The sequence below is a fragment of the Vanessa atalanta genome, chromosome 2 (genome assembly GCF_905147765.1).
Source record: "Vanessa atalanta chromosome 2, ilVanAtal1.2, whole genome shotgun sequence".
NCBI classification, from domain to species: Eukaryota; Metazoa; Arthropoda; class Insecta; order Lepidoptera; family Nymphalidae; genus Vanessa; species Vanessa atalanta.
This window is the reverse complement of record NC_061872.1, coordinates 12365209-12437297: the sequence shown is the minus strand read 5'-3', so window position 1 is coordinate 12437297 and position 72089 is coordinate 12365209. Positions and strand designations below refer to the sequence as shown.

The window sequence follows — 72089 nt, the reverse complement described above, 5'->3', positions numbered from 1 at the left end:
CAGTAAATTTCATATGCTCATACATCAGTGCTTACATTTAAGCCACTTGCAATTACGTTACTAACGTCATCATCCGTCTGTTAGTTCAATTAATGCCCTCTTAATACAAATCCAATAACCGATCACCATAGAGGTCAATAAACCAATGATTACCGTTTATTTTGAAAATGAGAATTGAACTGTAATCAAAAACCTATTACTGGACGGAACACGCGTTACTAAAAAATTCATGCTAATAACAGTAGTTATCCCATATGGAAATAATACAACAAAAAATTATTTTCAAATATTATACAAAATGATTTTTTAGTTGTATTTTGTTATTTATTGTTATATATCACCGTAGAATTTTAAACTGACGTTTTTTGACGTTTGAAAACGTCAAAATTTTTTCCTTAGTTTATGATATTTCGGTTAGGTTCGGTTAGAGTTTTTATTATTTAACTTTAATTAGCTTCGGTATATTATAATCTACAGAATCTTTCGACAGTTCACAATCTCGTGAGATAAATTATAATATATTTATAATTGAGTCCCAATCTCTGAGTCCCAATGATTGCGGATTCAAATCCGCCTACCACTGAATTTTCTTGTGCTTAATTTGTGTTTATAATTCATCTCGTGCCAGGCATTATTATTATTTTATTACATTAGCAGCCCGTAAATGTCCCACTGCTGGGATAAGGGCCTCCTCTCCCTTTGAGGAGAAGGTTTGGAACATATTCCACCACGCTGCTCCAATGCGGGTTGGCGGAATACACATGTGGCTGAATTTCGTTGAAATTAGACACATGCAGGTTTCCTCACGATGTTTTCCTTCACCGCCGAGCACGAGATGAATTATATACACAAATTAAGCACATGAAAATTCAGTGGTGCCTGCCTGGGTTTGAACCCGAAATCATCAGTTAAGATGCACGCGTTCTAACCACTGGGCCATCTCGGCTGTCGTGCCAGGCGATGAAGGGAAATATCGTCAGAATGTCTAATTTCAATTGAATTATGTCACATGTGTATCCACTAAACCTCATTGGAATAGCTAGGTGGAAGAGGCTTCCAATCTTCTCCTTAAATGATGAGAAGGCCTAAGGTTTAACTTTATATAATTTAGCTATACATTTTTTATGTAAAAACTGGTATACAAACATTGATGCTTAGTTCCTTAGACATGGTCCTGGACAAGTAAATATCGAATTAATCAGATAGAGTCGGAACGGTGCAATGGAAGAACGCAGATTGAAATCCAGATAAAACCACTGACCTTTAACGTGCTAATTTTGTGCTGTGAAGAAAAACTTCAACTGAAATCAATATAAAATACTAAGTATTGCTGTTTGGCGGTAGAATAGCTGAGTGGGTGGTAGGTACCAGACGGGCTTTCATAAGTCCATATCAAGCAGGAATAATAATGGAATAAGGTCGTAAACTTCTCAATAGAAGAGACATATACGCATACATTTCCTTTATTAACCGACAAAAAAAAGAGGTCCTCAAGTCGACGTTATATTTCTTATTTATAACCGCTATAACTACACGGATTAATCAGTTTTTTTTTTACTATTTTATCTTAATAAGTAAAAATAATAATCTTAATAAGTTCAAATAAACAGTATATTTATGTGTGATGCCTATATAAGGTTATTCTGACTAAATTTGATTATTATTATAATACTTTGTATAATAAACGCTTGAGATGAATAAAGTATATTAATAAGTATGTAAAAATAAGAATAATGTTAGATGCCATTATATATCTTTTATGTAATAACATTGTTATATATTTCCCGGTCACAGTGCCACTTGCTAGATTTAATGCACACAGAAAATATCACCCAACTCGGTCCAAATCCATTTTTTTTCGTTTCATAAAAATAATATATCAGTTCTTCAAGCGAATAGCAGCTAGAATTATATACCAGGAAAAAAACAACATTTTTGAGAGAACTTGAGTTTATCATCCGCGAAATTGAATTTATGTTGACGGAATATGAACTACACTTCCCGTACCGCCTCCTCCTTCGCCAATTCAACCGTGGAAATCAGTTAAAGCATTTTGATTACAGATCGATACTGAATATTGAAACTTGGAAGCAGCGCTCGATGTGATTATCATAATCTTAGGATTTTATTACATTCATTACCATTCATTATCGTTCACTTGCTCTTGTACAATTTAACCAAAACACTCAATATTAAATGATATAAAAAATTTTTAACAGTTATATATTTTTAAAGTGATAACTTCTAATGGGAGGGTAAGCCGCTTCGTTCCGTAACGCGTTACGGCGCCAGTCTGTCTGGCTTCCCTCTCTTACGCATACGGCGGCTGTAGGCAGGCATCTTCTCTCTCACTCTAACCCATAGCGCTAGCCGTATTTCGGACAGTTTAAGTTATCACTTCTGTCGGACATCCCGAGACGCACACGTATCTTTTAAGTACACTTAAGATTTACAAAAGTTGCATGAGACACAAGCTCTTATCTTTACTAGAAAACTTTCGGGCAAAGGAGTTATTATTAAGTTTATAAGGATCAATACAATAATTAAACCTACTACCTATGTAAAAATTAATATAACAGATAAATAAAAAAAAATAATTACTTACGTTATAAATTTTAACAAACGACAACGATATGCTACATTTTTAAACTGGCAACATTTACTTTGACAGATAGTTATTATGGCGGGATATTGACAGCGATGATTCACTTTTTGATTTGTACTTGGCATCGAGTTGTGAAATAGATCGTTTATTTATGTTCAAGAAATTGTATAAGATATCTTCAGAAACGTCGTTTTATTTTTGAGTAATTATATCGAGTAATTTTAATCTTACACATTAATTAACATTTAAAAAAAAAATGAAATATTTAATTTTGCTCAGCTTTACGTGAATTTTAAAGTAGCTGTAATATGACGATTCACATGTGCTGTTATGAACCTTCTTGTATAAACTGTATTTTGATTGGTTTTGATTCGATTAGATTTTGTGCGCTACAAAACAGTGCTTGATTAGAACATCTCTATTTATAATACACCACTAGTTCACTTAAATACTTATATTTAATTTGGTTCCACTTTTAAAGTTCCGCTAACAGCTTCGTCAAAATTAAAAACACAATTTTTTTCGCGAATACACTATATAAATTATCCAATCCACCAACCAATAATATCATTGATTCCATGTCAAATGTTTTTTTTTTTTTCATCTTTATTCGTCTTGTGGTTGCATATGCCATAAATAGTCAAATATATACAGTTCATTTAAATATAAATAACACTTAATCTTGACGTAGGTAATAGGTTCACATGGGACATTGCCTTCAAACTCATGTTATGGTTTCGGATTGATTCAGTATTTACAATTTAACCATCGAACTTAACGATTCTGTCAGAGTACAAATTACTCTGTGCCCGAGACCCGAGAGGACACAAAGCCGAGACCACGACAAACTTGTACCAACTAAACGAATATTTGTCGTTACAGATTGAAACAACCAAGTGCAGGAACTTCGAATGAATTGTCTTTTATCGAACATATGTTGTTAATCAATATTTCCAACAGCGTTTATATAAATTAAATACTTATCTTACCTGCTGCTGTCAACGTTCCCACAGATATGCGAAGTATAATTAGGTCAGTTACATTGCTCAAATACATAAATGTATGTTATTTTCGAAATTCATAATTTTGGTAGTGATTTTGATTTGAAGAACATCTTCTTAAATTACACGGGTTATAGCTTAAGTAGAAATACGTTTTTTCTTGTCAAATAACGTCAAACAGCCCATACAAATAGTCATAATTACAGAGTGATATATTTTTAATGTGAATCAAACATTTTAACTAATTTCTGTTGAAGTAACACGTGCACAATCACTTGTTTTATTTGATTCACTAAACAAATGTATGTATTTATGTGTCGCGAGATTATATATATATATATAATTATTATTTCATTAATTTAATGATATAATTATTTCATTGTAATGTATTTATTACTTTTTTTTACCTCCGTTTCATTCCTCTACTTTAAGGTTGCCTGGAAGAGATTACTGTTTTACCAATAAGACATCTTCTCTTGTGCATCTATCTTGAATTTGACTTATGTGTGTGTTTATTGGTGTAAAACAAAGAGTATATTGACGTAGCTTATACAGTCATGTCTCCCCTGCACTGCCGTACTGTCACATACATAAATACTTTACTATTATATATTATTATAATAATAAGATGAATATATTTATTTTATTAATAAACCTCTATCATCATATCATTTATCACACTCCATATTTATTTGTTAGTTTCCTTTTAGTATGAAATCTTTCAATAGCCGTAAAAATTGATTTTTCATCTGCCGGGCGTTTCATCTACAAATCTATACTAATATTATAAATGCGAAATAACTCTGAATTGATTTTGATATCATTTTGCAAGCTTGTATTGCAAAGAAGGACATAGACTTTTTATACCTAAAGCCTGTCACCCGGCTGTTCACCCCTAAAACGCGAGCGACGCCGCTGGCGACAACTAGTTTGTCATATTTTCGTTTTTGTTATATATGAGACGGTGTAACATTAAAATTCCGTAATACTATATTTATTACAATATCACGAATAGTATAGCCGGGCCGTTTAATTAAAGTCAGCAGTAAATAAGGATATATTGAAATCTGTATGTTTTTTAATGATGAAAGAAGTATTTGAATTAGCAGGAATTACGTAAGAAAATCACAACACGTATAGAATCAACAATAACACCCACACATTCGTGATTACGTCATATTCTAATTTTAAGTACTTCTAAAATTAATTATAGCAAACAATTACTCGAAATTAAACTCGTTGTTTTGTTTTTGTTATATTACATTTTTGTTCACCAACTTTCTTTTAAAACATTTCTTTACACAAAATATATAATTATATATTTAGCTGAGACTTAGGATTTGTTTTTCCGACGGTACATTATGTTTTTGGAATTGCTAGTTGATTTTTATAAATGGTAACATATTTGAAAATCTTTTATATGGTACATAAACATTTATCTTTTTTCTATTGTTACTATTTGTTAACTTATGACTGTAATTACACTGGCTCACTCATCCTTCAAACCGGATACATCGATTCTAAGTATTGTTGCTTAGCGGTATATATTATAATTTGTTGTTATCTACCAAGACTGGCTTCCCCAAAACCGACACCAATAATAGTGTATATAAACTTTTAAAACATATATTAATATGTATTAAACTATATATGTAATGTAATTTTATATGCGATGAAAATATATATCAGCTCTGCTACTTTAATTTAAGATCTTGTTTATATTTTAATACATTTCGAATTTTGTAATATGTTTTAAGACATAGTTGTACTTGTCTAGAATAATTTAAATTGCATCACAATACGTTTGATTTAAAGGTTACTGCATTACAAACTACATGACAGTATTACTGTACATGTTACAGTTCATTTTTATCAAATCAAATCAAAGTATACTTTATTCAAGTTGGCTTTTACAAGCACTTTTGAATCGTCATTTAATAAACTATTTAAAACTCGGAATGTAGATTCTACCGAGAAGAATTGGCAAGAAACTCAGTAGTTACTCTATTTCAACATATAAAAATACAGCTATGTTAGTTAAATACAATTATTTATGTTATGTCTCCTGCCTGGAAGTCAACAAGCATTAACTCCACGCTTTTTTATCATCAATATAATCTTGTATCGAAAACAATAATAATATTTCCAGTCAAAATTATTTTTAACTGGCAACCCTAACAAAAGACCTTTTGACGAATGCCATGGGCTTAGTTCTGTTTTTGCAAGCTTGTCATCAAGGATATAGGTATTACATGACGGCATGAAACAAAACTAAGCCAATATCACCTGGGTCTTCAGTCAAAGGTACTGTATTAAAAAGGTAATATTAACTATGTCAGGCAAAAGTAATTATGACCAGAACAGAGTTTTATACTAACTGCAACATACGAAAAGTCGTTTGCTAATGCAATTAGATTTTGCCGATGAATAAATTCTGAAACTACGTCAAGCGGAAAATAATCTGATGGGATATGCAATACCTTGCCGTTGATAATTTACGTAATTACTTGTAATTTTAATAACGAGAGTCATGTAAACAGATCTTTATATAATTATTCATTCTCGGATTGCTTATTAATATTGATAACTGTCATTTTGCTGTATAGAAGTAATTCAATAAAATCTAGAGAGCAATGCGTTATTTATGACTTCTTACTGAGATTGTGTTGCAGATAAAATCACTGATGAGGATTAAAAAGTAGGTAAATAGTATTTCTTCCTATAAATACACATCGGTACTTACATGGTAACAATGAATTAAAGTTTTTAAGCGTCAATAGCGGATAGGGCTGCCTAGCGTTGTAAAAAGTCGCAGGATCGATCCTGACGTTTTAGGCTATTGTCGTCCCCACTCCAAACACAAGTTTTATACTCAAATGGAGGGGTAAAAAGGAGTATTAGTATATCCTTATAAAGGGTAATTGCTACAATTATTTAAAAAAGAGTAAATAAACTTGATCGTAACTGTGCATATAGGTCAACGAAATTTTTAAAAACTAAGTTTATATAATGGGCAGTTACTGTGTCAGACTTGTATTATTTCTATGAAAGTAAAAAAATTAAATGATCGAAATTGAAAAACTTTAATAGGAAATTTAAAGATAAATTCCGATACTTGACTTTTTCCAAGACTTTGCAGTAAAGGTATGGTTGAAGTAAAAGTTTCATATCGGCGGCCATTTACGATGGAGCTTAATAATAATCAACTTCTCCCGTGTTATTATTGATAATACGGGCCTGCACTCTATTCCGTTTCCACACCAATGTAAATGCAATCCGACCCGACCAGAGAGAGATTAGGCGCAGGCTTTACGAGCTGTTTGTAAGCGTTTGTAAGGCGGATTGAAACCATTGTAAACTTCGAATTTCTTAAAAAAAAAAACAGTATAAATATGGTTGCTATCCATCACGACTTAGTACGGTCGAAATTATATTTTTATTTATTCTGTAAAAAAATCCTGGTCGTGATTGCAGCGCCACCTATTGGGTACGTTCTAAACCATTCCACAGGGAGACCCACTAAGGTACATATAGAATCGTTTACTAAGAGTTCAGTGACATATGAACGTACAGAAATTTTATATATTTATATATGTATAATTTCATGTTTAGCCCGTAATTGACTCATGTAATGAGGCAAGAAATAAGCGTCCATGTTTTAAAATAAATTCTGAGAATTTTATTTAAGATCTTTCAATAACTTTTCTCTAACTAAATATAGATGTATCTCTTGAATCTTTCTTGAACCTCGTTTCTTAACGGAATTAAGATGTTTATCCAAAGGTACAAAACTAATCCAGAGTAAATTTCCGATTTTAAAATCTTACCAAAATCAAATCTTATTAACTAATATAATTTAATTTTATCACATAATATTATAGTTACAGAAGTCGTTTTTTTTGATGATTTCATAAAAAAATTAAATAAAGTAACAGCCGGTAAATGTCCCACTTCTAGGCTAACGGCTCTTGTCCTTTTTGAGTAGACGGTTTAGAGCTTATTCAATCACTGTTCTCTAATGCAGGATGGTGGAAACTCATGCGGCATATTTTCATTCGACTACCTTCTTGGTCTTTTGGCTAGATATGAGACCGCAGATCCTAAGGGTTCAAACCCAGTTCGAAGGATTTTTGTCGAATAGTCGCAGACATTGGTCCTGCACCTGTACTTTCTACGGTTGAGTCAGATTTGCAGACCATCAGAATATGAGAGTGAGGGATATGATCTAGGTGGTAAACGAGCGGTAGGCTCATCTGATCGAAGACTACCATCATTCATAGACATTTGCAGCACCGTAGGGCTCGCATGTGCGTTGCCGGCCTTTAAGAAATGTGTAGGCTTATTTCTTGGTCCTCAAGTTACCAAGTCTTTTTTCACAATTCCACAGAGTGGTTGGCGAGGCAGAAAGTGCCTTGAGAATCACAGAGAAGAATTGAGAGAGAGTGGATTTTCAGACATCTAGATGTCTAGATGTGTTGCAGATACTAAAAAGGTTATCCAATATAATTCCATTAAAATGCATTATACGGTAACGTAGAAATAGCTGAGATGCGGCAAAAGTCCTTCGACCAACCTCTAAAGATTAGTCGGCCTGTATGCGTATTCACCTGTTAACCGCTTACATATACTAGATTATATTATTACGAGAAATACCGGTGAATCAAATTCACTAATATTTTCATTCGTCTGGAACTATTAATTTTACGGAATACTCCAATCTGGTCAAGATCACTTCCAGTAAAATTAATTTCGCTGAAAGCTTTTCAATGCATTTTGTGTATAAAACGGTCAAGTAGTATCTGATTGCAACAGTTAAATTATTGAATATTATCATTGTATTGTAAGTATTGAGTATTTAGTTACCTATCAATAATATTATTCACATTTAATTTATTACAATTTTTAATCATATTTTCGTATGAGTATCGAATCTTTCATCTGAATATCAAAATAGTCCCGACACGACCATTTAGTCTGAAAATTTGAATACTTTGTCGCTGGTTACAATACTGGCTGTATGCTAAATTAAATCAGTTATTGTATTCTTTTTTTAATAACCTGATGGTAACTGGTCACTACTGCCAATACTAGCGCTGGAAGAAATTTTACAAAACCAATGCTTAATCAATCTTAAAAAACTAATATTTTATTCCCTTGTAGTTACAATGGCTTACTCATCCTTCAAACCGTAATAGGAAAACCTACCACCTTGTATTGAACCCTACCACCGAGTGAATCGTATATGAATTAAACATCTTTACTCTTTTAATTTTTTTTCTGATTTAACTCAAAATAAAAATACATATATGCCCTAGATTGATTTAACATCTCACCCTCGGGACACACGCTCATAAGCTTATATATATTCAAATGAAATTTAACATGAGAATTATACGAGTATCATGTAGAAGATTCCGAATTTATAATATTATGTTTGAAGTTTAATTAACAAAGGCCGCGTACGTAACGTTTAGCTAATTCGGAAAATCCTTGCGTAGAATGTAAATGTTTTCCTTAACCACAACACATATATAACACATAAAGCCCGTTCAAATATCAATTGAGGGCTTATTTCTTAACTCGAATTATTATTATTGTATCTGTTTGACCTCTCAGCTCTTATTATACCTAAATTGGAACTGCTTATGTTCAATAATAATTTCTGGAACTCGTTGATGGAACTAAGTGCGAATTTATAGTTCAAAATATTAAGACATCCAAATTATTACGCTGTCATCCACCAATATTGTAATATTCTTGTAAATAAACCTTACACAAATTCTCACCGATATTTATTTGGGCTGAGATGGCAACTTACAATCAAATGGGCTATTAAACTCTTCAATCCTCGGTATCAATGAAAGTAAAGAATCTTAAATTGCGAAACTTCCCGAAGCACTATTTCACTTAATATATCTCGTCATCTACAACTTCCGATTTATATTAAGTCGGCGTTAGCTAGATGGCGTCTAAATTAATTTCCTCTCGGCCAGTATTTGATAAGGCTGTAATAATATTTAGCCGCAGAGCGGTCTCAGGAATATTTTAATATTTTATTTATTTATATTTCTACTGATTTCACTTAAATACAATTTAATTTTTTTTATAATAAAAATGTTCAGGAACTCTTAGTTCTTTGATTTTATTTTGATAGGGTGTATGACCAAATAACTTATATAGCGCTAAATTGGCAGCGAATTGTCATTCATCACACTTGGTGGTAGGGCTTTGTGCAAGCCCGTCTGGGTAGGTACCACCCACTCATCAGATATTCTACCGCCAAATATCAGTACACTGTATTGTTGTGTTCCGGTTAGAAGGGTGAGTGAGCCAGTGTAATCACAGGCACAAGGGACATAACATCTTAGTTCCCAAGGTTGGTGGCGCATAGGTGATGTAAGGAATGGTTAATATTTCTTACAGCGGCTTTGTCTATGGGCGGTGGTGACCACTTACCATCAGGTGGCCCATATGCTCGTCCGCCAACCAATGCCATAAAAAAAATTGCCATTAAAACTGCCGATCAATCCAAATAATTGTAAATCTCCTTTGCCAATGCTGCTCCAGCAATTAAATTCTCTTCGTATTTACTCCTCGAAAATGCTTAAGGCAAAGGGTGTTAAATGTGAGCGTACATAATTCATATAATTTCTCTGCTCACTGCCGTGGTATTGGATCGTAAGTTAACTGGGAATAATATCAGGTTACATCTGGATTATTCTGGAACAGAGAAAAACATTGTTCTCATACTGTTTGAGTCTGTTTCTACTGAAGACATTGAAATTGAAAACACTTTATTTGTGACACGCATTTCAATAAAATATATATTTAAAAAAAGAACAAATTGTATTATAATAATAATATGTCTGAACAACAGTGAAAAGACACAAAAAAAGACGGTCACTTAGTTTATGTTGAAACTTGGGGAAGCATACAATGATTCCCAAAGTTCAACGCTGATTTTCAGTGACCGCCTTTGAGGGTATGCGAACAACAGTGACGGCTACAAATAAATCCAAATAATATGAAATAAACACATGACTTACATTATTATATATAATATAATTATATATTCTTATTCAAGTAATACTACTATGTGATTTATTATGATATTTGTCGTGTAATGGCGGACGTATTTTGACGTTTTCTAATGTTAACCAAAGCGTCCAGAAGGGTTTCCGTGATCTTGGTGGTAGGGTTTTGTCTGAGTAGGTACCACCCACTCATCATATATTCTACTGCCAAGCAGCAATATCTAGTATTGTTGAGTTCCGGTTTGAAAGGTGAGTGAGCCAGTGCAATTACAAGGACAGGAAACATAACATCTTAGCCCCCAAGACGCTAATGTCTATTGACGGTGGTGATCACCCACCATCAAGTGGCCCGTCCTACCTAAATAAAAAAAAAACAATAATTTTAATTACATAAATTAGCACAAACTTTAACAGTATCCTCAAATAAAAAAACACGTTGACATATTTAAAAAAAAAAACTAACAAATATCAACAGTACCGTCGATAAAAATATATCGTAAATTTGATATCGAATTCGTGTTTTATTCGATACACGTTGTTATCCCTCAAAGTAATAAATACCCTCTTCCGAATTATTCGTATTACTTCGCGGATTCGACGTTATTCGAAATGTAATCGATTCATCATAATATATAGAAGCACACCAGCCCGTCTGTCACGTTAATGTACGCCTGCGATTTGTGCACGACACATATCATGATAGAATCGCCATTTTTACAAGCGCTAAGTGTTTTTTAAGTAAATATTACCCTAATCTTCTGAAATATGTCACCGTTATTTAACATTAAACATGAGCAAGACAAACAATCTATATATTTTGATTTACAAAAACGATTTTATAGATCAAAATCAAAATCAACCTTCCCAAACATTTCTGATAGAGATTTAATGAAAAGCGGCAAGTAGATTTGATTAGAGGCGATAAATAGACGTTGTAGGCTTTCAGCGAGCTATCTGGGGGGTACAACCCACTCAAATAACACTATAGCAAAACAAAATTGGTTGAGTGAGCCAGTGTAATTACAGGGACAAGGGATAAACGACCTCATACTTTGTTGTGACCTTCATACTGTAGCTGGAATATACAAATCTTTCAAACCAGTTTTATCAAAAGAGGGATTATAGGGATTTAATTTACAAATTACTTCAATTCTGTAAGAAACATTTTATCGAGATAAATATGTAATTTTCTTATTGAGATATAAACATATTTATTTACATGGACGGCTTATTTTCCAATCAGTACGACTCGAAACAGAATAAGCCTGACATTTTGTTCAGTAAAAGCAATTATACAGCCGGCGTCGGAACCGTTATCACTTGTCTTCCTTTTGTTTATTATCATAAAGTTTATCTCAGATTACTCTGATATATTTTATTGTCTTTCGAATTTATTTGATCGTGACTGTTTGACTTTTTATAAATATTTAAGGCTTTTTTTTTTAATTATCATAATAGTTCGATTGCAGTCGATTGTTTTGAATAGAAGTGGATTATTTAGTGGTGTAAAAAGTGTTTAGTATATATCTGTACTTCTTATGGACCAAATGTATTGATCGGTGGTCTATTAATTTGAACCGAATTTAGTATGGTGCAAGCTTGAACCCTAAGGAGTCCTTCCTTAGGGTTCAAGCTTGCTACTTAGGCTACTTTTTTATGCCTAACACCTGAGACGCGAGCGTCATCCAGTTATTTAGAAGTTTTTGAACTGTGATTTCTTTCCTCCCGTTTTTCTGTAATCTATGACAGTTAATTTCTGAAAAGGGACGGAAGTGTGTAACACGAAGCCGGGCGCGCTATTTGATTTGACCAATGATCGCGATGCTGTGGTTGCCCGTCAGATGGTATCAAGTCATTTTCCGAGGGGATATAATCTTATTACTGTTATTTCTTTATGAATCGCGTCTTCGTATAATAACGTAATGTTATATTGTTATCAAAGAAGTATTAATAATTAAGGCAGCATTGGAATATCAAATTAGTAAAAGTGTTGATCGCTGTCACTTATCCCAGAATACTAATCCGACAAGTACTATTCTTAAAATATCATAAACAAACTAAGATAAGGCGAGTTGCAACAAGTGACAATGTCACGTAGCAAGTTGTAACATGTTAAACCATAAATGACCCTTGTATTTGCGATGTCGGAATACTCAGGCACTCGGGTGAGACAGTGTCTAGGTTACAGAAGAACTGTTCTTTTTTAACGTTGATTTTTTATTTTGGCACATAGCAGTTTGGTTTTGCTTGACGGTCTCATAAAAAAAAATGGACACTTTCAGCTTCACCACTGTTGAATATGTGATTACCTCTTTGGCGATTCGTTGGGTTTAAGCAAAGATTTTTACCATGTAAATAGAGTTAAATCAAATCAAAATTCTTCATTCAATTAAGAAGTATTACTTCTTTTTTCCTTGTAGCAATATTATGAATATCAATTATTTTCAAAAAATCATTTAAATAAGGATTTCTAATAATTTATGAAGGCGATGAACCACAGCCGTGAAAACCTTCGACTACAAGTCTACAAAATATTTTTTTTTTCAAGGACAAATGAGTGATAACTACTGTCAACGTTGATTATCCTTAGAAATGATACCTGATAATACAATGTCATTACAATGATGTCCTATAGAATATTTTCTGTCACGGATGCCGTTCTTAAAGATATTTTTAGCGAGACATCTAGTGTATTAAGACTTTCTGTTCTCTCACTGACCTAATCCGATGACACCGCAAATCCGACACGACGCAGAACCGAAATGGCTTAAGGTTCTTTCTGAGACTGTTAACACTGTCATAATTAAGACTACAGCTTATTATATATAAAGGTACCAGGACCCTTGGGTAAGGCCACTTGGCAGGAGGCAGTTACTTAAATTCATAATAGTATATGTACGTCACAATATCTTAAAATAGCTAATTCCGAAACAGACAACTAAAGTGGAACCTACGTTCGCTTAAATAGATTTCTTTAAATAGTAACAAAGCGCTGACGCAGAATTGTATATATTTTCACTTAACGATCATTTTACCGCTGACGTAATGGTCGGTAATGGGGGTTCGTATTACATCATGATGTAATGAGGTTAAATGTCATTTATACGTGAGTGTATCTGTTTTTATGGAAAACGTTACTTGTGATATTTAAACGAACAAATTGTTGTATGACGTGATCATATTAGTCTTGGCGAATTGTTGATAGAAAATTGACTATTGAGTGATTTCTGAATCTATGCATCACGGTTTCGTCTACGTTAATTTGAATAATAAATACCCAGTTCATACACTTTATCAGATCATTTACGAAATCCAGTTTATGACAAACTTACCACAGTTACTTGTATCGTCCCTTAAGAGTCGTCTCGTGATTATTTGCTATTCTGTGACTAATGGTCATGAATACTTTTTGTTTTTTTTTTTTTTGGGTCGCGCGTCCACTTTCAATCTGTATTCAGGAAAGCGGCAGCCAAGATGGTCGTACCTGACGTTACGCACGAGAGGTGAGTGCTGTTTCACGAAGGTAATCTCTAAGGAGATCACCACCAAACCGTGAACAGCATGGGAGCGACCACAGATACATTATATCACAAATCTGCAACTCCTCATAACCCAGTTCAGAGGCCGGTTCGTCGGAGACTAGCGTATCTTGTATTCAGTTCCACATAACACTTAAGCACTTTTTAATCCGCCACCACCACTAAAAATGTATACTTTGTATCGTACAATTTCGTTAAGTATACCGTGCCAGTCAAGTTTTAAACAAAATTGGTAAATTTTTTGGAATAACTTTCTGATATGGGTGTTTAGCTCATCATCATTTGACCTATTTTCTCCTTTGGCTTCCTTTTATAAAAACTTTGAGTTGCACGAATACGATTGTTCGTATTTAGTTATACGAGAACTCTCTTGTATAAGTGAGCTCGAAACTAAAATATTCAGTACGTGGAACAAAACTGTATTTTAATCACTTTGAAGTATTTGCACTACGGGAATGAAATTTCATTAGACTCGCCTTGCGATTCATACTTAGTATAGATAATATTTATCTTTTAAATGAAGATGGATTAATTTTCATTTCAGATTTTATTTTCTATGGAGATTGACATTTAAATAATTTTTTAGAATTGATTCTACATTTGATATTTTTAATTGACTTAAAAAGGGAGAATCTCAAGGCTAATTTTATTCTGAAACTTAAATAATTCATTTTTAATACAGGAATCAGACTCAATCTGGATTCTGGAAGCCTTTGCTTATTAACTAACAAATATCTCTTATTTATTTATTTATTTATACATAAAAGTTTACAAAAACAAAATACTTATAGCTAGCATCAGAAAACCACCCAGGTTTGTAATAAATGCTGAGATAGAGTTAAATCTAGGTTCTACAGAACAGTTCAGTTTAGTTCTTGCTATCTATAAAACTCAAAGAAGTATTCCTTATTATTGATTATTTGAATTAAGTAAATATAGTCTTTATTGCGTAAGTACTTGGCTGCATAACAGCTTAACTGTCAACTTTATTTATTTCTGACGTATAGTTCAAAAGTTCTGAAGCTTGTTAACATGTGAAATTACTCGCAACTTTATGAGTTGAAACGTCATTCGAGGCCTTCGCCTTTAACATCATTACATTTAAGTTACAAAGACCACATTTTATTCATTTTAAAATCGAATTTAAATAAATTTAAAACGACAATAGATATTACAAGAACATATTTTATAACTATAAATTCTTGTAAATGACATTAATTTTACGCAGAACTAACAAAGAGCATAAAGAACTAATAAATAACATAAAAGAACTTCACCTAGCTATTCCATATTCGTTGATTAGCAAAGTCATTTTAAAATTTAAAAAAAATCGATCGTAAAAGAAAGTCTTGTCGACGGACTTATTCGATAAAGTGTTCGAATTAATGAGATGTAGCAAAAGAAAAAAAAAGAAAACACAGAACAACCCTCTTGACCCAATTTCAGCAACGGCCAGTTAACGGTTAGAACTGTCTGTTCCCTCACTCATAGAGATCGATAGTGAAGCAATCTGACACGAGCGGAGAAAGATCAGTGGCAATAGTTTGTCGTTATATAAAGGACACGTAACATCACTAATATCCTGATTCCCAGAAATGTTCCTGAGAAATGTTCCTGTATACAAATATCTAAAAAAGGAATACTATAAAATCATTTGTCAGTTCCGTGATTCGAATTTTATTATCTTTAGAATTAACAAAAGAGACGTGGATATATATAAATGATCTGTTAGCCATCAACGGGTGAGCTTATTATTATGACTAATGTTCCATTTGCAAAAGCGCTGCCATATCACGAGATGACCCGCTGAAGCGAATCAATATTGCCAGTTTATCTCGGCCATATTAAATTACAAAGGTCGTCTTTATGATAACTGGTATCGTTATAATGATTCATTAAGAGCCATAACATGTCATGGTTGATACGAGTGTAGAGGTAGCACTATAATGATTCGAAGAATTTGCGATTGACGTAAAAAAAACCTTCTCATTCAACATTCAAGGTCACGTCTTTTGTGGCACTGAGGGAGAGAACGGCTCAATATTTAAGAGGAACGAAAGAAAAATCATCGCAATTGAAACTTTAGCTTCAGAATTGTTCAAACATATTCTACAAACGTCGCATCGACTTCTCTGAAATGTCATCCGGTATCAGGTGTGAGTTTCTCGAATTTATTTACGTTTACAGTCCAAACTTTAGAAGGAATTTGTTTCGGCTTTTTTTTATTGAGCAACCAAATAAATTATTGGAATGGACATTGTTATGTTAATTGAAAAAGGAATACAAATGTCAAATTAAGACAACTGCCTCGCACGAGTTTTAGGCAATTTTTGATACGATCAATCACAATTATGATGAGACATAACGCAGATGATATCTATTTAGGAGCCCTTTAAAGTTTATTTAACATTATTGATTAACGAAGCCAATACTTTAATTTTTGCCATTGTACATGTAACATGTAAAGTATTGACCAAGAATAAGTGATTTGCCATCTTCCGATGAATATATTTTTACATTACAAGTTAATCTCTATTTTATATAGTATCTCCTGACAGAGACAAACGAAAAAGCTGATGGAACCCATTTGAATAAACTTGATTACGTATTGTGTCTTGTTGGTGTTCGGCAAAATAGAAAATGACAATGAAAAATGGCCGTCGAGTTATTTTTTTATTGTAATTTGGATTTATAAATAATTAACACAAAACAAAGAGTGCAGCTGTAGACAATAACAAATGCCACCTAATTGGTTGAAGTTCAATTAAGCTGCGTTATCAGGTTTCTTTGTAACGATAATCATTTGAACCTTCGGGGATTAAGACCAAAGCAAATTGCCTTACAAATTGATAATAGGATTTATATCGCAACTGCGAGATTACCGGCAATAATCACGAGTTATTAGTTTTCAATATAATTATTATAGTGACTTTCATTACACAAGAATTCTACCAAGAAATAATTAGCAAAAGAAATAAGTTGATAGATGTATAGGAGGGATATTACGGAGCTCCGTAGCCGTATACGAAACTATCGGATATCCGAAATAAAAATCCGAAATTATAAACGTATCCGATAAAAAAAATATTTATTACAATTTTGCTATTACATAGTGTTACACTTAAAGGATGTAGTTAATTGTTTAGGCAATTGTATTTTTTTCTAAACAGTATACTGATATTATCCGAACCAATCGAATAATCCGAAGTAATTTCGTATCCTTAACCGTATCTGAAACTGGTAAAATATTCTTCAAATATCCGTATCCATATTCAGATCCGAAACTACAAATCCACAAAATCCCCGAATGAATGAAATGAATGTGTCGATCACGTGAAAACTCATGATTGAATGGATCATCTTTAAATGGTCAAAAGCTATTAATTATTCGAATTCCGTGGATTCTGCCCCCTTTTTTATTTAACGCCCAGCAAAACGGAACTAGTAAAAAACAGTAACAATATTTAAATTGATCAAGGCAAAAGTTTTACTACTTACAGGTAGTCTCACCGTGCATTATCATATTACACAATGTAATTATTGAAAATATAAATTAAACATAAGCATAATAATTAAAAATAAGAAATATAATATTTTTTTAAACTATTATATAATAAATAATAATTAATAAAGGCAATAAGATAAACCATATGATTAGAATTGAGCACAAATAAAATTCATTATTTTTTGAAGTTGACGTCGTATTACTTCAAACAATTATTATTATAATGATTGCTTTGCGGTAATTACACTAAGACACACAAGTTTGAATTATTAATTTATTCAATAACATTGCCTGATATTTAATGCATAAATTATATCGAAAGGAACTTCCTTCAAACAGGGTATCTCACAGATCTCAATTTGAGGGCTTATATCAAGCTAGTTGTCGCCCGTGGTTTTGCTCGCTTTTCGGAGCTTGATCGACATAATTACTTAGTATAAAACAAAGTCGCTTACCGCTGTCTGTTCCTATGTATGCTTAGATATTTAAAATTACACAACGGATTTAGAAGCGATTTCAAATAATACAGCATTAATCCTTATCCAATTAAGTACCTTAAATACACTGCGAATTTAATATAGATCATTATGGCCCTTGACAGCATTTAATTTAAATGAATATTTTCGAATATATTACAGATTTAAAATGCATGGACATAGCGGTTTGTATTGTCTAATGACTGAAAAACTGTGAACGTTGTAAGAAATTCTGTAGTATCAGCATTGCTCCCGTGTGAAGCCGTTTTATAATATTCCTTTGATTTGATGAAGTACACGCAAGCGAATGTGTACTGAGTAATTACATAGGAATATTGGCATATTAAATAAATATTATTCATAAAATATTATATATATATAGTAGTTTTTATTTAAAATTTAGAATCAAAAAATTAATAGCTCGTTCTAATTTAAGTGAAATTTTTACCCGAATTTTTAAAATGCTCCATATGATAATTTTGGCAAAGATTTAATTAGTAATATTAAAACTAAATTAAAAAGTTTTTACTAAGCGATACGCTAAAACTAATTCGTAAAGTCGATCAACAATTACTTCAAACAATAATTTAGTAAACGCAAATGCAATCAATACTCCAAACATTACAAATGAAAAAAACTAAACAATCTTTCAGAAACGATTCACGACAGAAATAACCCTCGCGACCTTTCCAATGTGTTAGCACTTTTCACTAAAACATACTCGTGTCGAGATTTATAACGCAAACATAGTTAAACTCAATATTTACGACCTATTTATTTGTCTTCGTACAGAACATCTCTTGTTAATCATTTTTATACTCAGATTTGGCATCTGCGATTCATAACGAAAGATCGAATCATAAAAGTTCGGTGTTTAATGTTGTATACATTAGTGAAATTCGTTGAACGACCGCAAAATACAAATAGAACGTCCATAATGGTAATAATTTTTCAATTTCACTTCTTGTTTAACGGCTTTATAATTGATTAGTTCTTGGATTGCATATATCATAATGAATTTTACACCAAAATCTACCTTCATTGGTGGAAACTGTGGAAATTCCATTTGGTAGTTTTTAAGACATGAGCTTGGACAGACCGACATGTTTAAGACATTTCTTTTAATATGTAGTTATAGCGAAAAAGACTGACAACGATATTTCCGGGGTTTTTCTTTTTTCAAGGTGAAAATGAAAGTACTTTAACAGCGATTATGGATGTTGAATCTGAGTGCAAAGCTAAAAGTGACTTAACTTTTATCATAGGTAGTGTAGTTTCATGTACTTAAATTTAAGAGAAGACACACACACACTTCCACTTCATAACATAGTAAAAATTAGTAAAACTCCGACCGTTACGACTCTGAGGTATATTTTGTGTATAAAATTTTTGGATTGAAGATCAAACATTAAAAGAAAATTTCTTGCTTTTTCCAGCGAGGAAAGTTGAAATTCTCGGTTTTCCTGATATATATGCATTATACATGTTGCATATATATATCCTTAAATTACTCTATTTATTCACGAAAACCGCATTAAAACCCGTCGAATAGCTTAAATTATCTATGCCTACAGACAGTGAGAAGTAACTTTTTTTTACTATGTAGAGTTTCTGCTGTAAGTGTGTGTGTCACTGGAGTCTACTTAAACTGAACTGATTTTGATGAAATTTATCTGTATCAAGGACCCACCCATGGGTAGTTAGATTAAACAAGGTACCTTGTTCAGCAATCGGATTTTTTATTTCACCTGTACGGTTTATATTTTTTATAATAATTATTAATCGTATTTAATTTCATTAATTACAATTACCGTTAATTTATTACATTGTAGATTTATTTAATGCAGAGTCTTAAAAATCGAAAAGAATATCTTTTCGACCAGGTGGCCAATGGCATCTCTCGTTTTTTTTTCAATGTTGGTAGAACCACGCTCACCCTAGAAACACGTCACTGAATAACGAAAATGCGGAATATTTTTTTTGAGGACAGAGATTTTCCTATTCGTGCACTTATTCCTGGAACCTGTTAGTAAATTGCATTAATTGCTCGATAGTGCACCTATGAAGTCGTTTTTTCACATAGCCATTTTTAGTTAGCATGCATTTATAAATTTTCTTTGTAGATTTTTGTGTAAATAGGAAGGTTGACTGGCCATGTAAGTGCACCACTTATTAATATTGTAACGGCGAAAAAATGTCACCATCTCTTGCATCGTTTACGTCGACAATGCGTCAACAGTCTTAAGAATTAAGATGTTCCTTGTTGGCTTACGTACCATTTAAACCGGAACACAACAATACTAGGAACTGCTGCTTGGCAATAAGGCAATATTATTGGTATTTCTAAAACATCCAGGAATATAGCAGGCGTCGTTTGATATTCTGCCACATATATTCACCAACTCGCATGAGGTGAGCGTGGTGGAATAAGCTCATTACGATAACCTTAATCTTTTCCTGAAGGAACAGCAAGGCCTTAAGACCTCCTTATTTCGGAGATAATTTAATTGAGGTATTTTATCGACTTTTATTGTATCATAAACCACTAGTTACAATTCTAGTTATTATTCTTAGTGTGAATTCGGAGACTTTCTTCCATCAGAAGCGAAGGCCAATTATTTTATCTGCGTCTTCTGCTATAAATAAAATCATAAATAAATAAATAATTATCATACGGCTCGTATTGTTGAAACGAAATTGTAAAAGTAGAAATATAAGTATCCCATCCAAACTAAAAATAATATTTAATATAAACATGATACCCGAAAGATCCGATCATACGTTCTTGTTACCAGAAATTAATTTGTTCTCACGATATATTAACGCAGAAAACACAGCTGGAGACATAAAGTACTAAAATAAACTTCACAACAAACACTGTTTATATTAAAACGTTTGTTAAAATAATGCATTGTTCAATACAATATCATATTTAAGAAATATGACATTAATTTTATTCGTAACTTTATTTATCACGAATAAATTTTAAAATTGAAAGTTCTTACGTAATTCGGTGCGCATATTAATACACAAAGACGTTTTGTTTTATAATGCCTAACTGAAATACAACTAAATCAATATACATAAAAAATATACTAGAAGATGAAGCGCATGTCGTAGAAGGTATATATAATTTAGACAATTTTGTGAATTATAAGTTCTTGTGTATACTAGTTGTCGACTGCGGTTTTGCTCGCGTTTTAGATATTGGTCAGGTGTTAGGTATTAAAAGTAGCAATGTTATTCCTGTTTAAACTTGCTTCATACTTCATTTCAGAAAGAAATAGCAACAGACAGGCATACAGTTAGACACACATATATAGAATTGTTTGGATTAATCCCGACTGCTGTATTTCACCTTCGGAAATTTCGTCAAAATTCCAAGTTTCACCCGCACCACCTAAATGTCCGAAAATCCACAACAGCGCGATTCTTAAGACATTTTCTGCCTCGCAAAACCACTCTGTGGAACCAGCTTTCGCCGGCGGTTTTTCCGAACTGATACGACTTGTGAAACTTCAAGACTACAGCGTACTCTTTTCTCAAAGCCCCTCGGTATTGAGCCTCCTGCTCGTTTGCCACCTATAACATAAAAAAAAACCTTCCTATTTATAATATTAGTATAGATATACAAATTATGTTGGAATATATGTTAAAGATCGATATTGCTTAAGCGATTAATGTCTTTTTTCATGCAGAAAGATTTACCGCTGAATAACGTTGCAAAACTTCTTCATATACACCATTCAACCGATCACCATGACATTTGGTATTTATACAAAGATAGCAAATCGTTTGCCTTGTTCTTTTAGTGTAGTAGACATTCAATTTAGTTTATTAAGTTTGACGTACCCTGCATGTCAAAAGTTTAAGACTAAATTTTTTTAAAGTAGGAAAATAAAGTAAAACTCAAATAAAATATTAAATTAATTATCTAATAAAACACTAATTGACAAACAATATACTTTAAAAGTATAAAGAAATATTAACAGTCCATACTAATAAAGGCTACAGTTAGCGAAAAAATAGATGGCAAATGTATGGAGAGCAGTTAGAGGAAAAGATAGAATGTGAAATGATTACATAAGAAGAATATGGCATGAAGCTCCCGTTACAGAATAGCTGAAATAGATTAGGTCATTTACATTCAAAGCAGAGGAAAGAACGTTCTTAAGACAAGACGAGTAATACTTATAAATGTCTATGAATAAAATAACTGAGTTCATAACAAGAGATATTTACTTGGTGGGCTAAGGGCTTTGTGCTAGCCCCTCTGGGTAGGTACCATCCTCTCATCAGATATTCATTCTACCGCCAAACAGCAGTACTCGGTATTGTTAAGTTCCGGTGAGCCAGTATAACTACAAGGAACATAACATATTAGTTCCCAAGGTTGGTAGCACATTGGCGATGTAAGGAATGGTTAATATTTCTTACAGCGCCATTGTCTATGGGTGGTGACCACTTACCATCAGGTGGTACTGTAAGAAAAGAAATAGAAAATTAATGGAATGACTGAAATCAATGGACATAATCCTCTAGATAATATTCGTTTGAATAATAGAATATCATTAGGAGGATTCTGGTTTTTGGATTACTTATCAAACCATAATCCTCGTTTAAATAGGTGAGAAGACACTTGCCTAATGGGAGGGACTTTGACAGGCTGTTTGCTGAACCCTAATCCATTGCAGATTTAAGAGCCTATATAATGGAATTATCGGTTTTCGAATTTAAATCTCCCTAAGTGGATAAAACACAATCTTGTTTAAGTATTTATTTTCCTCTTCGTTGTGTTCTTGGCGTTTCAACTCAAGCTGTTGACAACAAGCAAAATAAATAGTAAACGCATTTCTGTTTTTAGCTGCGTTGTTATATAAAATCGATTAAGCGTGAATCAAACATATACGGATTCGACCATTAAGGAGGAGGTCATTAGTCAAACAATACTGTGTCCTATTCTTTCGAATGGCAAATCAGCGGTGTGAGAAAGGGAGAACTAAGTTTAAGTAAACAATCACTAAACAACGTTTGCACGTAAAACCGTTGATGTCCTCACAGGAATAATAGTATCTGTGGTAAAAATCTATAAAATGAAAAGACCCCTCTACATATTTCATTGTAAGATTGCACACGTCCTCTAGGGTAGGAACAATTGTTCTAGATGATTCGATACTCTAAAATAAAACCAAGCATCGTTCAAGGCTTTGTGAATAGCAAAGGGTGTATGAGCACCGCGCACTTATGCGTGTAGGGTGGAGTGCCCTTTGTGGTTTAGTTGCTGTATCAATGAGATGCTTTCAGAACAGTGGATTTCTTAGGGAGTTTCTGTAGTGCACCTGCGTGAAATATTATTAGCCTTTTTACTACTACTAGACAAATGTTTTCTTAGTTTAACGGAATGTTTAATGATGATTCCTGATGCCCAATAAATAGATTATAAGAGTAACTATTTAAACTTAATTGCTGTAGTGGATTTTAACTGGAGAACTCAGGTCATCAAAATCACGCAATATTTTTCTGGCTATTTAAACTTTCCTTAAACAACATAATTTCAACTTTGTCATTTTCCAAAACATTGATGTTTATCCTCCTTTAGTAGGAATTTATAATTAAATTATTTGTAAAGCAAAACCCAGATTTACGACCAAGCAATAGTATTTCTTTATTTACTCTATTCAAAAATGTGAAACTGGTATTGACTGAAGCTTAACTAATAATTACTAAATCTTATTTCTGAGAAATGTCTTATTCGTTTCTCTAAAATACGGTCATCAATAACGGCAATCAGTTCAAAGGAGTTACGCTTTTCAATAAACCATCGCCAACTAGTTCGATGTGTCTAATAAAAAAGAATTGAACACCGCAAATGCCACAGTAACCACCTGTTGTTCATTTCCTTTCAACGCTTAAAGCGCTGAATTATAGATTCGCTTGATGTATAAATTTAGTCCTTCAGTATTTTTTTAATTTTCTACAGATGGATTGTCTTGCTTGAAGTTGACATTGAACTTCGTGGGATTTTTAAGCGAGTCTGGATAGGAGACTATAGTTTAATTGTAGCTATTTTACAGGCAGACAAATCTTTTATCCATTCTGTACACGTATATTGTGTCGAAAACTAGCTATAGAAACTTATTATTGACCTTGTGCCTAAAAATTATATTTATGCACTCACTGTGCAAATCGACGAATATCGAATTATTGCAATTTGGGGACAGAATTATTGATGAGTAAATAATATACAAACTTATCGATCGTGAATAAAATATATTAAAAGCCCACCTGAAACCCGGACCTAAATATCATTAAATAATTATATTTTTCCGAATAACTTTAACTGGAACAAGTTATATTTCAATTAACTTTAAAATATACCATTAAAAAATACCCCAAACGAACGCAATAAGCCAAGTTTGAATACACACAGTACTGGAATTTATAAGGACATTCAATTACACAACGCTTGTCTGCCTTTCATTTATTCATCAAAGCACAAATTAGGCGATCGAAAACTCAATATTACTTGCCCTGGTTTGACTCTGTGATTTCTGGTTGAGATATATATTCTCTAACTACTACAAATAAAAAATTAACAATAGCAGACATGTCCGAAACCACACCCTGCGTGTTGTCCTCGAACTCCTGCAAATGTCAGACATTTGTAAATCAGATAACGTTTTGCGAACGCCCTGGAACTCCCCGGTTTTTTCTGGTTCGCTTTTTCGTTCTGCGAATAAACGGAGAAAAGATGACATCTGCACCACATGTCAAGGGTACTTGTCCACGAGAAGAACCCTAATGAATCGTCTTAACGGACGATTGACAATATACAGCATAATTCTAGACGTTGGAGCTTTCATCATTATAATCCATGGAACGGGAGATTAGTGACGAACGTCAAAGAAAACATTGGGCCCCTTCGGTTTACACTATGTCTAAAATTTTCTTCTTAATAAATAAAAATAAAATTTATATGTCATGTACTCTATGCCTTATACTATGCTTCTGATTGTGCTGACACTTTGGTGAAGAGTTCTGCAAAGCTACAGTTCAGCGAAGGAGAACCTCAAAAATGATAATATGTTTTCCTTGACAAAGATATTGTCATCAAATATAAAAGTTTGATATTGTTTGTATTTTACCCGACCAAAGCAAGCCCGAGCTGCTAGTTAATTAAAAAAAAATATATTTAATTAATAAAATGGAATAGTAGCAATGCCCCAAATTAATTAAGGAAGGAGTAAGGACGACAAACAATTGACGCTTCGAGTATTTACACAAAGAGGATTTCTTACTTTTAAATGTACCTTTAATATATACAGACAAGTTCAACAAATTCATGAAACATTTAATTTAAAGTTTAACCATATATAAAAATCTTACCAATTCTACTAGTAGACGCGAGTTTTATAAGTTAGAAATATAGATTTTTATGAAGCGCTAAATCTGCTAGAAAAACAATTCCCTCGACCTTGGCGTAACAGTAATGTTTACGTTTTAAAAAGATTTATATTAACGTGTATGATAAAATGTTTAGAGCGCCACGGATCACGTTTACGATGGCAATTTGTATTCAGTTATCTGAAATAACGTTTTTAAGGGAAATATTTAAATTTATAGGAAATAGCTACATATTAAAGTTTACAGACCGTGTATTTAAATGTGCATTTATATCCAAACGGACATACTACTTACTGATTTGATCGTAGATAATACAATTTATTTTATTGTGGTAATGTAGGGAGGTCAACAAACCCATCATATTAAGGGGTCGCCCCACTCAAAGATATTACCGCTGTAATAAAAATCAACTATCCCTTAAAACGACAATGCCTTAAAAACTATTGGAATTAAGATGTTTTGCCCTATCAGTAGTAATAATTTCTCACTCACCTAAATCAAAAGACAACAAAACAATTACTGTTCGGCGATAGAACATATGTTGTGTAGAGTAGACGGAACAAATGTTTTTTATTTTCGGTCTATTGGCGAGATTAAAAGACCTGAGGTCCTAAAATAAATCTCTCAAGTCGCGCAAAAAACAGTTTTTAGTCTTACGAATTTAGAACTATTTTCATTATTTCTTTATTTGGTTTTTCTGTGAATCAATAGATATAAATATGAAATTAGATTATAATGTGTATGTATAATACTATAATCATACAATTTGTTCTCTTGTCATATTAAATAATTTACATTAAACGCCAGGGCCGGATATACCATTTGGCATTTCGGGCTTCAGCCCGAGGCCCCGTGGATTTAAGGGGCCTCCAGCTAAGTCAAGTTAAAGTCAAAAATAGAGGATAATGCGAAAGAATCCATCGTTTTATTAAATTAAACATATCATATGGTTTGCAGCCCTGCGGATCCTACAATTAATCAAACCCATTCAATTAATTTAATTCAAGTCTACGTTCAGGTGTCTCTTAAGTGGGGCCCCTAAGTTGTATTAGCCCAGGGCCCCCTAAACTCACGGTCCGGCCCTGTTAAACGCAATATTAAAATCATATATAAATACTCTTTATTGTACAACAGTAAACACATAATTTAGTCACGTTTAAGAAAGATGCGGCCTTATCGCTAAAACAGCGATCTCTTCCAGGCAACCTTAAGGTAGAGGAAAGAAACAAATATAGAAAGAGTAAGGCGTTGGGTATTAAGGCATATAAATTGATTTAATACTATAAAATTGGTTTATTAAGAGCCCCATTGAATAAAGTATATTTTGATTTTGATTTTCAACCCACATACAACATAATTTATATCAGCACATAAACTATAAAAAATACGTTATAATTGTGACACATACGTATCATGTGTGCCACGTGTCTGCCGTTAATCTTCGCCAATATTATAAATACGAAAATAATTCTGTTTATTTATTTATTGGTAATTGGTTTACGTTTTAGCCGACCATAATTTATTTATTTACTAGCTGAACTGGATTTATCTGCGTCAAATTACAAGACTCCCCCGTCAAGAACTGTCACACAATTCGCCCCCTCGGGAGGTGAATTTAAAAAGTCAATGTCTAGCCAATGGTCGGTTCAGCGGTTTAACAGTTAAGAGGTAACAGACAGAGCTACTTTCACATTTATAATATTAGTATAAAATTATTTGACACAGATAACTAATCACAAACAGTAAAAGCAATATAACATTATAACACAAAAGTAAAACTTAGACATTTATAATACACACACACAATGCGTGCACCGACAAAAGAGATAGTACTAATTAAAATTTTATTTTAATTAATTAAAGATAAAAATAATTAAACTATTAATTATAAAATAAATGAATATTGGGTTAGTAATTTAATAATTGTTTTATTTTTTCCTGTATGCCATATTTCATATCGGTTTTAAAGGTTACAAAAGAAAAAGGGTAGAAAGACATAGGGTACCTGAAATCTAACCCCTTTTCACTCGCGACCGATGAATTTGAAACGAGCAATTTATAAAACACATAATACACTAACCGTCAGTACCAACTCAACGACCTTGCGTCAAATCTTACGAAATTTAAAAGCGATTGCGTCCCAAACTTTTAACTAGCGGATGTAGCTGCTACAGGAACTCGAAGAATCCATCAAGTCTGGCTACGATCACGTCAAAGTTTACGATAGTTTTTTTTTTAATTTCCTTGCCGATGGTGTTAGAGGAAGCGTTTCTTTGTAATTTATAAATAACTCGCCCAGTTATTGTGTAATGCGAGTTCTGTTTAATGCGTGTATTAAAACGTTTATTTTTTAACTACCAAGGAGAACTTTTTATATTGTTTCATTGACGATTTCGGTTCAAGAACAGTGTTGCCAGCTTAGCTTATTTACCACTAAACCCAGAGAATAAATTGAATTAAGGGATATTTAAGTTATGAAGTCAGAAATCCCGAAATGAAGCAAGATATCTTATGATTTCTTTCTGTTTAATAATGTCAAGGTTTTTCATGTTTAATTTAATTTTCGCCGCTGTTTTTTGTTGGATGGAGTTAAAATAATGTGCCGCTTTGGCAATATTACAAATTTCAACCAAAAAAATTAAGAGAGTTAAATGAAAAACGAACCCAGTATGGAAATCATGAGTCTTAGCAGATATTTAACTGAAATCTGACTTTATTTATGTTTTAATCTATAATTTATTCTATGCAAACCTGAAGTAAAGTAAAGGTAACAACCTGTATACGTCCTGCTGGGCTAAGTCCTCCTCTACCTTTGTGGAGAAGGTTTGGAGCTAATTTCACCACGCTGCTCCAATACAGGTCATTGAATGTAGGTTTCCTCACAATGTTTTCCTTCCCTGCCGAATACGATACGAATTATAATTCATATTTATTAACAAAAATTAGGCAAACGGAAATTCGATGGTGTTTGTCTGTGTTTGAACCCTCAATAATCAGCTATGCACGCATCAAGATAATTGTAATTAATTATAACACCTGTCTAGATCTAATAAATCTAATATCTAAGTAATATCTATAATCTAGGTCTAATAAATAAATAAAAAATAAATACTGAGTTTCTTGCCGGTTCTCTTCGGTATTATAGATTTTACCAAAAAGATGGTAACTTAAATTAATTAAATATGTAATCAAATAAGCTTGAATAACGAATGTTTCGACATTGATTTTCAATATAAATAAAGGAGCTCAGACGAAACGATCTAATTATGTACTTATTTGAGATTAGCGATAACTAAACAATTATTTGCCTAACGATACAGATATTATATACACCTGTATAGATTATAAATTGTTTACACCGTGAATATGTTACTGCAAAAGCTCTAACTTAGGTAAATCTTAAGATTTTCCAGTAAAACCTAAGATTAAGCGACATGAGTTGGTAAATGTAAGTATTTATTATAAAGGGACGACTTTTTCGGACTTTTACCATTCCAACCAAACCTAACTTAACATGTAAATCCTAAGATTTACCAAGTGAATGATGGTAAAATTTCAAATCCCAAAGTTTTATTGACATTTACCATTCATAATCGGTAAATCGGTTTTCTGGAAAATCTTAAGATTTACCGAAGTTCGAGCTTTTACAGTAACATATATAATAGTAAATTTATACAGAAATACATATTCTAATACAATTAGCATTGAACCAAGCGATTTTCCCACCCGTACTGTAATGGTGCTGCCACACTGCATACATATAATGTTTTAAAACATTATTTTATACTAGTACATTAAAAACAAGCGTAGAAAACTAGAAGTAAGATTGTAGCAGTAGACTGATAATGATGATGATGCCTGTGTCATTCCACTGATGGACGTAGACCTCCCCCAAGGCGCGCCACTGAGCCCGATCTTCGGCCCTTCTCATCCATGTTCTACCACCATCTTCCGTTTATCGTCGCTCCACTGTGCCGCAGGGCGTCCTCACTACGTTTGCCGATTCGCGGTCTCCACTCTAGAACCTTCTTGCCCCAACGGCTATCAGTTCTTCTACAGAGGTGACCGGCCCATATAGTTTAAAGTATTAAGTATTTTATTATATATATCACCGATTTACATAAATACGTAATACGTAATAACTGTTTGGAGTAAAAATATTGGATTAAGAATTTGTTTCAGTTAAGAAATAGATAGGAATAAGGCTACCTAATGGTAAGTGGTCACCACTTCACATAAACATTAACGCCGTAAGATATAGGTACAACCAACCTTGGGAACTAAGTTCCTTCGCCCTTGAAACGCTGTCATTGTTTTATAACAATTTATATCAATCAGATTGGACTTTGGATTTACTTTCCGAGGTAGATGTTTTGTTGAAAAACATTAATGTTAAATTATGTTACATAACCATAAAACATTTCGTCGTTGCGCGTGCAAAAGTCGCTATGTGGTTTTTTTCTTATTTTTAGATTTTTGTGCTGTTTTAATCGTTATTTCAATTTATGTAGCTTCAACTCGTATCAACGTCACATAGCTAAATTGTAAAACTTTTAAATTATTGAAAGTTATCACAAAACTGTTTACAATACATGCGTATTGAAATAACGATTAAAACGGCATAACAATCTAAAAATAAGAAAAAAACACATAGCGACTTTTGCACGCGCAACGACCATTTGCTATAATTTGTAAAAATATGTTATTTAACATATTCAATTATATTTTATAAAATTATATTACTCCAGTGTGGCAGCACCATAATGCATCTTACCGCAAGCTACGTGTTTCTGTCATGTGGTTATTAAAAAATCATATAATATCTCTAAAACTACGTAAAACGCGCGTGAATTGGGACAAACTAACAAAAATTACCTCTGTATTATCATTTATAACTGAATATATACTCGTAGAATAACTATTCCTATAGTTAAATCAAACGTAGTATTCTGTTTGAAAACCACTGAAGGGCTAAGCAATGGCGCTTATAACACCACCCTGCTCCAATACGTACGTACAAATTGGTGGATACAGACAGATTTTCATCCGGAAAATGCAAGTTTCATAGCGATGTTCTTTGCAACCGAATACGAGAATTACACACACGTGAAAGTTCAGTGCTGCTAGTTCAAATTTAAGCCAACAATCTTGAAGACATCTCGGCTGTTTTTTCATAACGATTGCCCTTGTCTCTCCATGTAATTCGAACAATAGCTAGTAAATTTATGTTAATTACAATAAGAATTTCGAATTAAACGCATGACTGGTTGAATTGATTTAATTAATATTTTGTATGGTCCGGGTTGCCATATGTAAATATTTTATTAAAGCGAGAAAACGAGTTCAATAACCGCTAACAATTTTATTTATATTTCTGGTTTTTTTTTTACGAAACAATTTCCAACTTCACTTATGGAATACAATAAATTATTTAATTAAATATTTTTAATTACTTGCTTTACATAAACCGTAATTAATGTATAATTATTATTATTTTTTACTTTGCTGTCTAGTGGAGACTAGAACAAACCAAAGTATATAATTTATTAACATAAGAATTGATAACATTAAGTGCTCAAATATAAATTAAAAATAGTGATTGTATTAATAGATTTGAAGTAGTTAAAATTTAAGAAATAATATTTGCGTAGTTCATTTAAAATATTGTCAGTTTGTCTGATACGCTGTAAACTATTAAACCACTATGATTTAATGAATTATATCCTTGTAAACGTAATATAGAACTTTATTTATCAGTGAATTTGACTTCGTTTTTTTCATAAAATATTTATTTGTTAAGTTAACGGTCATATTCTTTGATGTACTTAACATTACATATTAGGGGATATCTGAACATCGATTCTAAAATATATGCCAAGGAAACATTTTAAAATGTACTGTGCCATAGAAAACAAAAATAATATGCCCAATTTTGGCAAATTTACAAAAAAAAAAAAGGGATTGCATTACCACACGCGATAGTATTTATTACGTGTAACATAGCAATTTGTAATACGTACATATATTTATATTATATTTTCGGCAATTGAAAAAGTTAGTTAGAGTTAATTGAGAGCATTAAATTCGGAATGCCGATAATTAATCATTATATATACTACATAACACATTTTAATCCACTTTATTACATATATAATCACTAATTGTTAAGTCAATACATGTAACAATGAACGATTATATTTAAAAGTTAAGTACTGTTCCCTTTTTAGTACCTTGTTAAGTCAATTTTGATGATATTTGATCGTTGAAATAGAAGACGGCTACAATCCAAACACAATGGTGATGCAGCCGAGGAAACGACTCGTTCCAATTTGCATTATTTAATTTTAACACAATGGTTTATTTCAACAATTAAGATTTTTCCAAATATTTGTTGTTATTAAAAACAAAGCATAGGATGTCTCAAAAATATTTATCATAAAATTTATTTAACAATACTCTACCCCTTTAAACCTTTGTGCTCTCGAACTTCTCTGTACGTCCCAGAAGAGTACCCCTTCAAATATTTTAATAAATTTCCTTTTCTTTCCAGGAATCAAACCAAGCAATAAAACTTAAATTTACAACAAAAGAGAAAACAAAATAGAATCAAATGGAAAAGTGTAAATGCGAAAGACATATCAAACATATATCATGTCCTAAAAGAAAGTGAAGTTATTAAGGTTTTAACGATATGAAACAAGTGAAGTGATCTTTTGGTGATATGGATGAATAAACGCTGTAATGGGGTGTGGCCAGAGCAAAATTAATCTTTATCCGAGGAGAAATAAAAATGGTGGAAAAGGGAACAGTGCCAAAAAGTCAGGTGAGATTTAACACGATTATGATCGATGGCAAACAGATTGTTAACTAAGCTAAAATTAAACGGAAACAGGATGAAATTAATTTGAACTCACGAAAAGATTAAAAAAAAAATTATATGTTACTATTTTTTTACTTTTTTCCAAGTTTAATAAGTAAACGAGTTTATGTCATTAGCACTAACTCACGTGGCTTCGTGCACAGAACATCGACATTATCAGTTTAAAAAATGTTGTGATATTTTAGGCACCATATATTTTGTCATAAAAATATTTTACTATATATATTTGTTATGTCGTTTGTATGTTGCAAAGAAATACTCATTAAAACTTTATTAACACAAGAAGATCAGCTTATTGTCTCTACGAAGGAAACGGATGTTTCCTTTAAATTTCATGTCTCTAAGTCCTTTAGGCGTGCATATAGTTAGAGTCAGCGAGGACATTGTCTTTTATATAAAGATATTTCAAATTCAGAACGATCGTCAGAGGGACTACATACTGTTTTAAAACAGTTATATTTGTGCCAGTATTGAGTTGAACTATTCCTTTATTCAATAATTGGACAGACTACAACGATCTTATAGGAAATTAGGATAAAATACATGAACTCAAATTACATCAAATGATTTAAAATCAGAAGGTGATACATATTATATTAACGTAATACCTTATGTTTTCCACTAATTTTTAAGATTAAATAAACTGCCTCTTCAATTTAGTACTCAAATTCCAAGATTCTGGGTTCGAGTCCCAAGTAGTCTTATAATATATAACCATTGAGTTTTTCCTACCAAAAAATTCTCATTATTATTCAGAAGTTCGGAAGTTCGCAATGTTATACTTCTATATGTCGGAGAGCACGAAAACCCGTTGGATTAGTTGAAGAGCGCCATTTTTCCCTTATCATATATTGCCTCCCTTCGGATTATAAAAGGGTTCGTATAGAGCACCATGTTTGCGCACACAATTGCTTACTATAATATCTCCTGTGCTGGTTAGTATGGAAAGTTTATCTTTTATGCTTTTTATATAAAAAAATAATATTATGTGTATACAACGTTATGTTACATCAGCACACTAAACGTCATAAAATGTAAAATCATTATTAGTGCACACAATTCACTACAAGCTTCATTCTACAAAACTATATTCAATGAAGCTACCACCGCTGCGGAATTCTTTTCTAGATTAGATTCTACCGAGATGAACCGGCGAGAAACTCAGTAGTTACTCTTTTTCAACATTGTAAATACTTACAATTTATATTTACAATGTGTATATAATATAAAATCCGGCCTGGAAGTCAACAAGTAATTTAAGCTTTATCATCTATACTGAATTAATAATCTTGTACTTGAAAAATGTATATACTTTTTTATTAATGTTTTTTTTTTACAAATGATTTGATTTTATGAATTAATTAAATAAATATTAATTCATAAATTCAAATAATTATAAAAATTAAGTTAAAAAATATCTGCGGAATTTTATTATAGAAACGGATACCTTGCCCCAAGAAGGATTTATTGACTTTGCAGAGTCGGAATCTTGGCATCATAGGCTTATCCTCACGTCTTACATTAAATAAAATAAATAAAAAGTAAGTTTCAAGCAAATTCATTTTAAACCAACTTACGTTTAGTATGTATTAATTTACCGTATTAGACGTGTTAATTTAACCTAAAACATCAACTTAGATGGTGTCCATATATTGTCCATGATTTATGGCCAAACTATTCACCGTTCAACCCTAAGGAACGTTTCGATTTATCCGCTCTCAAACAGACTGCAAACTTTTCCTCGTACTTGGTAACAACTCAAGTGATCTATTAAAATAAATGTCCTTAACAGAATGTGGCACGTTTATTAAATCGAACAACGAATGTTGTTAAGTAGATCAAGAAGTAAATCTTAATGGAATTTCGAAAAATGTCGCGTAATTTAACGTTTTTTTATTAACTTATTTTATAATCCAGATGTCGTAACACTGGTTTCTTCAAGCGTAGGTTATTTAGCCGCGGTGCTTAGTAAATACACCTTGCGTCAGTTAAAATTATGCCTTATCTCATATTATAAAACAAAAGGCGCATGTATGTGGATTGGTAACGTATGGAAACGCTTTGTTTGCTTTGCTATAATGTTCTGAGCGGGCCATATGCCGTTCGTGTTTTGAGTTCCATATATTCTGGTTTTCTAACGACACGTTGTTCCCATTTTCCCTTTGACCACGTGTACTTACACGATATTAAGATTATTTGTATCTCCACTGGCTTTTGTTATTTATTATTCTTATTTATTTTATACAAAAATCTTACATTACAAATGCGAATGTAACCCTGTCTGTCTGTCAAATTAGATGACATTTGATCTCCGCAGAAGGAACTTTTTATGCCCAGCACCGGACGACCGACCAATATAAATCAAATAGAGCCCAGTACAATAACAACTTTATAAAATTAATAAATTAAATTTTACTTCTTTGTATGTTAAAAGAACAAACATGTTATTTAAATATATAAAACATCCCATAACAATTCGCTTAAATAAAGAAACTCATGTAAGGGATTATAAGGAAAATATTGTATGTTAAACGAATGGCGTTCTCTCGACACTTGCAGACCTTAAATGATAATATCCGTAACACAATATGGATGTTAGGAGTTTTATAAGAAGTTACGTCCCGAGAAATAAGATAAAAGCAATTTCACACACCACCGACGTCCGTACCTCCTTAATAGATCTTATTTATTCCTCAATTTCAACATACTTTGGATGCTTATAACAGTCATAAGATATTTTGATTCAATTCTTCTCACGGTAAAGACAATTTAAATATGGAATAGAATCATGATGTCAGTAATGCAGAAACCGGTAAATGTCTAAATGTAGGAAAAAGTAATCTTCTAGTGCATTTTATATTATATTAAATTATTGTTTTAACGGCGATTATATATTTTTTTTTATTAATTTTTTGGAAAGATTTCCACGTATCATAGTTTAGTGCTGAATGCAGTCATATACAAGCCTAAAACTGCAATATAGATGTACATATAATTTCGGTAGATCTTTATGAGATTAATCTGCTCAGACATCGATAGAACGATCGCCGTTCAAGTTGGCAAATATACGTTTTTTTAACTGGCCGCTAGATGGCGTTGCAACACAATAACTTCTACACCGTTCAACCGACGGACAAGAAAATTGGTATAACCTAATTTGGTACCACCTATTATAAACCAGCCCCTTAGGCAGTCTATCTACTGACTTAATATAAAATATTAAAATAAAAAGATAAAGTATGATGCCAATAAAATCACACTGAGCTAGTATTATAAACAAAAGATAATCAGACATTTGTGTGCGTCTATATTATACATTAACCGAATAATACAAGCATCTGCCTTCTTGTATTTCATCTAAAATATATATAACCTCGTACACTTAACCGATTTTTCATGTTTTTATATAACAGAAACTTCAAATAAAGTAAGTATCCAGATCATAAAAAAACATCTAAGTTACAAAAACGTTTTGTAGAAATACAATAGCTTTGTATTGAATTACATCGACAAGTATATCTGAGACCGCGACGAATTGGAATGAAAAATGTCTGAAAGTACCAATAGAGCAATTACAGGACGCCGTCACGTCACAGGCTTTACTGCGGGATGTGTCTATTGATCCTGTTAAAAGCAATCGAAAGGGATTCCGCGTATATTGTTTGACACATAGCTCTTATGCCGCAAAAAATAAGGATCATAATGCTTAATATAAATACGTAATCTTTGACGGAGATAGGCAAGGCGGTAACTAAAAGTACGCGGACGTGTATTAAAATATTCATGAAGAAAACCGCTTGAGACTAATTCCTTATAAGGTGCAGGTAGACCACCTCATTTTAGTGCATTAAAGTATATGTTACGCTAGCAAAACATCTATAACTATACTAAAATTTGTAGCTAGTTGCTCCGTCTGTCACGGCTAAATAAGTGAATCGATTTGATGACATTTGGTCTGAAGCAAGCTTGAAACCCAAGGAAGAAGACATGGGCTTAGTTTTTAAACCCAAACCTGGTGATCCCTAAAACGCGAGCGAAGACGCGGGCGAGAACTAGTATCTATATAAAGTTACTCTATCTGTCTGTCTGTCCCTGGACCCCAATGAAGGACACAGGCTACCAAGTTTTTTATACTGCCACAAAACGTGAACAAACTATGACAACTAGTATAGTATATATTTTTTAAAAGCAAAAGAACAAGTGGTTCCAGTGGAAGACATCAACATTAACATAGATCGAGATTTCAAAGCGCAAGCCACTGATTTTTCACGAAGTTAATTTGTGTTCAATAATTCATTTTGTGGTCAGCGGTGAAGGAAAACATCGTGAGAAAACTTGCATGTGTCGGATAAAATTTGCCACATACATTTGTGGCAGAAATTCATCTGTCAAAAACTCGAGAGCTTCTTGAGAGCATTTAAAGCATGTAATGGAGGCTATATGTTATCATTTATTACACATAAATGAAATAATTAATCAAAGTTCCATCGACGATATTTCTCTTAGACATACAATGAAAAATAGAAGTTTCATGATTCATCTCCAACTACTGATCATTTATAATATTCTATGTTTAATCGAATGCTTAAAGATTTTTATTCTATTTTTAAATTCTAAGCAGGGAAATTTAAGATTATACTTTTTGGATTTCCCATTTACCCTTGTACATCAACATCACTACATATTATGTTACAACATCCGTTTGGTATATATATATATATATACGATTTTCTCTAATATACAGGTTGATTCACGATTTTGTATAAATTGGTAATATTATGATAAAAGCTGAAGTTGTGTATATTATTATATAAGCATTTTATATAAACACGAATTGTATTCGTGCGAGCAGAGTCTGAAGGGTTCGTTATACAGTAAAAATGTTCACTTCACCGCCTAACTGTGACATCTATTCCATCGCACGAAATAAAATGGCAACTCTAAAGTACTGTCTATTAGGATACATGTTCTCCTCCTCTTACAACCTAGGCTTCAAGCGAGGCGTGAAGAGGCATCTTGCATCGGCATGGTAAGGGCGAGTAAAGCAGTTCATTCTTCTTGACTGGACTGGCAGTTTTCGCGTTTGGACTCCACTACCACTTACTATCGAGTAGTGGAGTCATACGCCTGCTCGGTAGTAAAAAAAAATGACTCATCAAACCTCCACAAATATATATATATCTGTAATTTAATTATTTTACTCCGTTTGTTCTTAATAATTCATCATAAATAAAATTGTTTCACCGTATATTAATAAAATAATGCACTCGCAAATTATTTATTTATAAATCAATGTTAAATAATTAAATAACCAGAAGTATTACAGTAATGAGCCAAGATAACCCAGAGGTTAGAACGCGTGCATCTTAACTGATGATTTCGGGTTCAGGCCCAGGCCAGCACCACTGAATTTCATGTGCTTAATTTGTGTTTATAATTCATCTCGTGTCGGCGGTGAAGGAAAATATATCGTGAGGAAACCTGCATGTGTCTAATTTCAACGAAATTCTGCCACATGTGTATTCCACCAACCCGCATTAGAGCAGCGTGGTGGAATATGCTCAAACCTTCTCCTCAAAGGAGAGGAGGCCTTAGCCCAGCAGTGGGAAATTTACAGGCTGATTATGTAATTACAGAAATGCGTAAATAAAACCACGCGGTTTATTTCACAATCTGGCCGTAGCTTTATGTCTCGATGTAAAAAATGAAAATTCAAATAAAAAAGATAATTTACGTACAACACTCATTTAAGAAACATTCGCGAAAACTGGAATGAGATAAGAATAGGCCTTAACAATGAATTTTATATTTTAAGTGTTTATGATTAACATGTAGATAAAATTGATAATAGATTTTGTTAACATGTCTCTATTTATAATTACAAAATAATATTATATGAGCTTTTAAAGAGTGGTATGTCGATATTACTTTATGGTTTGATGATGTTCCATTGACCGGCTACAGTCTCAAAAGAGAGTAACCAACTGCTCAGGATTTAAGCAAAACGGCAAACACATCACTACTCCCTCACTCTCTTTATTCGATAAAACTGGCATAACAACTTCGATCATATTGATTTTTTTTATTGAAACGATCGAGGGTACTTGCTGTATATTATATTACAAGGATAATTCTCCGTCTAGATTTTTTGTTTGGATCTTTTATTGACACACCTCAAGAGTCAGATCGACTAGAATGTCACAACATCAAACGACATAGATCTCCTCTCTCTTGCGTGTTGGTGTAGATTCACTTTATTGCAATTTATTTTATTTATTCTTCAATGAATTATTACTATTTTAAAAAAACAATTATTTCAATAATAACCTTCTTCGATATTTCACAGCTACGGCGTCGAATGACGGCCACATTTTTTTTTTCTAATAAAAATTAATAAATTAGTACTAATCTTCTAAAACATAACAATTTTCGCCCTATCGATTTCAAAGTTACAATACATACTTACATAACGTGTGATTAAATATAAAATTGTTTAGATTTTATTTTATATGAATAGATTATCTGATTCCGAATAAAATATTTGTTTGATAATAAAATATTATTGACAACAGCACGATCAGTGGTAATAAAACAATATAATATATGTTCCCATAAACTGTGCAATCTAAATTTATGGTAGATCATAATCTGAATATATAACTCGTGAACGATAAATTATTAGGCTTTAGAGTCAGATTTATTTAAAAGTAAATTCAATACATTATATTAAAATATTCATCGGACATTTCACGCTGCTCAAATGAAGTAATTCCGTTAATAGAAACAATTAAAAAAAGTTGGAACACCAGTTGCTAACCGATGGGTCTGAATTTTGAACCTATTTACTAACGTATTCGATCACGCGTCTTAGTCATGAAGAACAGTCAATGCACAGGATGTATCGATGTGCTCAAGTGTGTGCAACAACGGCTATCTGATAGAACCAGTGCAACGAGGTAGCACTAAAGGACTGCAGACTTTAACCGGAGCAACTGACGCTTTTTATTGGCTTTATCTTGGATTTTTATTCAAGATTCACAGATTTACAAGCTCGTGACTATAATAATGAGCCAATCATTTTACACGAGGTTAAAAATTGATACATTTAAGTATAGTTATTTATAATAATTTACTTGGTAGCGTTTTTCACTGATCACTTATCTACCGCCAAACAGCGTTACATATTCCGTTATGAAGAGTGAGTTATCCAGTGTACATGACATATTCATTTCCAACGTTGGTGGAGCATTGGCGATGTAAGGGACGGTTGATAATTATTACACTGCCAATTTAAATAGGCGGTGGTGTCAATTTTTTTTCTTTTGTAAAAACAATTATTAAACCGTAAAAAATCTTGAGAAATGTATTTCAAATAAAAGTTGAACCTTTAAAATATAATATTAACTTTATAAGATTTTAAATTAACATGGTTATTTATATTACTAACAGTATTTAAAACGGGATATTTACCATGTTTTTTATTTATTGTTCACGTGAACAAGACATTCGTAGATAATGTCGAAATATCGAGCTCCGCCAAATAATAATAAAAAACATGGTAAATATCCCGTTTTAAATACTGTTAGTAATAATATTAACTTGTCTAGTTATGTCTATAGTCTATTTCAACCACAAGAGGACTTCATTATGGATTTGCGAAAAATTGACATTTCGTACATCGACGAAAGTATCATCGGAACTTTAGAAGTCAAATTAAAGTGGATATAAGTAGTTGAGTGGAATTTTAATTAATAAATATATATTAATCAAGAACTGTTCGTAGTACACAACATGGCCGAGCAGATCGCATGGAATACGTAAATCCTTCGATTCGAATAGACTTTATATATTTTGAGTTCTTTTGTTAGCAATACGACGAATTGTTATGTATAATGCGTTGCGCTTTTGTATTCGTCCCTCGTCCGTCCTTGTGTGCCCTCGTGTGAAATGTCTCACATCCTCGTTATCCTTAAAAGAATATAGGCGAAACCGTAAAAGAAAAAAAAAATTACCTGAACTTTTTATTTAATTTCTATTCGGAGCCGTAACGGCCCAGTAGTGAGAAAATGTAGATTTCAAATGAAGTTAGCAGGTTCTTCAATATTTAGTATTGTTAGGAATAGTCAATATTACTGCGCCTATGAGATGGCCCAGTGGTTAGGACGCGTGCATCTTAACCGATGATTTCGGTTTCAAACCCAGGCAAGCACCACTGAATTTGTTGTCTTTATAATTCATCTCGTGCTCGGCGGTGAAGGAAAACATCGTGTGAAAACCTGCATGTGTCTAATTTCAACGAAATTCTGCCACATGTGTATTCCACCAATCGGCATTGGAGCAGCGTGATGGAATATGCTCCAAACCTTGGAATATCCTCAAAGGGAGAGGAGGCCTTAGCCCAGCAGTGGGAAATTTACAGGCTACTAAAGTAAATGTAATGTAAAAACTGTGCCTGTATCTATGAGCGCTGGTAACTTACTAACATATGATGCCTTCGCCCGTCCACTGAGCTAAATTGAAAAAAAAGATCTGTTAGATTATATTACTACACAATAGTCTGTTCGGTAAATTAATGACAAAATGTGAGCAAAAAGTAAGCCTATTAATTAGCGTTAATACTATATTTAAAACTTATTTATTCACTAATGAATGACAAAAAAAACGATACAGGCGTATTACCTGAAAGTCGTTGTCGATAATATAATGCACAATACTTATACGGGTTTAAGCCTTTATCATTACCGAATATTATAATCTGTGCATCAACAAGTGGATATTACCACGCGATAATGGAAAAATATTACTATAATTATGTTTAAATATCTTAATAAATATAGAGCTTAATAAACGACTAGACTTACCGACTCGTGCTGTAAATATATATACCGTATAAATATGTATTAATTAGAATTTCATACGATATGTTCTGACTTCCTCGCAATATTTAGTTGGCGGTAGGGCTTTGGCAAGCCCGTCTGGGTAGGTACCACCCACTCCTACCGCATATATTCTACCGCAGTACTCAGTATTGTTGTGATTCGGTTTGAAAGTTGACTTAGCCAGTGTAACTACAGGCGCAAGGGACGTAACATCTTAGTTCCCAAAGTTAGTGGCGCATTGGTGATGTAAGGAATGGTTAATATTTCTTATGTGTGCCATTGTCTATGGGTGGTGGTGACCACCGGCCAACCTATGTATGTATATCATAAAAATAAAAATATATTTTCTGTCATCGCGAAGGCGATATGTGTTATAAAAAACAAATGAAAACACAAAGACAAAGCTGCTGGCGAAAACTAGTATTTTAAATTTTGTTCAACATTAGCCAATTGCAGTCTACTGCTGGATATAGGTCTTTACCAAAGAGCGACAAAGTTCTCGGTTCTCTTCGGCGTGGAGTCGAGTCCCACCACGTACTTCAGGTCATCGGTCCACTTGGCTGGGGGGCGTAGTATTTTAAATGTCGTTAGTAGTTGTCAATTATTTTGATAGAACCTCTTAGCTGAATAAATTATGTACCTGTAACGATGTCACACCATTGCCGATATAAATTAAATCACATTTAATTAGAAATATTACTAAAGGCTTGTAAACTAAAATCGTTAGTCATAGCTTTTTTATAAAAAAAAAGAAGGATTATATATATAATCTACTAACGAGTATAACAATGCTTACTAACAATGCGACGTGCCTTATAGATTATGATATATTTAAAACAAACATGGCGGACGGTTTGTTTTATCATTTAGTCAACAAAAAATACATTTGAAAGCAAATGTTTTAACGCTGGCTGCAAATAGAGGACTTTGAAAATAATGGCATGTAATTTTGCCTATGAACAAAAAGAAACATTAAATATATGTATAAAAGTAAATTTCACAGAACTGATGTCTGTGAATTAGTAATGCTATAATAATAATAAGCCTTTATTCTCGTAAGTCTTGTAGCTATGAGTTCTACGTCGGGGCAAGGGGCGTGTATCATCGTCCAGGGGACAGCGATAAAGGTAAAAGACTAATCCTGGACGGAAGGTTCAGCAACACTTTGTCTAACTGGTTTCGAAGATCATCAACTACTACTCAACGTAGGAAAGCCGGAATCACGATATCACCGCCTATACACCGGTGTGGTAAGCTCCTTGGCGCTGTACGTCGCACCCATTTCGGTTGATATTCTTAACGCTCAAAACAAGGATCCGCCCAGGGGACTCCAAGCGGAGGAACTGGCGATTTCGGGTGGAAGCCAAGACAAGCGGCAATAGTATCTCCGCGAGGAAAATAGCTACGCTAAAAGGCGTCGGCATAATGCGCCTTTTCCCCCGCCGTAAGATATTAGGAAGGTTCTCTATACTCCAGTCAGGGCGTCATGGTTATATGTGAAAGCGATCCCGTGGCACCCTTCGAAAGGGACAGAAAAGCAGATTACCGCTGGTTTTTTATTAAGTATTCCGGCACTCTGTTGCCGGTGAGTCCCACACAACCCCACGCTTCATGCGGGGGAAATGCGTCCTGGTGTCCTGGTTTCAAACCGTGGCTTTGCCCAATTTAGTATTTTGATGAGTACTTCTCAGGAATTCATTAATTGGAGTGTACACACTCAGAAGAAATTCATCAAGTATCTATTTGAAGATACTAATAATAATGATAAAAACGAACATAATTGAAACAAAAAAGATGTTAAATATGAACTAGACAGTATTGTGACAGCACAAATAAGATAGACAATCGGCTTATTTCGGCAACTAAAAGCCACAGTCCTTGATATCCAACACAGATTTTCAGTCAAGGCCGCCTTACAATTATTTACGTCTACGAACGACAGGGACAGATACATAATCTACAAAGAGTAACATTATTCAAAATCGTAAGAAGAATTGTAATATCAAACATATATACTTGTAACCCAAGGTTGGTTGCAACCTGCACACTGAGCAAATAATTATCATGTATTCGTAGTTTCGTTAACTTTTCATATAACTTTATCAAGCTGAGGCCTACCTTCCTATTTATCAGAAAGATGCAGCTTGGTTTTTAGATAATAGTTGGTATATAATTATATATTAAACGATTTATGAACATATGTCTAGTGTCTTACGTGGACACTCTGACCGATGCAAATTAAAATGGTAGAATCACGCATAAGAGTCGTTAAAACTCAGATATACGTGGGTGGTAGTCACTTTCCATAAGATGAACCTATTGCTCGTTTGTCATTTACTCGATAAAAATAACTCAAATATTCCATAAAGATACAACATATAAGGAAATCATCAAAATATATACATCCCGCCTAATAAAATTACTAGTAGCTCGTCCAAAATTATCTCGAACATTCGGTCCGGCGAAAGAAATTGTCACACGCTGAAACCGTAAAGAACAGGGCTGTGAAATCTAGAAAATACCTTTTAATAAGAGACATTTCATTTGTAACGCGTAGCAGAAAATGGACTTAACCAATATACATAAAATTTATATCAGAAATTGAAGCGTGTTTCTGAGAAGGTTGTAATATAAAATTGCAAGGAATTTAAATCATCTCGGGATCCGAATGACGGTATCCATCCTAAGTGTCTCTTGAGGACCAAAAGGGTATTTTATTTACCCATACATAATTTATTACTTACGTACTAATTACTGTACTTAGCAGATTGCGTTATGTTCGTCCAATCGTAAACAAGCTGTGTGCGAGCGAGACGAACGTGCGGAGATTATATTAGGCACTATTGGACGAGCTAAGCTGCTGAGTCATGCCTTGTCAAATCTCCCATAACTTGATGGATTCTATTATTCAGAGACAAAATATTTTCGAAAATTGTTTTTTATCCCCATATATTGACAAGCTTTCACACGCTCTCGTGGATTTTGAGGGATAAAAAGCTTATGTCACTCTCCGGTCCATAAAACATTTCTATAGTATTGATCTCCGTTGCTTCGTTGGTGTATGTATGAAAGACCAACGAACTTACTTTTGTATTTATTATTATTCGAAGAGAACATAAACTCCTTTTTTATATAAAATGGCGCCTAGCCACGGACAAATGACCCGCCTGGTGTTAAATGGTCACCATCGCCCATAGACATAGGCACCGTTAGAAATATTAACCAAACTTTAAGATGATATGTCTGTATTTAAATTGGCTCACTCCTTCAAACCAGAATACAAAAATAAGAAGTTTTGGTATTTGGCGCTAGAACAAGTGATGAATGGGTGTTACCTACCCAAACGGGCTTTTATCCGGCCATAAAGTCCTACCGCCAAGTTTATACTGTTAATCTAAACATATAATGTGTTGTATCGGCCAGTTATATTTAACTCAGGTAAAATCATGTAAAAAAAGTTTTAAATATAATTTTGTATTCAATGAACTCAATTCAGTATATTAATAATAAGCCGATTGAACGTTTTCGTTAATGTTATAATGTCATTAATTATAATTCGAATAAATTAGTTGCGTACTGATTACAAAATTAAAAAAAAAAACATGACAAATACCTGCATTATTTTTTCTCGTAATTTATTTCGTACTTGAACAGCCGAATACGTGGTATTAGCCGACAAAGATTGATAAACGTACTATACTGTACTGTACCTAACAGTACCAGTGACAGCACGTAATGTCCCATTGCTAAGCTAAGGAGTAAATCTACTACAATAAAGAACAAACATAATTATTACACTTGGTAAAATATCATCGGTTCTTTACCAATCGACTTGTACATTGCATGCACAAATTGAACACGTGTAACTCAGATTTGTATTTACGTACTATAGTAAAATACATGTGTTCTATCCAATGGGCCATCATCTCTCAATAGCTAAAAGAAATGTCGCTTCGTATTATCGAATTATTCTTTGATTGATACCGAAAAATAAACAATACAAGCCGATATTCCCTTAACTATCAGTTAAGTGGAAACTGGGAATTGAGTTCAGCAAACAACCAACAAATAACAAAGAATGACAATTGTTTTCTCTTAAAAAATAATAAATTCGATTTGACCTAAGTTTTAAGAGTCAAATAAGTTTGTTGTTCTGCTTGTCTAACGAAAGAATACATGTACGTAAATATTATATAAAGGTACTGCTACCAAAAATTTGGTATCTCTTTTATGGTTGTTTTTTTACTGATATAGGTTGGCAAATTGGCAAATTGGGCACCTGATGTTACTTGGTCACCACTGTCCATAGACATTAAGGCCGTAAGAAATTTTAATCATTCCTTACAACTCCAATGAAACTCGCCCAACCGGAAACAGAACGATAGAAAGTATTGCATCTTAGTGGTTCTACCACTTTATATGATGTGTGGGTGGCCCAGACGAGCTTGTACGCCTACCACCAATTAAAATAATAAATAAATAAATAGCAATAGTTATAATAAATGGATGTTAATTATAAAGGTCTATGAGACCAAAACAAAAATCAATATCAAAAAAACAATTTATGGATTCCATCTTCTCTACATACACAATATAAAGTCGGATGTAAAAAGTATTTTTACAAACGATTATAATATATTAATTCTTTACAATTTCCATCTTAAAATAAAGAATTGCTGAATTGTCGCTAAATATATAATTTTGTTACAAAAAATGTTGACAACCCTAGTACTAAGTGTGGCAAATATTACAACGTTCACGGACAATGGGGTCGAAAATTTCTTCTCGCCTTTTTTATTTTATGCCTCTATCTCGTGTAATAAAAGAAGATATTTAAGGAAACTTTACAAGGGTGTCAGATATAACTATATTAATGGAACAATTTCATTTGGATCTTTTTCATTTTTGTAATTTAAGTAAAAAATTAAGTATACTTTAAATTATAGTCAACTATCGAACCGCGGCTTTATGCTCGCCTAATGTTAGATACCCTATGCCCTTTTCTGTAACACTGAAAACTTGAATACAACATTTCAGGACAACAGCTTGAGTACTTAAGACGTGAAAGCATAACAAACAAATTAATTTATGGAACTTTTACCAGTTGGAATAGATCAATTCTGAACTTGAATTTGGCATCCCGATTCTTGGGTGAGATTATTTAACATCACGCAACGGATGAAGCAGGTGGAACTGGAATTAATTAACGGAAAGGATGATTCCATACGAAGCAAATTTGATTATTATAAAAACTATTAACGCAAGGAAGTTCTAGTATCTAGTGACGAGCTATATCAAAGAAGGTATGTACGGGAAGTCGCCATTGTAACAGTTCAGATTTGAGCATAACAGTGCTCAGCCTGTAATGATTGGCAAGTCGTAACATACCATCAGTTAGAGAGAAAACTCGAGCATCACAGTATGAAAACAATTATGACTCTTCTGGAGGCGATGATGAATATCGTTTCTCAGATTGTAATATAAGCAAATGCTCGTGAGTCAGTGAGACAGTACTGTAAAAAACCTTGCATGGAATCTTTTATTTGTATTGGTTACATTATAGCCGAAAGTGAGGCAGTATTGTAAAAAATTACTGAAAATTAAATCTTAGAAAGTTGCATTATAGATGAGTTTTGTTAGTAAGAAACCAAATAGAAAAGAAAGAAATACAAAATCTTTTCAAAAAAGAAACACATACGAGTATGTGCCAACTATCATAGAGACATGCAGGTCAAAATAATTCGAAATTTATCTAGCAATCCAAGACGTATTAACAGATTAAAGATATATGTAATCTTTGTCTGTTATCAAAAGATTCGCCCAGATTTGAACCGGTAATCTTTACTATAGATCCAAATTCTATCCGCTATGTCATCTCAGTTCAATTTGAAGCATCAGATACCTCTATCCAGCAGTTTCTAATTAGAAATAGTTTCATAGTTCTATCTTCTACCAACTTCATAGTACAAATTATTACACTTGTCAAGAGAACAATGCCAGAAGTCGCATTAAAGTGATTAAAATCTATCTTGCTATTCCAGATTATGTTATAATTTCCGGCCTTTAAAGCATCTAAACCTAGAACTCCATTGAATTAACTGATTAGGAATAGACTTGGGTCCGTGTGAGTGGGTACCACTCGTGTATTCTACCATAAAAGATCAATTCTTTATACTGCATTTATTCGGTGTAAACGGTGAGTGAGTTTATGTTACAAGAAACCTCACCATTGTTAGAGTGTTTACCATTTTTTATTGTGCCATTACCATTTATTATTGTGGGTTATACTTGTTACCGTTTCAACTTCGGAAATTATAACTTACTATAAAGAAGGACAGTCTCCGTCTGCCTTCTCAATAAAATTAAATGAACCTCGACCAAATATTAAAACTAAATAGGGGCTAAAATTTTATTTTCATGTTTAACTTAAAGTAACAACGCTTGAATCGAAACTAATGAATCTGATTTTATTCTTAAGAAGGAAATTTAGACATAATTCCAGGCTACATACGGGTTAGTACACATGTGTTAGAATTTAATTTGACAAAAGTATTTTTTCAAATGTGGTCCTTCCGTGCTACACAATTTCTATGTAGTTTCCAATTATTAATGATATTTTCTTTATCAGTGGGGTGAATACGAGCACATGAGCAGAAACGGGTTAAACGAGAACGGAACTATTTCAATGAACGAATGAAATATTTAACATTCTAGCTATAAGTTAATCAATCTGAGTATTTTCAACATCTACGCGTTGACCCAGTTCGAATGCGAATTGAATATATTTTTATTCAAGTATCTATTTACTTTTGAATAATATTTAAAATACACTAACGAACTGTTAACTTAAAATGTCAATTACAACAAACTATGTAAAACAAGAGCTCAAGTGTAAGCAGTGAGTTCTGACCAGCTCCCAAGCTAATTACAATGGTATAAGACTTGATTATCATCAGCGAGATGCCTGAGGAACCCAACACATGACGCGAGAACTTTTTGCCCACTCCATCCTGGATTAAGACGAGCGTGCACATTGGGCAAAGACCTCGCCTCTTAAGTAGATGGTTTGGAAGTCATTGGACTACGCTGTTCCAAGGAGGGTTGGTATTTTCGTGTACCTATACATGTGCTAGAACTATATCCAACACATGGAGACTTATCGTTTTGTGAATAAAACGAATTTGAAACCGCAATCTTTGGTTAAGATAAGAGAAATAAAACATAATCCCTGAAATATATCCTCTTCAAATATCGAAGATTCTAATAAAAAATATTATGTCAAGAATATGGTTTCGCGGACTTGTTAGCCGGCCGCTTGACGCCTTCCTTTCATGGAAAAGTTTCTGCTAGATTTTTCCTCTCCTTACGGGCAATTGACGCCTTCTTTACTGATAGTATTAATCGATGAGCTACTTTAAAAACAGATTCTTACGACGCTCGTTAATTGAGATCACATAGTTCTATCTTAAAACCAGAAAATCAACTGTTTAATTAAGCTAACAGATACATTGTTATAATATTTTACTTCCAAAGTTATTTAAATTTTATATCAAAAGTGCAGTGTAAATATAAATTACTGAATTTCATTGAAAACGTGCTTCGATTGCAATGAATTACTAATTATACGTAGTCAAACACTTGGCAATTAAGCTTGTTAATTAGTTCATTTTATTCCTCTTATTGAACTACGGAACAGCACTTAAAAAAATATATATATATAAACTTTGACATTTAATTTATATGATATGATTAGTCAAGATCTTATGTAATGTATCCGATGCATTAGGAATTCGATTGTGTTTTTGTTATTAGACAATTTAATTTCTTTATATGAATAATTGGATGGCGGACGGGGACCAGATAGTAACACGTACGCATTGTAGAAACGGCTGTTTTTCATTACACTCACTCGCTCATGCACAAGCTACGCTTTGCTGTTTCACTCTCTTTAAATTTACACAATTGCCGTGTCAAGTGTGAATTTAATATTCTCGTGCCCTTATCCCAATTTTACTCGGGGTCGGCGCAGCATGTCTTCTTCTTCCATACTTCTCTTTCAAACGTCAACACACAAGTAACATTCTTAAACTAACCTAACCTAACCTAAACATATTGTCTTTTACACAATCTATCCATCGTTTCTTTGGCCGTCCCCTACCTCTATATCCGTCCACATCCATGCTCTATACTTTATATTCTCGTCTATAAAGTGTTTGTAAGTTGTGATGCAATTTCACAAACAACAATATTTAAAAAAAAATCTTCTAGGGGAACATTGACTGCATATTTTCCTGATAAAATAAAAGAGTTTTTCGTGGCGACCAATTTTGCAACGTAAGTCTACGAAAAGCGGTTGAACAAATGCTGTTCTTACGAACGCTGCCTCAACGGTAAAAAGATGAATGCCTTCTATAGAAATGTCGTAGAGCTTAAAATTGCCTGTAAAAATGTCAGCAACGAACCGACGACGTATATTTATATTATAACTATGTAAAACGAATTGAGAAGTTCAGAAGTAATATCATGGCAAAGCTCTCATATTTACAATTAAATGATAATTCTAATGAGCTTTATAACAATTTTTTTAAATTAATTAAAACAGAATTTAATGCCATATTTACTTCCAAGACAGTCTATTCTAGGAATTTTCTTAAATTTAATGATTGGGCGACTGTCGGAATTCACAAGAGTAGGCAGAGGTTGTATGAACTTTATAGTGAAAGATCATACAACCGGTCTTTTTCATTTATCAGTTATGTTAGTGCCTACTCTAAACTATTCAAACGTGTATGTCATACAGCTAAATCATTGCATATAAAAAAAAAATTATTGAGGCACCTGATAAAATTAAAATGACATGGAAAATTATTAATTGTGAAACTGGAAGAGTCAAAAATAACATCTCCGACTTTAGCTTATCTATTGACAACAATTTATTTTCCTCAGATCGGGATGTTGCAACTGTTTTTGAAAATTTTTTTGCTGACATTCCATTTTCGACAACTAACTCATTAAATTCCTCTCCTACCGTTGCTGAATCATTATTAAAAAACCATGTGGAAGAATGTAATATTAGCTTTAAATTTAATACAGTAAGTGTAAGTGATGTAATAAGTTCCTTCAGATCACTAGATATTAAGAAAACGGCCGATCTGTGGGGGATCTCTGTCAAGGTAGTCAATTCAATAATTGATGTAATCGCACCCTACCTTGTCACTATATTTAATAAATGTGTCCTTAGTGGCGTGTTTCCTGACCTCATGAAACATAGTAGAGTATTACCAATATTTAAATCAGGTAGTACATCAGACCCCAACAACTATAGGCCCATCTCTGTACTACCAACTCTTAGCAAGATCTTTGAAAAGTTGTTACTAAATCAAATGCTAGTACATTTTAACAATAACAAGTTGCTACACAAGAAACAATTTGGATTTACAAGGGGTCGCTCGACAACTGACGCTGGTGTTGAGCTCGTTAAAAATATTTACAGGGCCTGGGAGGAGTCACAGGATGCCTTAGGGATATTTTGTGATTTATCTAAGGCCTTTGATTGTGTGCAACACGAAACTTTGATCAGGAAGCTACGTCATTATGGAATTAGGGACACTGCACTCAGTCTTCTGATTTCGTATCTGAGCAATCGCATTCAGAGGGTTGATGTAAATGGAAAGAGATCTCCCGGGTCTCCAGTTACTGTGGGGGTCCCTCAAGGATCAATTCTTGGACCATTTCTCTTCCTTGTTTATATAAATGACCTGCCACATCTCCTAGGTGATAAACTCGAGATAGTATTGTTTGCTGATGATACTTCTTTAATTTTTAAAATAAAAAGACGTCTTTCAATATATGACGATGTGAACAATACTCTCTCTGAAATAGTAAATTGGTTTAGTGTTAATAATTTAATGTTAAATAGTAAAAGACTAAATGTATTAAATTCACTACTCCCAATGTAAGATGTGTCAAAACGAGTGTACGTTTAAACGGGGAAGCATTAGATGTTTTAGAATCAACAGAGTTCCTTGGTATGACAATAGACTCTAAGCTCCAATGGGGCCCCCATATAAATGAATTGGCGAATAGACTTAGCTCTGCAGCTTATGCGGTAAAAAAAATTAGACTTTTGACTGATGTGGATACGGCACGCCTTGTGTACTTCAGTTATTTCCATAGTATAATGTCGTATGGCATCCTACTCTGGGGTAATGCAGCTGACATTAATACTATTTTTGTACTGCAGAAGAGGGCTATTCGTGCAATTTATAACCTGGTCCCAAAAGATTCGTTAAGAGGTAAATTTAAAGAAATTAAAATAATGACTGTCGCTTCTCAATTTGTTTTTGATAATGTTATGTATGTACGCAAAAACATAAATGATTTTCCCAGAAATTGTGACGTACATTCTATTAACACTAGGAACAAGAATAAACTTGTTACTCCAAGTACCCGATTACACAGGGTTAGTAACTCTTTTTTGGGGCAATGTATACGTTTTTACAACAGGATCCCAGAAAACGTTCAAAATTATTCAATTATAAAATTCAAAAGAGTCGTTAAAGAGCGTTTGTGTGCTAAAGGATATTACAACACTAATGACTTTTTATTTGACTGCACACCTTGGGAATGAAATGATCGCCTCCAGGCTGTTTCAAACAACTAATATATACTTATCATTGTACCTACATGGAAAATGGTTAAAAAAAATGAAAAAAAATATATCCCGCTGAGTTTCTTTCGCCGGTTCTTCTCAGGTCCGAGGTGCTAAATTCCGAACCGGTGGTAGATTTTTGACAATCAATAAGCAAGTGCAAACACTTCTATATTGAATAAAGATTTTTGACTTTGACTATACGGTTATTTCACAAATCGATGAAATATGACTACAAGATATATTTAAAATTATTTTTTCCAAAAAATCCGTGTGCTGGATACGTTATTTCTGTATATTTTGTACGGTCCCTTGAAAGATTAATTAATGTATATTAGCATTTCTTGTAAACTTACTTCATTTCGTAAGATAAGCCTCCCGCATTCATGAATAGAGATAGTATTCTAGTTTAAAAATAATGAATTTCTCCGTCTTCCCTCTCGAGGCCTTGGAACTTTAATAAGGCGATTATTCTCAACTTTCATTTTTATTACGAGCTAAGATATTTGATAAAATTAACCCATTTAAATGGATAGTGATTTAGAATTTTATATTGTTGCTTTTCTTTCATAAAAGCGACGACCTCCGTGGTCGAGTAGTGTGTAAATCGGTTTTCATGGGTACGCCACTTCGAGGTCCCGGGTTCGATTCCCGGCCGAGTCGATGTAGAAAAATTTCATTAGTTTTCTATGTTGTCTTGGGTCTGGGTGTTTGTGGTACCGTCGTTACTTCTGATTTCCATAACACAAGTGCTTTAGTTACTTACATTGGGATCAGAGTAATGTATGTGATATAGTCCAATATTTATTCCTGTAGGATAAAAATATTGTTTTTATATAAGTAAGTCTATAATATTTAAACCGTATTCCAGAGGGTAAGGTTCAAAATAAAAAGCTGACCAATTCATATACACGCCCATGTCATATCTCGACTATCTTATGACACTATCGTGTTGCGAGTTCCTCTGCATAAGGGTTTCAATAGCAGGTTTAATAAAAAGTTATTGAAGTTCTCTGACAAGAGTTTATAAGCTGATAAGTGTTTACTCTGCCGTACCTTAGAAAACACGCAAAGCCGTTGATACTGCGCCTGAACTCTATTCGAGCTTGTTAGCGTGTAACAAATCTAAAACTTTTATTTCAATTAGCAAAAACATACAAAAAGTAACATTCAAAGCACATTTCATAAATAAGGCAAACTACTATTATATTAAAGATGTAAAAACGTGGACTTAGTATTGATTTCTAGACATATAAAAGTTTAATTGTAATTTACTGACACATTCTGTAACCAAACTGGTGGAAAAGAGTAACTACTGCATTTCTTGCCGGTACTTACTGCCGGTACTCTGTAGAATTTGTAGAAGAACCGGTGGTAGATTCAAAAGTGATTTTTATGAGCCTACTTGAATAAATAAATAATAAAAAATATTTTGATTTTGATGTATATGGATACTACTATTTTAATTTAAATATGTATTCTTTGAGAAATAATGTTCAAATCAAGGACACAAATTAAACATATATCATATGTTTCAATAAAATCACAAACACCAATCTTTGTACAAAAGTATAAGATGAGCTATACATAAAATTAGGATTCCGTATTGAGAATAAGATTTTTATTTAGTCAAATTAGTCGTAAGTACAGACTTAAAGACCCAGTCAGCTCTTCTAGATACGCTTCTCTGAGGAAACGTCGAGACAATAAAAAGTAAATACTTGGTAAAGGCTGGATTATTCTTAGGCATTATAGGTAACTGCCTAAGGGTCCCGCGTTGGCTAGGTTACGTAAGTAGAACAAATTGTGATACATTTCTTCTATTTTAATAAAGTTATGGCATTGTCATTTAGTAAACAATAATTATAATTGTGAATAAATTTGTATTGTGGTAGAATAATATATTTTTTGAATTAGAAAAGGTTTAATGGGGCCCCAAGAAGTTAAATTTCAAAGGGCTTTGACTTGGTTGATCCAGCCCCGTACAAAAGACTTAAAGTTTCTTGACTAATGTAATGTAATATGACTTTTTAAAATCGTAACACAGATGGATGAAGCGATCGCCTCCAGGTCGTTTCAATGTTCATAAAATTCTAAACTACAACCGCTGAGTCGAGCCGAGATGGCCCAGTGGTTAGAACGCGTGCATCTTAACCGATGATTTCGGGTTCAAACCCAGGCAGGCACCACTGAATTTTCATGTGCTTAATTTGGGCTTATAATTCATCTCGTGCTCGGCGGTGAAGGAAAACATCGTGAGGAAACCTGCATGTGTCTAATTTCAACGAAATTCTGCCACGTGTGTATTCCGCCAACCCGCATTGGAGCAGCGTGGTGGAATATGCTCCAAACCTTCTCCTCAAAGGGAGAGGAGGCCTTTAGCCCAGCAGTGGGAAAATTTACAGGCTGCTAATGCTAAAAAAACAAAAAACCGCTGAGTATCTATCGTCGGTTCTTCGTTCATCTGATAGTATAATTTTGACAATCAATCAATATAATAATACATCTATATTTAATATAGTTTTTCTTCTTTAACTTTACAATCATACAATTATATCCGTACAAATAACTTCTTTGAAATCTTGTTGTTATCTTTGTTGTTAAGTAAGAAACTTACTTTCATATTATATATAACTACGGAACCCGTGCGGTGTTTTGACACTTGGCCGAATCGTTTATGATTTATTCAGTTCGATTTGTCAAAATGCCATACAAAATGTACCCAGGTGTTCCATTATAAGTATAAGTTGGGTGGGGTCGTAATACGCACGAGTTACAGAGGGATCGTACAAAAAGTGCATACAAAGAGAATTTATTGACGGCTTGTTTATTCCTTTGATAAGTTTTTTTAAATATCGAACACGTGTTCGTTATTCAATAGCTTACGTAATATTTTAGTTCCAAGTCGTAAAGTAACGGAATTAAATGTAAATCGAAATTCAAATTGGAATTGTCTAACATTCGCAAAATTATTTATTGACGATAAATAATAATAACAATTAGTAGTAAATATATATTTTTTAATTTGAAAATGGTTTTTAAACTAAACTAATCTGTATAAATCTTCAATTTTTTTTTCTCATTGTACCCAAAGCGCCACGCGACAGAAGAAAATCTTACAGATATAATACGATTAAAAAAATGCTTATTTATTTTATTTATCATACGTCGCTTGTATAACGCACTTTAGGATACCCTAATAAAGTGTACATTATAAATTTATGGTCACACATAAAAAACAATTTTATGAACAATTTCGTAAAGTAATCACAGCACAGCGTACGTGAACCTCAAATTACATCTCGACGATCAAAAAAATTCGATATAAACGAATGACGTCGCATTGCGTAGACGAGTCGTAATTAGAGGGGCATTTTTTTAATTTAAAACCATTCTATTCAACTTCGTCCTGAACTGTTTTTTTTTTCATAACCTCTTTAGACAAAGGTCAAAGACTTTCAACCAATTATACAATTTTAATTGTTTCGGTAATATTTGCCACAAATTATTTTTGATTTGGATAATTTAATTCCGCATTCCATACCAATCATATTAATGGTATTTGAGTTGCGAGCTCCGCAAAATCGATTCTTCCTGAGCAAGATTTCGCTTCTATAATATACTGTAAATATTTTTTTTTATAATATAAATGAGTTCATTTGCTCGAAATGGGCCAGCTGGTAATTGGTCACCACTGCCCATAGACATCGATGCTGTTAGAAATATTACCATTCCTTACATTGTCAATGCGCCACCAACCTTGGGAATGAAAATAATATAACACGTGCCTGTAGTTGGACTCGATCACTCACCTTTAACCGAACACAATAATCTAACTATTGCTTTTCCCTGGTAGAATACCAGATGAGTAGGTGGTACCTACCCAAACGGGCTTGCACAAAGCCCTACTAAGTAAATACTTGGTTCTCTCACTCTCTGCAGCTACTGGAGAGAAGACAACCATAGGACAAACGCTTTATGTGTTTTCCGAAGTAATACAATGGAATGGCTACTTCCTTACCCCAGAATCCTAAGGTCAGTAACAATCCTAGCCATGTTGTACAATCATCATAGACAAAAACTCGGGAGCAGAACGAACCATGCACCAGCAAACGAAGCGTGAGCAGGCCCCAAATTGCACCGACGGTCTTTTGAGGATCACGATAATCCGTTAGATGCGAATAGCACAAGATTGACTATTTTGGAAAATCTTTGGGGACGCCTTTGTACAGCAGTGGATTTCTTTTGGCCGAAATGGAAATTTACTGATAATAAGACAATGAAATAAAGCCTTATATATCCTTTTGTCTAATGCAACCAGCGCCTGTATTGTTTAGTAATCACGATCGATTTAAATTTGATTACGCTTGCTATTAAGTTATTAGTTTTAACAATAGTCGTGAGGTACGATCGAGCAAGCCAGGTAGCAATTAGTTTCCCGTTGGTTCGTAGAACATAATTATGGACGAGAAAAAACGTCACTAATCATGCAGGTTTTATTTATGTATTTGTCTCAATAATAATGTACGTGTAAACGGATTATTTATCAATAATAAGAAGTGAGACATTATATGGCCTTTCCAGTACCGTATTGCATGAGGCAAATTATTTCTTTAAATTAAACACTTAAAATCAAAAACTGATCATTTTTCTTTAAGTAAATATCTCGCCTTTATGAGAACGCTTGGATCTTTAAGGAGGGAGAATTTATGGAGGTAAGAATCGTGAGGAAACCTGGATGTATCAGATAAAAATGTTCCATAGGTGTCTACCAACCTGCACGGATATGGAACACAAAACATTTTGCAGAACTGGTCGCAATTGATACGAATTAGCTTTTGTCACCTGTAAAAGCGCAGTCGAGCAAATTGTAACGTCAACTATTCTGTAGACCAAACGATTCCAAAGACTCTTATAGTTGTCTCGTTTGAACGCACACGTGTGGCCGTAACTTTATAGAGGATTTCGCGTCAATGGTCGCTCCTTTTTAGCTTGGTTGCACAGGTGTATTCAGACCTTTACAATTATGTATTTTCATTTTCTTTGCTGAAACCTTTTTTGATGCAGGCAGATTATATCGTGATTTGAAAAAGGTTTTTATTTTAGTTTTCAGAAAACAAATAATAATCGAAATAATTTGAGATCATCTTGCCCTAACTTAATATTTTAAGTTAGTAAAATATTATTTTGATGTCGTCCTGACCGATTTCGCCAAAACCTTTTTTATCGGCCCGACTCAGGATCTTTACTAACTAACTTTTAGGTACATGCATTGTACATTGTAACATTGTAACACCATAATTTGCATATTAATCATATTTATTTGATTGCTTGGATATCTGGGGGGTAATTCTGACTCAGATGATGTGACGACGTCAAACGTCTCTTATGCTGTCATGCCCCTTCTCCGCCACCGCTCCCTTCTGTGTACGAGGCGCGTATACTATTATTATCTAGTTTATTGCTATGTATTATTATAATAATAAGATAAATATACTTATTTTAATAAAAAGTTAGTCTACATTTATTCTACTCCATATTTATTTATTCAATTTCGATGTTTCAAAATTGCCGTCCATTCCAATTAAATTCTCAGTAGCACAGAGTTCGAAAGTTGAAATAGTTACATTCCAGTGCCCGGAAAAGCGAATGAACTTGGTCTCCGTTAAGATTCTGGTCGCCTTGACCGTAATCAATGATGGCATCATTTTCCTGTTTATAGTTAATTAGATTATGAGCTTTACGATAATGCTCTCGTATGGAAAACTGATATTACTATTAAGGTTTTTAATAAGCTGATGATACAACAAGGAATGTATGTATCTGATGTGTACTGTGACCATACTTAAGTGTACTTATTTAGGACAAGTTGAAGAAATTAGTTTCAGTGTTAAGGCTAACCACGGAGAATAGTGTTTAATTTCTAAGTATATTTTGGACTATATGCTATATATCCTATTTTTAGCTAAATCTCATTTCGCGTCTGAATCTCTCTACACGTAAATCAAGATGGCGGCGAATCTGCGGCTGTATTATAAAAAGGCAATGCATAAATTTAAAAAAAAAACTAGTACCAATGAAAAATAATATTAAATACTTTATATCATTACATAGTATAAAGCGGTAAGCGGTAGGCTTACCGCTATCTGTCTCTATGTATGTTTAGATCTTTAAAATTACGCAACGAATTTTGATGCGGCTTTTTTTAAATAGATAGATTGTTTCAAGAGGAAGGTTTTTATGTGCAATACATTTTAAGCAATAAAGCATTAATCCGTAAAGTGTATTTAATATAGATCAATATGGCTCTTTACGGCATGTTATTTAAATTAATATTTTCGAAGATATTATAGATTTAAAACGCAGGAATAGCGGTTTGTATTTTCTAACGACTGAAAAAGTGTAAACGTTGTAAGATATTATGTAGTATATTTAGTGACAGCATTGCACCCGTGCGAAGCCGGGGCGGGTCGCTAGTTAAATTATATTCAGTATATAGATAGATAGATAGATACGAGTATATCACATTACCCCATATTATTAATACGAGAGTAAATCTATCTCTGTTCGTTACGTCATCATAGTTCGACTGGTGCCTTAATCCTTATCCAAGCAAATACCTTCCAAGATCTATAGGAAAATGCAGAAATCTTATATGCTTTGATAAAATCTATGAAATAACAAAAGCAAAAGTTATTACAAAACCTTTAAATATTAAGTTATACCATCAGACTACTGTTTCTACTGTAGATCTTTGGATTATAATTTCTTTATAGTTAATGTTGTAACGAACAATTAACTTAGTTTTAAATAATAAATACAATTTAAAAAGTATATCCATAAACTTGCAAGTAGGCCGAGCAAAGAGGCAATTCTGTAAACTTTATCCAACGTAGGGATAAATGGTACTAAATTTTAACTTTAGATGTCGTTCCCAATCCCTTTCTACCAATCTTACTTAAACCCTCGTTTCCTCAAAATGGTGCCGATTCGGAGAGTTCGATTTTTTGGAACGAATTTCTTTTACGCGGTATACAGAATAGTTGACTGGCCTCCTACGGGTAATCTTTCTCTCTCTATCTGCCTTTCTACAGTTTTATATAAAGTTTATTTATTATTATTGTTCTATTTCACTACAACATATCTTTTTTTTTTAAATAAAAACATACCAGCTTAAGAAAGGTTCTTTATAAAATTTCTATAGATTTTGACTGTAAATTAATAAAAATCTTCTCTGGTGTTTCATTACACTATGGTATATTAAATTAATTTATTTAAATTAATTCCAATATATTCATAAGTTAAGCTTTACAAAACAAATAATGTAAGGAATTGTCCTTTTTTTCAATTATTTCAATTAGTGTCTTATTGAAATATGAAATTAACTAAACCATGATCTGAAATTAATGAAAACCTTCTGACGTCATTTTGATCAGAGAAATGTAAGAAATCAATTTCAAATTTCAATGTTATGTTCGTTTCAAGCCTTACTAAATTACAAATGAACCTGTCATAAAACGTTAACCGATGATACAATGAAATTTCTGAGGGAACAATTCCGTAAAATGAAAAATTGCTTGAATTCCATGAACAGCGACGAATGTAATTATTAATAATTCAGTTGCTTTTAATATGAAGGAATTTCTTGTGGGGCGAACTTTATTGTTTTGTAACAAACGCGTACGTTAAATTCTTAATTGACTTTGAAGATCAAGAAGTAGAGGAAACATCAGAGAAAGTCCATTTGTTTTATATATCAAACTTCAAACCTTTGCCTGAAATATGGACAGGAGGCCTCAGATTATTGGACAATTTAAAAAAAAATTATCCTTTAAATTGATTGCTACCCGATTCAGCTTCACACGGTTTCAATATGGGTCTATATAAAACTTTTAGATTTAAAAACAAACATAACAAGAACAAATCTTGCAGCTTCCGGCTAGGAAAGTTAAAATTCTCTGCTATAATATGCATGTATTATAAATATAAACCTACCTCTTGAATAACTATGTCTATTAGTGAAAACAGCATTAAAATCCATCGTGTACTTTAAAAGATCTGAGATCTGATATTAAATAATGAGACTTACTTTCCTACAAATGTCAAAATATTGGTCACATGCTTACATCTAAGTATGGCATAGACTAAGGTTATAGGTTATAACCGCGCAAAGGCCGTAAACATTCCCATAAGATACCATCGGAAATATTAACGACCTCGTAAACTATCTATTCGCGTTAGAGATAAATAAAATTGATAAGGTATGTATCTAAATTTCCCATACTAAGCAAAATATATGAAAACAAGTACAATATAGGAAGAATATGAAGATCTATGGCAAAATTAATTCGAACATCCCGTTGGAACGAAGTTGCTTTCCTTATATATATTGTGTATTCAATAACACACACATGAATGGATGATAAGAAATAAAATTGTTATTATAAATCCCGTGTAACAACTAAAAGTAAGTTTAAGTAATAGATAGAGAATGAGCGAGAAAAGTCGCATGGGGGGAGGGATTATACTTTTTTGGTACAGTAACAATTTTTGACAGTTCAATCTTCTGTAAGCCGCGTCAAAGAAATGTTTTAAAACCAAATAGCAATTAACTAACTATTTATTGTTCCATTTGATGATTATTCCAGCGTAACGTGATCAACAAAGCGTAAAGATAGTATTTTGAGCGAACTTCTTGTAACCTTACTTTGCGTATTAACCTTGACGCTCGAGGACCGTGACACATCATAAGGTAACTTGAATTTAAATTAATTCTCACACGTTTGGAGTGCATTGTGCACCTACTTGTATCTGAACGGTATAGCATAAATGTATAAGAATATTTATACATTGAGTCGAGTACATCTTAACCGACGATTGCGGGTTCAAAATCACGCTGAATTTTCACGTGCTTAATTTGTGTTTATAATTCATCTCGTGCTTGACGGTGAAGAAAAACATCGTGAGGAACTTGCATGTGTCAAATTTCAACGAAATACAGCCACATGTGAATCCAACAACCCGCATTGGAGCAGCGTGCGTGAAATGCTCCTAACCTTCTCCTCGAAGAGGGAGGAGGCCTTAGCCCAAAAGTGGGAAATTTTCAGGCCGCACATGTTGCATCAGAATATTTAAATGTTTCTCCAGAACAAAACTGAGTAGGATCCTTTACATACTATTAGAAAATTTATGGGCTACTCCTTTCCCCTTTTAAAGTTTCGTACACTAAAAGTAATACAAAAACGAATTATTACTGTACTGAGTGCTAATACGTCAGCTTTAGACCATTCTAGTGGAAAAAGGAAAACTTAGATTAACACAGTACATCTAATTTGCTAATAGCTTTGCTATGTGCACTACAAACAGTTATTGATTAATATACCTTTATTTATAATAAAATACTTATACCTAAAACTACTTATATAAATTTAACTAAGTTCCGATAGCCTTACACCGACTTTCAACGCAATTTTTTCGTGAATCCATATGGATTAAAAATCACAGATTATGGTTGGAATAAGTTATACAGACACAAGATAAAACCTACCCTAGAATGATTGATGGTGCTTATATCGCTTGCCAGTTGCCATTGGACAACTCTGAGCCAAAACTGGCCCACTTGCCCGTCTAACAGCAAAAACTTTTTGTAACTGGCTTCGGCTTAAAGGGTTACTGGGGAATTGTTAAAACTATCCTCGAATCTAAAATGACGTAAACCACATAAGCGGGAACACAACTCATGTTTAAACAAAATATATCTGGGACTCTTTACGGTCGTTATCTAATTTCATAACAGCACGTAATAGTCTCGAAATTTCCCCATGCTGGGCAGCTTTCCCACATGTTAAGAAGTTTTGAAGGTTATTCCACTAATCTGCTTCATTGCTGTTTGGAGACATAACCATGTGGTCTGAATACGTCCGTCACATGCAGGTTTTCTTTTGATTTCTTCGGATTTAAACGCACAATCTTCGGTTAAAGTACTACTAACTAAAAAACTATACATAAGGTTTTTATCATAGATATCATAGTTCTCGATTAGATTTATTATTTCGTATGAACTGTTTTCATAATTAGGTCTCAAATTTAGCACACAATATAATTGGGACTCGTGCCGTCGAACTTTGCCTCATAACAAAGCTAATTTTGCAAACAATCGTAACCGCGTGACCATACCATAGTTTATGGCTGGACGCCATCTTGGTATTGTCCATAATAATAAATTAAAAAGTACCATTAATTATGCCGATTCAAAATTGTATAAATAAGTGCGAGTAGGACTAGTAGGAGTAGGTATAAAAACGCTAAAAAAATCATGTCTATTATACTGGAGCCCCCTTAAATATTATTTTATTCTGTTTTTTTAGTATATGTTGTTACATCGGCAATAGAAATACATTCATACATCTGTGAAATGTCGAATGTCTAACGTAAACGGCTTATGAGATACAGCCTGGTGACAGATGGGCAGACGGACGGACAGCGGAGTCTTAGTAAGGGTGTGTTCTACACGTTCTACACTTTAGTATTAATTCCTTCATTTGTTTCAGGAGAACATCTAATAACTATAAATGCTATTTGCAATTTAAAGGAAAGCGTTGTCGAAAAACTAAAAATAACAGTCTGCAGTACTGCTGCAGTGCTGTTCCGTCGGAAATTATTTCGTATCGAAATGTTGAAAATCGGCTTAAGGCGATATTCTGTTCTAATTCGTTTTAAATGTTATATATAAGTAACTAGTTACCGTCCGCGTCTTCGTTCGCATTTAAGAGGTTGGTCGTCAGGTGCTAGGCATAAAACAATAAAGTATCCAATATCCTTCGTTGTTTCTTAGTTTATTCCATACCAATCATTATTTTATTTCCTCAAATTCGGTTCAGTTTTTTGGCCGCGAAAGAGCAACAGACAGACATTGTTAATTTCGCATTTATAACATTAATACAGATTACTATTCAGCGGTGAGTTTCGAGTTTATTCTTACAGAATAGTTCCACAAATTTTTGGAACATCTAATTAACACAGTCCTATTAAAATATTTTTGTCTCCATTACTTATTTGCACATACTTTCCTTTGTACGGTTAATTCTAAATTAACGTTAACGCTAACGTCCCACTGCTGGGCAAACGCCTCCTCTCCCGTTTCGAGTAGAAGTTTTGAAGCTTCATCCATCACGTGCAGGTGTCCTTACAATGTTTACCTTCACAGTCGAGCACGAGATAAATTATAAATACAAATTAAGCACTTTAATTCAATGTTACTTGCCTCGTGTTTAAAGTCAGAATCATCGGTCAAGATTCACGCCTTATAAACAAAGGGCTATTATTACATTTTAAATTTATTTACTTAAATCGTTTTTGACAAAACATTGTTTTATATATAATTACTTGGTTTTGAGAATGGATGTGGATGGATATAGAGGTAGGGGACGACCAAAGAAACGATGGATGGATTGTGGGAGATGACGCCCGACAGAGAAGTATGGAAGAAGAGGACATGCTGCGCCGACCCTCCTGCCCTTATCCCAAGTAAAATTGGCATAAGGGCAGGAGGATGATGATGACACTTGAACAAATTGGTTTTAAACCAAACATGGTTTTTCGCCAAAATTGGGTTCTGTTATATTTGTATTATGATTAAAACAAATTTTCCTGCACTATATCCGATATGCATTCCACTTAAGATCTACACATTTTATTTTTACAATATCATTATCAAACAAGTACCAACAAAAATTGTACTAAGGTCCCCACTTTTTATGGCTTATTGTTGTCCAATATTAAAATTTTAATCATTTCAATAGCTTAGTTTCAGATCTATTTAGATAGTTTGAATTCAAAGTCAAAATATAACTATATTCAAGAATTTTAGAAGCACTTTTAAATAGAAAATCTGTTCTTAATATAAATTCTATAGAAAACAACCAGAAATTCAATAGATAAAATTTTATAGTGCAACTTTTTAATAACAAATCCCTTTGTTATAATAAAATAGTTTAGTACATTTTTATTTTTAAAGAGAATCAATCTTTGAATCAATCGAAAATGCAAATCGATATTACTTTACAGCCAAGATACGCCACTTTTCACCATGGAAAGTAATTCATCAAATAACGCATTATAAATCTACAGAAGTCTCATTAAACTTCATGTGATTTAAAAAATATATATATAAAGAATTTATTCCGAAATATTCAAATGTTTCTACATTGTTTTCGCGCACATCTCTCAACATCACAGAGCATTGGTCCGTAAACAATAACCATTGCGTGTAGTTTATAGGTAGGCTGGATTGATTGCCATCTGGACAGTGTTACCATAGAGAACAAAATAGTTAGAAAGGATCAAGATTAATTTTTACAATAATTATAAACAAGATACGCAAGTGAGGCAAAACAAAATACTGGCTACTATAAATGGTTTTTATTTTTGCTGTATTTTTATAATAGTATATAAGAGCGCTGTTAAATTAAATCAGTTATGAATATCCTAATATTCCATCATTATCCTTATTTTTAAATAAAAAAAGAATCACAAAATTTGTTACACAGTCTTTTTGTGTCATGTAGGATTGCCAAATGGGCCAGCTGATAGTAAGTGGTCACCATTGCCCATAGAAATTGGACCTATAAGAAATAGTTATCATTCCCCATAACGCCAATTTTGCGAACTAAAATGTTACCATATGTACATTACGACGGGCTTGCACAAAGCCAAGTAAGCTGCGATATATACTTTCTAAATAAGTCGAAATTACATTTTGGGTTTTGGGCTATTTGTGCATGTGTCCCAGGTATGAAGACAATATTTTTATTGCTGTGTTCGAAAAGGGTCAAGCTAGTGTTACAAGAACATTGGCACATTGGCATGGCATCGAATGATTAACATTGTCAATAATTTGTCTATGAGCGATGATCTCTCACTAATTGTGAGTGGTGCTTGAAAACCGGAGTCAAATTCACCATTCTAAATCACCGCACCAGCTTAACAACAACACTTCGATTAAGTTAATGTTGATCATAGCTACTTAACAGTTTCCTCCGTTTCCATCACAATAATTTAGGAAGATTTCGTTTGTCCTACAAAAGCAACGTATATACATATACATAAACTGAGCTTACATATATTTTTTCTGTAAGTAACAATAAATATAAATAACAATAAATAGCTATTCAACGATTAATTAGATTATTATAAATAAAAAAATAAAAACATTTTATTTCAATTTTGTTTACCAGTTCTATAAATTTTATGGTCTATGGTATCGTAAACCAACTGAAGTCGTGACTCATGTCTTGCAAAGGTTATAGAATTAAATCTAAGGGTCGTTGACCTTTACAAAGTAATTGTATTCTTTTTTTACATTTCTTTTGTAAAATGCTGATAAAATACATAAAAATATATACAATGACTTAAAGTATTTTGTTAGCTTCACAAATATTTAAGTAAAATATAAGGACGCGATAACTTTAAGTCAATAAACGACACAATTGATCATAAGAAGGAATCATACCCTAAATAATCTGAATAGTTGCGCAGTTCTATCAGCGTTTAAAAAAAAAACACAGAGTAATAAACAATTTTAATGTCTAACATTATTAATAGAAGCTATATAACGCTATTCATCTCTTATACTATAAACCTTAAACTGCGATATATGAATATTTACATCAACTTTAAGCTTTTGATAGACTGTACATCACATTTACAATTTTTTTGAATGATGAAAAAGAAAATCTAGAGTGTTTCTTGCTGGTTTCTTCTTTTAGGTAGAATCTACATTCCGATAAACAATAAATATAAAATTCATGTCTTTCTTGAGCAAGACCTTCGCTAGCGTGTGCAGAATACCGCAACAAAGTTTCATTATAATCGGTTGTATAGATTAGGAACGCGTAGAGCTTAAAAATAGAGGACAGAAAAGATTAATTAAAACGATAACAATAATATTTTTACTCATAACAATTTATTAACAAAATTAAACTTAAAGAAAAAAGACTATACAGACGTGATACAAAATTAAAAAAATACGTGTGTGTCTCGGGACAGAAGTGATAACTTAAATTAATCTAAATTGAACGAATTAATATTGAAATTGCATAACTCGAGAAAAGCTTATGTTATTACTATAATTTTATGTATATTAATATGATAATTTAAGGAAAGGTTATTTATTAATAAAATCTTTTATTGATCATAAGCCAGATGGTCTGGCGCAGTAACGCGTTACGTAACGAAGATGCTTACCCCCCATAAGAAGTTATCACTTGCAAAATACGCCGTCCAAAGTCCTGTGCCATTGATACAGGACGCTGGCTTCATGAATAGTCAATAAAAACAATTATACTATCATAATATCGTATGAGTTTTGAGGTAACTGCGCTAGATCATATGACTAAGATTCCAGACATAAATAGTAATAGAAATTCAATTTAGCAAGTAATTAAAATACTTGTACATGACTTACGACACAGGGTTTGTTGACAAAGCGATAACGGAACTTTCTCGTTACAACTTCACCGGCACCTTAATGAGGGGAACTCTTTGAAGCTGTTTTTACATGGAATAGATACTCACTTAATAACTTAATCTTATATTTGATCTGCGTAGTCTAGAAATTTAAGAGGTATTTCTTATGTAATAGAAGACTAGGCGAGATGATCCAGTGGTTAGAATATATAGGGACCACTGAATTTTCATGTGCTTAATTTGTGCTCATCTCGTGCTCGGCGGTGAAAGTAAACATCTTGAGGAAACCTGCATGTGTCTAATATCAACAAAATCTGAAACATGTGTAATTAACCAACCCGCATTGGAGCAGCGTGGTGGAATATGCTCCAACACTTCTTCTCATAGGAAGAGGAGGCCTTAGCCCAGCAGTGGGAAATTTACATTATATATAACATGAATTTGTTAATAAATTGTTATGAGTAAAAATATTATTGTTATCGTTTTAATTAATCTTTTCTGTCCTCTATTTTTAAGCTCTACGCGTTCCTAATCTATTACATTATATATAAGGAGCCGAGATGGCCCAGTGGTTAGAACGCGTGCATCTTAACCGATGATTTCGGGTTCAAACCCAGGCAGGCACCACTGAAATTTCATGTGCTTAATTTGTGTTTATAATTCATCTCGTGCTCGGCGGTGAAGGAAAACATCGTGAGGAAACCTGCATGTGTCTAATTTCAACGAAATTCAGCCACATGTGTATTCCGCCAACCCGCATTGGAGCAGCGTGGTGGAATATGCTCCAAACCTTCTCCTCAAAGGGAGAGGAGGCCTTTATCCCAGCAGTGGGACATTTACGGGCTGCTTATGTTTTATGTTATGGGAAATTTACAGACTGTTAATGTGTGTATGTATGTAGAAGACTAGTAGCTGCGGCTCCGTCAGTGTATCAATACTTGTTGTAACTGGTTACGCACCCTATGTCATTTTCTGTACCTCAGACAATGTTTAGGCAAAATTTTATAATTATTTATGAATTTAGTTGTTAGGAAAAATCGTAATAAATAAATAAACGCTTTTACATTTGTAACATGACTTAGGGCTTAATTAGACTTTGTCGGCTTTACTTGACGGCCTTAACATTCAGGGAATTAGCAAAATTCGAGCGGATTTTAATAAATGTAGTTTATAATATCTACGAGAATATATAAAAATGATTAATTTCATTATTCGCATGACTTACTAAGTCATTCGTTCTAGGTAGGGTATGCGGTAGGGCTTTGTAAAAGCCCGTCTGGGTAGGTACCACCCACTCATGAGGTATTTTTTTTTATTATTACAGTTATAAAAAATCTAAGAGGCATTGGAACGCATGCTAGAGAAAAGCATTCGAAATTCAAATTCTATTTTATTAGGTATGTCAAAAATAAGAGAATGATTACATTTTGAAGTCCGTAGTTATAAAATTTTCTATTTTCTTTAATAATTCTTTAATATTTTTTTATCTAACTTAACACTAACATAAACTTACACTTAAATGTGTTTACTTAACAATCAATTTTGTTTCGTATTCAACAAACACGTTAAACAAATATAGACACTGGTCCGATGTTTTGCGTACTGTAACCTGATTTGAATTCACGCCCAACGATCAATAAGACCGTTATAGTCAGCCGTATTCCAGAATCGAATATTGACTACCAATTTTAGCAAACATGACGCTTAGGGCAAGGATCGTGTAACTTATCAACTTATTATAATTATAATGATCTCATGACTAATTTTGACAAAAGCATTATTGTCAAATTAAGTTAGTCTTCAGGATAATATTATACTGCAAAAATGTGTGCGCAAACACAATACACCATCTTTATCATCACTCTTATAATCCCATACGTTCAGAAACACCACAGGCACAGGAATAACTGCTTTAAGTGGTTTCCGAGATCCGAGAGCAAAGACCTTCTAGTATCAAACCTTAGGCATCTAATCAGAATTTTTGGCCGAAAACCTAATAACTTTTGTATCGGTCAAGCCCAGGATTTAAAACCCAGGATCTCGTAATCCACAGACTTCTAAGCTAAAAGACCAACGCGGCGATCAAAATAAAGGGATAAGCACATTACCAGTGTACAAATGTAACAAAAAATCCGTAGACCTAACAGTAGACACGGAGGCGAAACAGCACTTTTTCCTGTTTATTCCACCTGCAAAAATGTAATTTCTACGAGCAAATAAACAAAATTGTCGCAATATCAAACCCCAAGCGAAGTTTCGTTGTGTACTCTTATAAGATATGGGTTTAAATATTTATTTCACTTGTGTATTACTTTTTTCACAAATGTCGGCGGCGTGAATGCCGACTTGATAAAATACAAACAAGACATACGCTTCCGTGAAGACAAATTGAGTAATTTTTCTTTCAGACATAAGCAATAAACGTTTCTGTACGGTACGGATGTAGCTTTCCAATAATTTATTATTTATACTAACAAACCCTTTTTTTATCAGGTAGATTTTTATGAATTTTAATTTTTTTATCATTTCATTGTAATTCAAATCTATTTTAATAGTTATTTTTACTTAGAACTTTTGTGGATTGTTTTTCGTCTAGCACGTGCCAATAACGATTTTTTTAAGGCAGAACGACTCATTAGATTAATTAAAAACATAAAATACATTTTCAATTAGTTTATAATTTTGACCTTACAATTTATATGATGTCGAATGAAAAATAATAATTGTATAACGAGTTAATTTGTAATGAGGCTCGAATTCGTCCGCTATTTATAAATAATTTTGTGTTTTGGCACAGCTTATAACCCTTTGTTTACAACTAACTAACTGGTAATGATCACGACTGAGATATTAATTAAACCAAAATTTATAAGGCGTATATACAAAGTGTAGTCTAATCATTTAAACTATAGGTTTAAATGATTAGAAGATTTTTTAAAAACTGGGTATGATCGTAGCCTAAAAGAAGAAAGAAGGGGTTAAATGGGTCAAAATGTGGCCTTGAGTAGCTATCCAACACTTAAAAAGTTTGTAAACAATTATTTCAGGCGCAGCAGACAAGGAAGCAGACGAAGAGGAAGGCAACGCAGGAACAGGACACACGGATGAGACGGAGGATGACGCCGACCATGGAAAGCATATTCTGCCTCTCTCTGGCCACGTATCCACCGTGTAAGTTACATAACACAAAATATAATACAATCATTTGATATATATGCTCCGGAAAAATAATAATTACTTTTTTTTTTAGTGAGGTGTCGGCCAGTATGCAAGACTTCTTTAAAATGCTGGACGAAAAGATTGAAAAGGTAATTTATCTCAACATTTTAAAAGACAGTGTTTTACATAAGGAAGTTATCTAAAAATTATTTATTTTAGGGCAAAGACTATGATTCGTCGAGTGAGACGGAAGTACGCCTAGAAAGAGAACGGCGGAAAAAATTAATTGATCAATGGCGCTCTGCATCACTGTCGACCCAATCATCACAATCTCAGCCCAGCCCTCCAACTCCAGCTAGACGGCGGATGCCGAGGCCCATACCACAACCACCAGAACGTCAAAACAGTCCTGGATCAATCAGAAGATGTTATAGGCAACAGCACGTTACAGAAGGAATGTCTCCACCTCCGAGAAGGGCGCATAGTGCTCAATCTCACCACCCACCAGATTCACGACAAATTAATGGTGACAACTGGCATGATCCTACGAAATCACCGGTCAAAAGACCTCAAAGCGCTGGATCCACTTGGAAAAGCAATCCAAAAGTTGCACCTTACAATCAAAAACCGAAAAAAAACGAAGTCAATGAAAACCAAAGAACAAACCAAAAAGACGCCGAATCATCAGCGAATACTAGTCATGATATATCTCAAATAACATATAACCCAACATTCCAAACTCACAGTCCAGCCCATTCGGCTAAGTCTCAGCAACCGTACATAGCGCAAATTATAAGTTGTCCAATGTCTCAACAAGTTGCCCCTCCATCTCCACCAAAGTTTATAGCCCCACCTGAAGAGTACCAAGACCCTCAAAATCATATGGCAGATAATAAATACAGTGCCAGTCAAAAACAGGCGCAAAATCAATCACAAATGAACCCTCAGTCTCAAATTTATTACATTCATGGTAATCCATCGACGAACGTTTCAAATCCGCAAGATTTAGTTCAACAAAGACAGCAAACAGCCTTCCATCTGCAGCAATACGTGGCTATGAAACAAGCTCAACAACAAATGTTCACGTATCTACAAAGAGGCCCCCATACCGTATTTCCCAACGTGGATTACGCTCAAATTCCAAATCCGAGAATTTATGAAGGTGAAGAATTCACAGGTCAATACGGGCATCCAGCTTTAAGAACACACAGTGCTCCAACACCCGTGGGAGTCGTCCGACCTATGCCAATCCCTCCTACCTTCAGCCCATTGCCAGATGGATCGCATATGGTTCAAATGCCAATGTGGCCTCACATGCCACCAGTCGTTTCGACAATGGGTCCTTGGTTGCCAGGTCAAGGACATGAAATGCAATACTACCCTCAATCTCAATTCATGCCAATGTATAGAGCGACCTCTGCTGGTTCCGCCGGTACATTAACTAGGTACCATAAAAAGGAAACAAGCGATGGTGAAGTCAAGAATGTGTGCCAAAGTATAAACTTAGTGAGGCAGAAACAGATCGGTCAGATCGTGTCAATGCCTGGTCAGGAACTAACTGTATGCAACAGTACGAGCGATAGCCCAAGTCCTGCGTCAGTGAGCACAGACAGTGGAGTATCTCCTGGGAACAGTGCTCCTAATTCTAAAGCATCTGTCTTTAACCAACCCCCAGTACCCTCGGAGTCCTTCACCGCTGTAGATAGCAAAGCTAAGAAAATCAAAACTGCACCATTTGCGCGACCTCTGAAAAATTCAAAAAGTCTAGATTCTTAGTGCAACTTTGTAATTATGTAGATTTTCTAAGTGTACGTAGATTCTAGTCGGAGTATGTAAATTATAGTAAAATTAGTTACATATGCTTATCATTGTATAGTTCGAGCATTTTTAATTCGATCAATGTTAAAGTCGATGTCGATTTATGACTGTAAGTTTCGCGTCACTGTCATTTCGTATGTTTTAGACTCGCTCTGTGATTTTGATTTGAGTTAGTTTAAATTTGATATTTCGATTTGTAATTTTTCGAAACTGAGTAAATTAACTTTGTGCCTTGCAGTCATTGATTTTAAAGTTCATTGTCGTATGTACTGCGTAACTGTTGTAAACACTAATTTCTACAATGGCTGCGTCACTTGGTTCAAGAGACGGGTAATTTTTATCGTATTATATTAATTTATTAACAAAATTTAAAATAAATTATTCTAAATGTATGTTTAGATAAAGACATGTAAGTGGTACCTCCAAGTACCGAACGATGCATTTTGAATTATCCATTAATTATAATAATTAAGAAAGATACGTGTGATGTTTTATTTCATTATGATGTTAAAAGTAAAGTCGACCTCCGTGGTCGAGTAGTGTGTACACCGGTTTTCATAGGTACACTTCGATTCCCGTCCGAGTCGATGTAGAAAAAGTTCATTAGTTTTCTATGTTGTCTTGGGTCTGGGTGTATGTGGTACCGTCGTTACTTCTGATTTTCCATAACAC

General features: G+C 33.4%; 1 protein-coding gene across 1 annotated transcript; it reads left to right on the top strand.

The window, feature by feature from the left end:
* The first annotated feature begins 32141 nt into the window (after positions 1-32141).
* Positions 32142-71846, top strand: LOC125070226 (serine/arginine repetitive matrix protein 1). The gene is made up of 4 exons (XM_047679996.1): positions 32142-32387; positions 69488-69611; positions 69691-69748; positions 69819-71846. Exons 1-4 carry the CDS (start codon positions 32306-32308, stop codon positions 71373-71375), a joined length of 1821 nt encoding a protein of 606 aa, XP_047535952.1. The 5' UTR covers positions 32142-32305; the 3' UTR covers positions 71376-71846.
* The last annotated feature ends 243 nt before the right edge of the window (positions 71847-72089 follow it).

Excerpts from the sequence above, each read along its gene's own strand:
- LOC125070226 (XM_047679996.1), top strand. The coding sequence starts at position 32,306 with ATGGGGTGTGGCCAGAGCAAAATTAATCTTTATCCGAGGAGAAATAAA. Across the intron at positions 32,388-69,487 it reads GAACAGTGCCAAAAAGTCAG|GCGCAGCAGACAAGGAAGCA; the intron begins GTGAGATTTAAC and ends CAATTATTTCAG. Across the intron at positions 69,749-69,818 it reads TGGACGAAAAGATTGAAAAG|GGCAAAGACTATGATTCGTC; the intron begins GTAATTTATCTC and ends TATTTATTTTAG.